We start from the raw sequence: 72,089 nt of genomic DNA, 5'->3' as shown, positions 1-72,089 counted from the left end.
ATCGCGGCAGAACTACTTTTGACATATACATGTACATGAATGTGTATTGACTTGATCATAATAAGTATGTGTTTAAAGTATTAAACACTGACCACCATGGCCAGTGCATTTACAATACAAAACTACCTTCTGTGTTAGTATGTTTATGAAGTGATGTGTATAGATGTGTTTGTAATATATTGTTTTACATCTGTTATATTGTCTGATTGTTTCAGGGTTACTTTCATGCCATCTGCAATAAACATATTGGCGATTGACGAACACAGTAGTTGGTTGGTTGGTTTGTTGTTTAACGCCGCACTCAGCAATATTACAGCTATATGACGGCGGTCTATAAATACTTGAGTCTGGACCAGACAATCCAGTGATTGATATCATGAGCATCGATCCACGCAATTGGGATCGATGACATGCATCAACCAAGACAGCGAGCCTGACCACCCGATCCCGTTATTCGCCTCTTATGACAAGCATAGTCGCCTTTTACGGCAAGCATGGATTGCTGAAGACCTATTTTACCCCAGATCTTCACGGGTCGACGAACACAGTAGCATCTGTTATGTGTTATTACTGAAGTCTCAGCTCGACTGATTTGCTGAATTCCAAAAAGTTCTTGAATCTGGAGAGATCATGTATGCACTATATCCAAACGTGTATAAAGTGGTACGTTAGTCAGATGTTTGGCCGTTCAGGAGATAGTGATGATGGTGCTGCTTACATCTTTGCATGCCACCTTTCCAGTTGCATACTATGTTTACAGATAATAATTATTCATTATTGTATGTTCGATCTAAAAAGAGTCGAAACTACAAAACAAATATTTAAAAAATATTTGACAGAGTTGTAAAAAGATCATTGATCGGCTGGTGATTTTATTGTTAGAACAACCTGTAAAGGGAATTTCTCCAAGTCCCGCCACACATCTCACTTGTGTTTCCCCTGCAAGGTTGATTGCAGTCACTTTCCGGTTTCTTTGGATATCTGACTATGTTGATGGAATCTCCACAGAAGCAATGTGTGTAATACTGAAACAGAGAAAATAATCACTTTACATTACACACTACAAGAGAACTCTACTTGGCCAAGGGCTAAAACTAGAATAGTTCCCAGAATACATCAAAGTCTCAACGGAAGCTGTAGCTGAAGAACTGAAACAGAAAAAAAACTATGACTGTGCATCTCATAACCAAAGAACATTTTAAAATATGAAAATCTCCCCTTCACAAGGCTCATGAAATATCAAATTCAATGTCAGCAGTTAGCAAGATGCATTTTTACGTTTAAATTTTATGGCATTTGGATATGCTTAATTACAAAGCTTACCTGCAACGCTGCATACTTGTGATGACCCTTCCTGCAATTATTAAAACACCACCCATGGGTCATGTCGCTCCGATCAACCCAAATAGCAGCGATCATCCTCTTGGCGTCATCCAAGTAACATCCCATGTATTCTAAAACATCATCAGTAAAATACACTTACTCGTTTATACAAGGTGATTTTAGTGATTTATGCAACTGTATTTGTATTATTTGTTGAGTTGTTAGTTGATGTTTTATACATTTAATGAAAGAACAAGAGATATGTTTAGTTCTTATATATGTTTATGTATGGGGGGCCATAGGCTCATGTACATTTCAGTTATATATACATGTAGTAACACAATTGGGGCAATTTACATTGAAAAGAATACTTAGTGTATAATATTAGGTCTTTGTACGTAATAATAAAGCTTCCTTCACATTCTTAGCTACATTTCTGAGTATACAGCCATTTTGACTATTTGAGAGATTGCTAAAGTTATTAAACATTGATTGTTATAAAGTGTTACAGGAATATACTGTTGTCTTAATGATGCGTAAAACGGGCAGACAAAACAAAATCGACTTTGTTCTCAATACAACCATTGTAACATAGCCGACAAAAGCATTGTGAATAAACAATATCCTCTCTTCTGCCCAGATTACTCCATATAGGTAATCTCAACAGGCACAGTATACGTCTATGGTCTCTGAAAGCTGTAACATAATATTCCATATCCAATAACATCTTAAGGTGTGAATAAAACCTTAAATTACAGGACTCTGAACAGCTGCAAGAAACAATTAACATCACCAATATTCAGCCCGTGCCACACCAAATCAATGATTGTCGACTAAATATTTAACATGAGTTGCCCAAGTAATTCTACCACATTCATCCAGCTTCTTCATTTATAAATTACACTGTCGGGGATATCCTTCATCATTCATTCTAATAGCCAGTATTTAACACACTTCATATAATATTCCACAGGCAAACCATATCTTCCACACTCAGGCAATATTGCTGTGCTTTATACATATTTACCAACTCCTAAAACAAATTTACAAAAATGAAAAGTTTTGACATTTTGACCAGCTTTGCAACCCCAGATCTCCGCACCATAAAGAAGAATGGGCTTTGTCATAATATCAAATAATATGAATAAAATGTTAACTGGTATACTTACAAAGTGAAACTGCATTTTTTTAATGGCAAACAGAGCCTTATTGGCTTAAATCCTGAGGGTATCAGTGTATTTAGTTCAAGACAATCTATTTGAAAACAGAACACCCAGATAACTAAGAGTGCTACCTCTTCTGAAAATCAATAGTTCGGTTTTAGACATGTTAATTTCAAGTCCCCCACATTTTACCAAAAATTGGACAAAATGTCAATTTTTCTCTGCAGACCTATAACTGTGTCATCGAATATACACAAATCATCTGCATATTGTAAAAGTAATATGTCCATGAACTCCCTTCCAATAAAAATCCCTCGCAAATCACTACTTTCTATCATAAACTGTAATTCAAGGATAAACGGACTCAACACACACCCCTGTCGAACGCCGCTCGGTGATTCGAAATAATCTGAAAGAGAGTCATTTGATGTCCTGACAGCACACTGAATCTTAGAGTATAGATCCTTCAAAACCACCAATAAACGACCGTGTAATCCATTTTTTCATTATTGAATACCAATAGAGTTTTCGGTTAATAAAATCGAATGCTTTTCGGAAATCAACAAACAAACAATAAAATCTTCCCCGACGTTTAGAGAGATATTTTTGTCCTAAACACTTTAATGTTACTCTATTATCAATTGTACTTACTGTATCTGCTTCGAAATCCGACCTGAGCTTCAGGAATTGTGTCATAAGCTTCCGCAAAAGTCTTGAGTCTTTCATTTAAAGCTGTAGTCATCAAGTTTCAAAATACATCCATCAGCGTTATTCCTCTATAATTATTGACATCATTTATATTATCTTTCTTATGCAGAGGAACTACTATACACTTTGCCTAGTCGTAAGGGAATACGCCGCTATGCATAATCCTATTAAAAACTATCCGGTCCTACTAATTTACCCAGTTTCAAGTTATGTATAGCTGATGATACTTCTTCTTCAGTTATATCAGCATTTAGGAGATTATTTATAACATCATCATTACAGTAATTGCACTCATTAATATCATGGCTGTTCATAAAAATTCTGTCTCATCCAGATTGTCCCCAACCACAGGTATATCAGTTAAATTAAACACATGCTGGAAATATTCGGTCCAGAGATTTGTTTATGCAAGATTGGTCAGATTGTATATCTAATTCACCAAGACTAGATATATATTGCATCCACAAATCCTTACTACACCTGAAAAATATCTATCATTGATTAGAACTGTAAATTTAATAAGAGCTTTAACAAAAGTTAGATGCTGTTTAAATGATTTTAAAATACATAAATATGTCTAGTGACTATGAATTTGCTGACAGTCTATGCAATTTCTGTAAAGAAGACTTAGATGATGAATACCGTGCACTGTTTATATGCCCAGCTTCTACTAACTTAAGGTTAAGGTATTTGCCCTCGTATTGTTATGAATATCCTACACTGTACAAGTGTGTATCGTTACTCATAACAAATGATGGCAGCATTTAATTTCAGCGAGCTCTTTATCTTGAAAAAATGTTTAAACTTAGAAGTTCCTAAGCCAATATAAATTCAAGCGCTCTGTCACAATGTACCAAATATTATTCGCCATCTGTACTACTGGCCTAATGGCCAGACTATACCAAATAAATTCTGTTATTGTTTTGTCAGTATCGTCTTTCCTCCTCTACTTTAACATTTTCATTACATTTAATTTTTGTCATAATGTAATCAATATATATACTATATTTGCAAAAAAAATTTTTTTATTAAATGTGTTTCCTTATTTCTTTTGCTATCAATATGTGTCGTGTTGACTATACGAACATAAAGTCTTTAAGCCGTATACAGTAAACTACATGTACGGTTGTACAGAACTCGAAGGGACCATTAAGTTTAGTTCGTAATAAGCATACATGTATATATAGCATTTATACAACAAATGGTCGGGACTAAAAAATATATTCGGTCAGTTCGTTATAAGCGTGTTCGTTATAAACGTAGTTTACTGTATATACTGTTTCTAATACATTGCTCTCATGTTGTTGCAAGAACATATTTGGGTAAATCAGTCCATGTATGCTACTCCTCAATGATAATCATATACCATATCTGGAACGAGTGGAACGACACGTATTGTCATGTTTCTTTGAGAAATGTTTCTCTGGTTATAACCAAGAACAGTAGAAACATGCACATGATATTGAAACATGTATTCATTTGTAATAAATATATAAACATCTTCTGTAGCTTATATGCTGTACAAACCTTTGTTCAAATGTATGTCAATGAACATCATTCAAGTCATCCACCACTTCACAACTTATCAAGAAGAATGCGTTTATGTTGAATATGTAATTAGGGGATAAACACGGCCCCTTAGGAAAGGGTTAGTTTCCTATTTCCGACATCTATATTAACGCTTCAGTAAACAAGGGATGGTTGTTGTAACAAAATGATAAATTTGTTACATTATTTTTTAAATAACTAATTACCTATTTAATCATGAATAATCTAATAACCTCCTATTAATATGTATTTGATATACATATATAAATATATATTTCATATTCATATATGTGATATTGTGTTGCGGACAATTTAGTCTACGTCTATTTGCAATATTTACAAATTTGATTGTGACAGACCCAGATAGCTCATACTTCAATAAAGACAACAATAATATAAAGACATTTCACACTTTCGATTTTAAATATCTATGTTCAACTGAAATATTAGAATAAATAAAGTGAACATGCAACTAAAGAGATGGCTGAATTTGCTCAGGTCATTTATATTGTCCATTGTGTTCATGGCCCATGTCAAAAGTAAACACTTAAGTTTGGTTTGTTTACCAAATGATAGCTTTTATTAACTAACTATAAATCTGTCTTCGTTGGACATTGCTCTTGGGTATAAATTTGATGTATACCAGCTAGTACTGATATATATACAGTAAACTACGGTTGTACCGAACACATTGCTCTCATGTTGTTGCAAGAACATATTTGGGTAAATCAGTCCATGTATATATATATATATCTATCTATATCTATATCTCTCTCTCTCTCTCTCTCTCTATATATATATATATATATATATATATCATCATCACACATATGTATATGTATCATCAAATGTGTTTACATCTATATATTAGTATTATATCTACTTGTATTCCACTTTATAATGTCACAGTATATCGAATTTTAAGAAAACTGGTCAGTTCAAGTGAAGCACTTTTACTGTAATTTCTTAACAATATATCTATCACACGCGTTCGGTCCGACATGGCCCAACCTGTCAAAATCCCCTTAAACCTCACAGATGTATCTTCAAATGTGTTTACACCTATAGCCTAGTATCATATCTACCTATATACCACTTTATAGTGTCTCAGATAGCGGTATTTAAAGAACATAAGGTGTTCAAAGTGAAGCCCTTTTCCCTCTACATTCTCAACATAGTCTCTATCAGAAGTGATTTGGATCCGACTTGGCCTGGGCTGTCAAAATCAACGCAGATGTATCATCAAATGTGTTTACATCTATAGATTATAGTCACTTCTGATAATACTTCCGGGTGACTCAAAGACTCGGCTCCACTTCGATATGCGATATGTGCAAATGCGGTGTCAGAGAAACGTTTTGCAAGAGGAACCCTGCGTTTCTGCGTTTGAAAAAGAAAGAGCCACGTGGTTGAATGTTATATGTATACATTGTAACGAAGCAACTGATAGTATTACTAAAACAAGAAACTAATACTGGTATGGTTAGCCAAAACCTCGCGTGCAAGGAATGATATAAGGACTTACTTGGGAATCCAGTACCAGGACTGTAAACCTTTATGTAACCAAGAAAGCTGCTGCCGCCAAGGTTCGCAGTGACGTGCACTGCACTGACAATCAGGCAAACTACAGCAGTTGAAACCAAGACGTTCATTGTCACTGTGATTCGAGACCCAGAGTGTACTTGCAACTGACGCTGATTCAGTATCGATGGCAACTTATATAGATACCTCCAAATAACGGCCTTCTGATTGGTCCACGTGAGGTTTTACCACTGAAAGTAGTCGCCTATTCTATATGGTGAAGTGACATTCCCATCGATTTGTAAACAGGTGGAATTTCAAATGATATCAATAAAAAACAACGTAATATTTTATGTGCTGTGCCGATTATTGATTTGAAAAGTAGGAGATAAATAATATACTCAACAACAAAAGTTCCTGTGACACCAATATTTTTGTGTATTTTTCAAACAAGTAAAGTTTGGTTTTCAATATTGTAGTACATGTATGGAATCAAGTCACAAAAACGCAACTGCTACAGAAAAGCATGCATTCCATGCAAAAGTTGACTTTTATGCAAACCCCATGCATTTCACTACCCAAGAATGGGTATAAAAACATGTGCGTTAACTGGATTCCATATGCATTGTTTAACATCGTGCTGACAACAACCACTCAGAAAAACAACAAAATTACGCAATTATTCAACATTACGAAATGCCACGCCTGTCCGAAAATGAGCGTCTGCGAGCCATTGGTATGCTTGAAGCAGGTTCGAGTCAACGTGATGTTGCAAGACAATTTAACGTCCACAGAAACACCATTTGGTGTTTATGGCAACGTTGGCAACAGACGAATGCAGTTAGAGACCATCCTCGGAGTGGCGGGCCACACGTAACCAATAATCGACAAGACAACTGGATTCGAACAACACATCTACGAAATCGATTCCAGCCAGCAACAGTGCCTGCAAGAAGCATCCCTGGCCTTCGACGAATATCTTCACAAACCGTACGTCGTCGCCTCAGATGTGCAGGGATTGTCGCCAGAAGACCCGCCAGACGTCCCATTTTGACAGGGAACCCCCGTCAAGCACGTCTACAGTGGTGCAGACAGCGTCTACGCTGGACGGCCATGCAGTGGGGACAAGTTCGAATTCTATTCAGTGACGAGTCTCGTTTTCACCTCAGCCACAGCGATGGACGGATTCGAGTGTACCGACGTCGAGATGAACGTTACGTCAATCATTGTGTCATGGAAGAAGATCGGTTCGGGGCGGCAGCGTTATGGTATCGGGTGGGATTACAGCAAGACAGGGGACCCGTTGGATAGTGGTAGAGGGAAATTTCAATGGACAGCGCTACCGCGACGAGATCATCAGTCCTGTTGTTCTACCGTTTTTGCGTCGTCATGGGCCAGGCATTACCTTTCAACATGACAACGCCCGGCCTCATATTGTTCAAATTGTTCAGGATTCTCTTCAACAAAACAACGTGAATGTCATCCCCTGGCCGGCTCGCTCCCCTGATCTCTCACTCATCGAGCACATGTGGGATGAGATGGATCGGCGCCTTCGACGTCAACCACGTGTTCCACAGACACTCCAGGAACTTCGAAACATGCTCCAGCATATATGGACAGATATCCCACAGGACTTTGTGCGACGCCCGGTCCACTCCATGAGACGAAGATGTGTTGCTTGCATCGCAATAAGAGGTGGACACACACGCTATTGATTTGTAAATTGACATTTTGGCATGTTCATGTTTTTTTTTATGAATCCGATTCCAGGTTCTACGAAATCGAGCTGAAATGGCAAATCAAATTGCTCAACCGGCTGCCGCCAGTGAGTGAGTGAGTTTGGTTTAGCAATATTCCAGCAATATCCCGGCAATATCCCGGCGGGGAACACCAGAAATGGGCTTCACACATTTTGCCCATGTGGGGAATCGAACCCGGGTCTTCAGCGTGACGGGCGAACGCTTTAACCACTTGGCTACCCCACCGCCCAGTTACGGGCCAGACGATTAGAAGTCGTTTACATGCAGCTAATCTCTACGTTTTGTGCTACTCCTTACACATCGTCATATTGCCAACAGATGTTAATGGTGCACACAGCATCGAAACTGGCGTAATCGTCGCTGGTCACGTGTCATGTTTTCAGACGAGTCCCGATTCAGTTTTCACTTCCTTGATAGGCTTGTCTGGCGATGTCGGAATAAAAGTCAAGCCAATGTGAACCCGAGATCTTATGACAGACTTGGTTGGGGATCGATTATGGTGTGGGGTGGCATTACAGGCCGCCGTGATACAGCTGGTTTGTTGCTGACGTTGCAGTTAAACGACATTAACCCGTGGTCAAAGAGAAAAAAAACCCACTAGGAACCTGTCACTATACAATGGAGAAAGAAACTATCATACCTATAAGAATCCCCCATGGCGTCATTTCGTGAAGCCATAAGTCATGGCAATGAGATGTGATTATTTAAAATGTTTTTAAGATTGAACCCTTACGGAGTTGAGAGGTGAATAGATGAAAAAATACAGCTTAAATACTGCCCTCCTTCGAATACCCTCCTGATAAAAAATGCAATGATGTAAGTCCTCCAACCAACGACCTGCCATCGTCAATGGGTAAGGTCTGTTTCTGGTATTCCAAAGACGCCACGACATCCATGGTCACAACACAGACGAAGGCCCTATGGTACCACTGATTTGGAAGATTTGTTGCTTACATCCGTAGGGACTTAGCGAGTGAGTAATGTTGTCATTGACAAAAGACAAGAATACCTGGTATCATCACTATTTAGTACTGCTTATGCCTATCATAGAGACGGAATCGTACAATGGACTTTTTAGCAGAGATTTTATCTATAAAAGAAAGGGTTTTGTCATTTAATACCTACGAAAAGAAAAAAATTCGTTGCCGTGTTGTTGTGTCAGGACAGGACAACTAATATTCAGGCGGGATCGTCATCGAGGACCGACAGTAAGAGCTCAACAAAACTATAAGTGTAGGCTAACAACATCTAGAATTAAAACTGCCTATTGACTGTAAAAAGCCTGCGATCTGCTACAGTATGAACCATTCTGTGCATATTACCTAGGATAGATGCGTCATTGTAATATAGCATACTGCTGGTTATATTTCTGAACAATTGCTTATGTGAAGAGAACATCTGTTTGCTTACCGAGTGAGTGCATTTGACACTGCATGCTCTCCGACGGGGTGAGAAACTAACTGGAAGAGGTGACTGTTTCCCCTCGAAGGTGCCACTGGTGGGGAAGGATACGAGGTGCCACCTGGTGTCATCACTAAGTGGTAGTGATAGATAAACACATGGTTCTGATAAAGTTGGATTCGTACAACGGACTCTGCTTTTAGCAGAGATTTCTTGTGAAGATAGAAATGGTTTGGTCGTTTTTATTTGCATGCAAGCAGGATATCGTGCATCAAATATTTTAAATAAATGATAGCTAATAGATACATTCAACACTTCAAACGCCATCTGTGATTGAACAGTAAACCTTCCATTAGGCTCTACTTTCAATTTGCATACATCCAATTAAATTGGTTAAATCTCATACAGGGAAAATCAATAGTCAAGTAGTCAATGTTTTTCTATCAGACAGCATTTTAAATTTATCATGTAGACGAGTTCTTTGAATTTGCAACTGGAACTGCAATTACAATTGAACATATTAATATGTCTTATGAAGCCCTGCTTACAATTGCCAAGGAGGAAAATATTATAATATCACTTATAATGTGCCAAACTGTAATTCAACCCAAAAAATAGAACAATGAAACACAAAGGAAATTATGCCGGCTGAATATAAACGTAGATCTACGTACGGCATGTAGAAATGTCAGTCTCATCTGCAATGCAAAGAGAAACTCAATGTCATTACCTGTTCTGGTTTTTGGTTTTCGACTTACTGGTCACACGAGTGTCGCTGACTATAACATTACGCGATTTATATGCACATGACTTTCATTCTCGGAGCACATTTATATTTATATTGCAGGATTGTTTCCATGTTATTACATTTGAAATTAGAATGTAGTTTCAGTTTGAGTTATCAAATCATCATTGTTGTTTTATCGAACTCTAATATACAATTAACAAACAATATATCAATAAAGACAGGAATGTTAATATGTCAGGGACGGTATCCAGGGTATTTGAAGTTAAACCTTCACTACTTCGCACAAACCGGATCACAAAAAGACATATGGAAACCCTAATATATCCTTTCTACACTTAAAAAACAAGATGTATTCACGGTCGCATAGTTAAATTTACTTACGGGTGGTGCAGGTCTGTCGTTTAATTAACATAAAACATTTGATTTTTAAGTTTATATTTTTGTCATTCTTTTTCATTGAAATCATAAAACATTAATTAAGAAACATAACACAAATATTCAGAGTTATTACAAATGAAATATTGCATGTGACGGAATAATATACATAACATTAATCAATAATCATATGTATGACGTGTATGGATAGATTCACATCGTGCACAGTAGGCAAGTCTGTTGACTGTGTCTGCTCCATCAACAACAGCTGAATATTCGTTGATAAAATCATACTTATTTTGAACAAACCGTTTTCGTTTGCTTGTGTTTGCGATGGGTGCTACCTTTTCGCGAACACCTGGTATCATTACTATTTGATAGTGATTCATAAACACATGCTTATGATATAGTCGGAATTGTACAATCGACTCTGCTTTATGCAGAGATTTCTATTGGATTTGGAACGGGTTTTGTCGCTTTATTTACTAGGGCTGGTCAAAAGGTTCTTAGCCCTACTAACTTTCAACTATGGGCCACAAGAAAGTGAACTAGTAAATGAAATACATTGTTTGAGTAGTTCATTGCAAGTGCATTTGATCTGTTGAGACCAGTTGAACGTGATAGGGGTCCAAATGGACACAGACATGGAAAAGAACGAGTACCTAGCAGTCATATTTTTTTTACTTTAGAGAAAAGTACTCCCAAGCAAATTTATGACCGCATGTCACAAATGTATGGGAAGAAGTGCCATTGCGATTCCACTGTTAAACGTTAGGCAGCTATGTTTAATGCTGTGATAACAAGCCTTGATGATGACCCAAGGTCTGGACGTCCCTTAACTTCTATCAATGATGCTTGTTTGTTTGTTTGTTGTTTTTTACGCCGCAATATTGCAGCTATTCAATCAAGGAAAAAGCAAAACCTATACTGGTAGATATGAGGAAGATACAGGTCTAAGCCAAGAATCCATTGAAGCAATTAATCATAAACATTTACAGATGAACAAGATATCTGCTCTTTGGGTGCCAAAGTTTTTAAATTTTGACCTTAAGGACAAAAGGAATGACATTGCCAGAGAAATTATATAGCAAATTGAGGAGGAATTCGTCAAATTCAAAAAGAAAGTAGTAACTGGTGATGAAACATGTCCCCACTATGACCCCGAGTCAAAACGTCAATCCATGGAATGGCACCATTTCACTTCTCCGACTCTAAAGAAATTCAAGTCTTTAAGATCAGTGAAGGAAGTTATGGCCACTGTATTCTGGGATGCAAAGGGTGTGATCCTTGTTGATTACTTAGAAAGTCAAAAGACGATTACCGGTGCCTACTATGCTGATATTCTTCATCGACTGAGAGATTCTATCAAAGAAAAGAGGCGAGGAATGCTGACTGCTGGAGTTCTACCCCTTTCCTTCATGACAATGCCTCTTTCACACCTCTCGACTTGCAAAGGCCGCTGTGCGACAATGTGGGTTTGAAGAGCTTCCTCACCATTAGTACTCGCCATACCTCGCACCAAGTAATTTCCACCTGTTTCCTAAACTGAAAGAACACCTTCGTGGAAAGCGCTATGAACAAAACGATGACCCCAAAGTTGCCGTGAATGGGTTTTCAGGGTGGCTTCAGAAAACCTCTTACTGACTGGAATTGAGAGCTTCACTATCGGTATGAGATGCAAAGCAGGGAGATAATCTTGAAAAATAAAATTTAAAACACTTTCACAATTGTTGGTTTTGCTTGTAAGGCTTGGAACCTTTCGACCAGCCCTCGTGCATGTGACATCTGGTGAAGACACATAGTTGTATCGTCATCGCCATTTGCTGAGGTGATTACTGCATGTTTTGTCTATCCAGACATCTGATTCAACCTGGTTTCCGTGGCGTGAAGGTATAAAGAGTAAATCAATAGATCATACTGAGAGGAGTGGTCGTATTTTAAGCGGACGTCCTGCATGGTTATAAACATACGTGTATAATTGCATCCTACGCTTCAAGCTGTGCTCAACTGTAAATATTATTGCCAATGGCCAGTTTAAATGACTATCGAAGTTGATCTGTCCCCTTGGGGATTCCAGGCAAGAACACCCACCTACCAATTAACTTACTCAAGTCCCAAACTCACTCACTCAACAACATTCTTCTCGTGGCGCAAGTGTCTGGATGACCGTGCTCTGCGGCTGCCAGAACTTCGGTCCTGCCCTACATTGAAGTACGTGTTACATGTAGCATCTCCTTAGATATGTAACATTGTTCGAAATATGCCTCTTTTCACCCAGTTAAGTGGTACCCGCGAGGATGAGCTGGTAATGTGATTTCCCCTCTGATCTGGTGCAATTCGGAAATGGAGTTTGGCTGCTTATATCCCGCGTTTGGCTCATTGCCATTTAGTTCAGTGAAGACAAATAAAATGTTGTTCAGTATTTTGTAACATCCCAAATCATCAAAAAGCACAGTTCACAAGACTGATCTGTACAGCAGGTTTCATCCAGAAATATTCAACGGTTTTTGAGTTCTGCTCCAGAAACGATCACTACCCTCATTTTCAGTATAAGTCCAACTTCTTGTCATGAAAACATAAACAAAGTATTTAAAATTTTAAAATCCCAAATCATCACAAGGCACAGGTTCACCACTAGAAGTATCTGTATAGCAAGTTTCCATGTACAACTGGTTAGGAGTTCTTCTCCAGAAACAAAACGGACGGACGGATGGACATACTGATCGCTTTTTACCCCAATTTTGAAAAAAAAGTATGGTGTGAAGCTTCGACACCAGGTATCTTGCTCTTTTTACGTCCAGTCATGTTAATCAATATTGTCATCAATATTTCAAAGCGATTATAACGCCATAGTTTTTTTCTAGATTCCTGTAAATATGGACAAAACCTGACAAAAATGTGCCTACTACCTCGTACGTAGGTAGGTACGTAGAAGGTAATTTCTTGTTCATCAATTTGAATGCACGAGCATATTATATTACAGGTTCCGATCGATTGGCTGAATGCCAATGAGAAATGTCTGTATCATACAGTGTTAAATGGTTTTGGTATGTAAAATTAATTTGGTTTACACCAACATTCTTAGTACAAACATGTATATCTCTTGTGTCAAGGCACGAAACAACAACCAGTGCCATCTGGGAATGGTAACAAGATTACTGGGTAATCTGATCCTATGACACGGAACAAGCAGAATAAAATACCCAGATTCAAATACTTCTATTTATATGTGAAACAAATATTTTGCTACTTATCAGGCATCTTGACCACATACATGTTATCCTCAAGACATAACATCCGAGTGCAATGCACGCTGTCTTCAAGTTTGTCACAACTCTCCTATTTGTCATTTGTCCAAATGAGCTACTCAAAGAGACACAACATACGACAAATAAAAAAAGAGTACAATATTCTTACTTGCTTCCAATGATATTTAAACGACCACAGAGTTTCAAAGTATGTTTGACGTAAAGTGAAGCGCTGCCTACAATAGTTTCTATTCTACACCTATGACTATTTTAGACAATAACAAAGCTTGGTATTTCTCTCCTAATCCCGTTGGATACCGCACTACAGATAAACATTCATATGTGGAGAAGTCAGATAAAGAATAGAAAACCTGTTCTTGCATCAATGATGCACAACTTTATATTATTTTTAAATTATCGTAGGAGAAATAAAGACATGTAGTCATATTCAAACTTAATATTTAGTAATCACTTTCTTCCTGTCTTCAGTGTCATATTGACCAGTCAGCGGCTTACATCAAGATCAGATCTTACACGTATCTCATATACCCCATGTCGGTTTCAGACAAGAAGGGGTCAGGCGCAGCACTACACGCTTTTCTGAAGAGCCAATTAAAACCAGATCAGGTGGTCAGGCTTTGTGACTTTGCTGATTGCATGTTCGTGGATCGATGCTGGTGCTTTCGGTCACTGGTTTGCAAGTACAAGACTCGACTGTTTTCAGGCCCGTGGTGACGTGGTTATCAGTGACTTTGCTGATTGCATGTTCGAGGATCGATACTGGTGCTTTCGGTCACTGCTTTGCAAGTACAAGACTCGACTGTTTTCGGGCCCGTGGTGACGTGGTCATCAGTGACTTTGCTTTTTTGCATGTTCGTGGATCGATGCTGGTGCTTTTGTCACCGATTTCCCAGTACAAGACTCGACTGTTTTCAGGCCCGTGGTGACGTGGTTATCAGTGACTTTGCTGATTGCATGTTTGTGGATCGATGCTGGTGCTTTCGGTCACTGGTTTGCCAGTACAAGACTCGACTGTTTTCAGGCCCGTAATGGACTTAGATTCATAGACTCCGTACAGTTCCCTGCACAATTTAGCTAATGCGAACAATCCCGATGACGTTGTGATAACAAATCAATATACCGATCGGTGCCGTCATTTGTTGCTGAGAAAAGGTGTATATCCTTACGAATATATGGATGATTGGTCTAGATTCGTCGAAACTAAATTACCACCTCTTGAATCATTCTATAGTAACTTAACAGAATCTAAAATAACCGATGCCAATTATGAACACGCTCTGACGCTGTGGGATAAATTAGGTTGTAAGAATTTAGGCGATTATCACGATCTGTACTTAATACCGATGTACTGTTACTCGCCGATATATTCGAGATATTTAGAAAGACATGTTGAAAACAACACGGCTTGGACCCGGCATGGTACTATTCCAGTCCCGGACTATTGTGGGATGCATTGTTGAAGAAGACCGGCGTAGAACTAAAACTACTCACAGATTACGATATGCACTTGTTTATTGAGAAAGGATTAAGAGGTGGTATATCGATGGTAGTGAAAAGGTATTCTAAGGCTAATAATAAATTAGTGGAAGGATATGATCAGAGTAAACCCAACACACATATATTATATCTCGACGCTAACAATTTGTACGGATGGGCTATGAGTCAACCTTTACCCACGAGTGGTTTTGAGTGGGTCGATGATATCGAAGTGGATGATATCCCCTCAGATTCCAATAAAGGGTACATACTAGAAGTTGACTTGGAATATCCAAATTCATTACATAAAGATCATAAACTAAAGAAAATACACAGGGTTCTAAAGTTTGATCAAAGCCCTTGGATGGAGCCCTATATAAGGCTGAACACAGATTTAAGAAAGATGGATACCAGCGATTTTGAAAAGAATCTATATAAGCGCATGAATAACTCAGTATTTGGTAAAACTATGGAGAATCTAAGGAAGCGTGTTGATGTTAGATTAGTCAGATCTAATGAGGAAGAAAGACTCAGAAAACTTATAGCCAGTCCGGCTTTTAATAGAAGCAATATATTTGATAACGACTTAGCCGCGTTGCATATGCAGAAGAGTAATATAAAATTCAACAGACCGGTGTACGTCAGTATGAGTATTCTTGACTTGTCAAAACACTTAATGTATGACTTTTATTACAACGAACGTAAGAAGCAATATGGCATGTTATATACCGACACAGATTCTTTGTTGATGGAAATACAAACTGACGATGTGTATAAAGATATGGCAGAAAAAATAGATATGTACGACACGAGCGATTACCCAAATGAATAATCCACTGCACAACAATGTAAATAAAAAGGTGTTAGGTAAGATGAAGGATGAATGTGCTGGGACCCCAATTGCGGAGTATGTCGGATTAAGACCTAAGATATATTCTATAAAGAAGTCCGATAATGGAGAGATAAGAAAAGCTAAGGGTGTTAAGAGGTATGTGGTAAAAAAGCATATCAAACACGAACAGTATAAAGAAGCATTATTCAACGGTAGAACATTCAAACACGAGATGAACTCTTTAAGAAGTTACAATCATAGGATATATGGATTAAGAATGAACAAGACATCATTATCCCCCTTAGATACAAAGAGATGGATTGATAAGGATGGTGTAACTATCTATGCTTATAGTTATTTAGGGCGGTAATACTGTATCGTTGGGAACTATGAGCAACTCTTCTCGCACAAATGCCCTGCCCAGTCCATCTTTAAGATAATAAAGAATAGGCTCTCCTTCTTTCATAACCAACCGACTAATGTTATATGTCTTGAGGGACCAAATCGGATCAGTTGCGCGACGTAGGTCTCCTTCGAGTTCACCGGGCTGGTATAAATATCTTACGCTTACTCTATCCAGAAGTTTTTGTTCTTTGCCTCTTCTCAGTGATGAAGATTCTGAAGTCACGGATTTCATTTTAATCGCATCGGATGGTTTCTTCCCGATTTATCTCGTTACGTCATTATTCAGCGCTGATACAACAGCTGATAATCGTGTCACCTATTCAGTTGATCTCAATCGTTCCGATTTCATTTCGATCCCATACTGATAGCCAAACAAACGTTCCGATAATGTCCGGTTAAATCTTTCAACGATAGCTTGACTACGGTGGGCCTCTTTTTCACCACGCTGATTTAGACATCGTGCTTTGTTAACAGTCAAGTTACCGATCCCATAAACTCGCGACCAGGATCTACTTGAAATAGCTTAGGCCATTTTAGTGGTCCGCGTTTATATATGCAACTCAGTGCATTAGCTACTTCTGTTGAATCTTTCGAGGTTAATGGCTCAGCCTCTTTGTATCGACTAGCCACATCCATTATACGTTTTGCGTCTTACATTATCATGGGGAAGAAACAAGAGGTCAGCCTGATGAACTTCATTCGGTGTAAAAATATCAAACTTCTTCCTCGGTATATAACGCGGTGCTGGTAAATATATTTGCCACATCGCTTGTTTCTTAAACCAATCCTTGGCCACATCTTTAGATACCTTAGCCGCGGTGGCTAATTTTTGTATTGCTCCTATACCTTTCCAATATCCTCGTGGGCTATAGTAAATTGTATTCATTATTAATTAATATTGATGATTCTTTTAATACGAATCATGACGATCCTTGAATTACATCATCATTTTGACATAAAAAATTCCATCTGTAGTCGTGGTATAGGTATATGAATCTGGCTCTAGTGGAAGTGAGCCAGAACCCCCATCATCTATACTACTTTCCAGCAATGTGACATCGGTCTGTAAGCAATCGACGCTGGACTAGACAATCCAGTTATTGATATGAGCATCACGTTGCTGGGATGCAATGGCATGCATGAACCAAGTCAGCAGCCTATGACAAGCATGGTTGCTGAAGACCTATTCTTACAGAGATCTTCACAGTCGATATAACTGAAGTATAGTTTCAAAGCAGGGTTATGCCCAATCCCTTACATTGAGCACCCGTACATGTAATTTAATCGGAAGTGCTTGTAACTTACAAATTGTTCCTAAATTATACTGTATTGTTTTTCTCAAACCAGAAGTGCTTATAACTTAGTTATTGAGACGGCTGGAGGTGTGTTGGAAAGCTGCATTAAGACATCAAGTGATGAACAAATAGATTGGTGATGTCATTTGTCACATCAGTTGGTAACGTCAATTTTCTAGCTGGAAAATTTAGGCGCATTCAGGAAGGTGTGATTGATCTGTTTGTTTTTACATGTTATGCAAGCAGGTACCGAGTTCCGGTCGTGGTTGTCCTTTTCCCGTGTGCCAAACTTGCCACCACTGACATTCGTTCTTGGTAGACCTACAGAAATAACACTCCACCTCCTTATTTTCAGAGGATAATAGTTCAGTCTTTTATCTTAATCACACCAGTCACTCAGGGTTATGAGAGGTTCCCCGCAGTCTCCGCTTATCGTGAGTGACTGAATTGAATCAGGTGGCCTGTTCCATCCCGCTCATTTTACACATGCTTCATCCACTTTAACATTTCCATTTTACGTTGATTGATAAATATGAGACACGTGTTAAAATTCTTCAAGACGAGTATTATTTTTTAATCCCAGATGATCAAAGTATGTATTTCCATTAAAAATTGCCTTCATGTACAAAAAAGATCATATACTAAACTATTACAAGATTACCGAAATTTACGAGAGTTTAATATGTTCTCGGCCTCGTATAGAAGGAATGGCGTGGAATAATGAAATATTGTTTTGTCGACATTACATGAATGATGTTTTGTTTGTTGTTTAACGCCGCACTCTGCAATATCCAAGCTATATGACGGCGGTCTGTAAATAATCGAATCTGGACCAGACCAATCTCATTAAAATCAGATAATAATTCTCGCTACCGCTAAACAAAGATCTGAGGACATCCCATTACGGGTCATGTCAGACCGACCTTGCGCGAACTTTGACCGACCAATGGAATTACAAATCAGAAGGCACCTTTCGCGTGCTTTACGGCACTAATTTCAAATTGGCGACTACGCTTCGAAACATATTTTGACAAATTCTCGATTACAAATGTGAACCTAAACAAAAGAACATTCTGGAATAGCTAATAGATGGTCTAGATTGTAAGGATTCAGTCATTAAACCCGTAACTATCGTTCGGAATACCCCATGTTAAAATTTTCGAGGTTGTATGATTAGAAATCACATTCCGACTGTCACTTTCATGATCTGGTAAGCGACGCTCTGATTGGTCGGATGAAAGGTCGTTCTGACGTGACCCCTAATGGGATGTCTTCAGATCTTTGTTTAGCGATAGTGATGACTAAGGTCTGATTTGAATGAGATTGGAATCAGACAATCCAGTGATTGATATCACGAGCATCTAGCATCCGATGATATGCCTCAACCAAGTTAACGAGCCTGGCCACCCGACCCCCTTAGTCACCTCTTACGACAAGCATAGTCGCCTTGTAATGTTCTGACTTTCAGCTATTCGGAAAGTGCCTAAATAAAAAGTTCTGGTATAATATTACGTTTTCATATACTAAGGTAGTTTAAGGTCATATTTCATTTAGAAACTGATTTTTTACATGTCTTTTCTGGCGACATTTCCGGATAGATATAAGGGTGACCTTGGATCATGACGTAAGTAACCATGAATCTCTCCACTCCAATTCTGTACAAATATACTGAAGCACAAAAGTTCCTGTGACATTGAATAAGATTTAATGCAAACTTTTGTTTTTTACCAAATCTGAAACAATTTCGGTTTGCAACGGATAAAAGACTCGTGTAAGTTTTCAAATGGTTTAATTTGCCATACAGACTTCAGAAAATGCTTGATTTCATAAAAACCATGAACATGCCAAAATGTCAATTTACAAATCAAAGCGTGTGTGTCCACTAGGCCTGGGACGAGTTCCAAATTTACTACCCGGGTACCCGATCCCCTATGACCTGACCCTACCCGGGTACCCACTGCAAGTCTCAAGAGTAGGGAACAAAATGTTTGATTGGTAATTGTTTAAGCGCAGCCCTGGCTAAAACAATTTAGATACATGTATCAAACAATCAGATCATGCGTTCACTGAAGTTGACTGAAGCTTTATCTTTACTCAAGCATTTACAAGTCGAAAGGAATGTGTGCATCGTCAGAAAGAAATGCGAACATCAGCTACTTGTAGTGTAACCACTGAGCTAAAGTCATTAAACAATATATCACGTGACTAACCACGGGTCCGGGTAGTCCTGTGGGTACCCGGGTCCTACTCAGGACCCACCCGACCCGAGTAACCGAGTTACCCGTCCCAGCCCTAGTGTCCACCTCTGGTTGCGATGCAAGCAACACATCTTCGTCTCATGGAATGTTCCAGGCAAAGTCCTGTGGGATATCTGTCCATATCTGCTGGAGCATGTTTCGAAGTTCCTGGAGTATGTGTGGAACACGTGGTTGACGTCGAAGGCGCCGATCCATCTCATCCCACATGCGCTCGATTGGTGAGAGATCAGGGGAGCGAGCCGGCCAGGGGATGACATTCACGTTGTTTTGTTGAAGAGAATCCTGAACAAGTCGAGCAATATTTAGCCGGGCGTTGTCATGTTGAAAGGTAATGCCTGGGCCATGACGAAGCAAAAACGGTAGACAGAGCCGATGATCTCGTCGCGGTAACGCTGTCTATTGAGATTTCCCTCTACCACTATCAAACGGGTCCTCTGTCTTGCTGTAATCCCACCCCATACCATAACGCTGCCGCCCCAGAACCGATCTTGACACAATGATTGACGTAACGTTCACCTCGACGTCGGTACTCTCGAATCCGTCCATCGCTGTGGCTGAGGTGAAAACGAGACTCGTCAGTGAATAGAACTTGTCCCCACTGCATGGCCGTCCAGCGTAGACGCTGTCTGCACCACTGTGGACGTGCTTGACGGTGGTTTCCTGTCAAAATGGGACGTCTGGCGACAATCCCTGCACATCTGGAGCGACGACGTACGGTTTTTGAAGATATTCGTCGAAGTTCAGGGATGCTGTTTGCAGTCACTGTTGCTGGCTGGAATCGATTTCGTAGGTAGGTTGTTCGAATCCAGTTGTCTTGTCGATTATTGGTTACGCTTGGCCTGCCACTCCGAGGATGGTCTCTGACTGCGTTCGTCTGTTGCCAAGGTTGCCATAAACACCAAATGGTGTTTCTGTGGACGTTAAATTGTCTTGCAACATCACGTTGACTCGATCCTGCTTCAAGCATACCAATGGCTCGCAGACGCTCATTTTCGGACAGGCGTGGCATTTCGTAATGTTGAATAATTGCGTAATTTTGTTGTTTTTCTGAGTGGTTGTTGTCAGCACGATGCTAAACAATGCATATGGAATCCCGTTAACGCATATGTTTTTATACCCATTCTTTGGTAGTGAAATGCATGGGGCTTGCATAAAAGTCAACTTTTGCATGGTATGCATGCTTTTCTGTAGCAGTTGCGTTTTTGTGACTTGGTTCCATACATATACTACAATATTGAAAACCCAACTTTACTTGTTTGTAAAATACACAAATATTGGTGTCACAGGAACTTTTGTTGTTGAGTATATTTCTGCAGTTTCTTCGCCTGCTCTTCGACTATGTGATTATGTGAACCTTCAATTTATCTAAATGATTAATCTTGATGTAATATATATATAATTTTGATGATTAATAATAATGTAATATGATTCAATATATATATATATATATATATATATATATATATATATATATATATATATTTGTGTGTGTGTGTGTGTTAACGTGTGTTAACGTGTGTAAACGTGTGTTAACGTATGTATATTATTCCGTATTGTGTCGTATTTAAAAACGTATCGTGTGAAGCTTCGACACCAGGTTTCATGGTCTTATCACGTCCAGTAGATCATAATCATGTTAATCTATATTTAATCCATCAGGTGGTCGTCTGAATGCTCCTAGACAGTAGTCCCTATATCATTCAGTGTTGAATGGTTGGATTATGTGAACATGAATTTTATTTTACGCCGATGTTACTATGCAAGCTATATCTCGGTGTGCTGTGAATAATTGAGGTTTTGCTAGGCAGACCACTGTTTCAAGGCGCGAACAACATCATACGCCATCTTGGATGACAACACGATCACTCGCTTAGTGAACAGCAAATTTACTTTCCTGCCTGGTAGACTGCACGGACATGCGGAAAATAAGTAACTGACACTTATTTACTTAGAATATTTCACTATTTGAACACTGTAAAAACTGTGTAGAAAATGTAAACACATTCAAGACACGTTTGGAAATGTGTTTCAGTACTAAACGGTATGCACATCTAAACACATGAAACGAGCTATCGCCTCATAACCTAAACACCATCTGAACACAACATCCCCCATAATCCAAACATGTTTAGAATTTAAACACCTTTAAACGTGTTTAAACGTCGGATTAACGGGACTTGACTGAATTTAGATGCCGATATTTCTATTTATGTGTTCAACTAATATTTTTCTACTTATACAATATTGCAACTGGTATAAACAGACCAATATCAGAGCGGACCTTAGATTCAAAACACTTACCAGTAGATCCTGGCACGTGTAAGGGACGCAACTCTTCACAGATATATGGTAAGACTTTGACAACTTGACCAGTCGCTCGAACACAGAGGCACATTTCACTCGACTACGCAAATGATATCCTCAAGACATTCAGTCCAAGTGGATCACTATCTTCCGTTACCGTCTGGGCCACCCAGCTCAGTTCCTCAAAGAGGGGACACGGGTGGCCCAGTCGTTTAAGGCGCCGCGATTCGCAGTGCAGAGTTGCGTCCCTTGGGCACGTCAGACACTTGTGGGCTTAAATCCCGGTTCGCCCCGATTATGTTTCTAGGTTTGTCAGCACCATACCCGTGCTCGTGGGTTTCACCGAAGTGGTAAACGTCTGAGACCTGCATCACTTCGGGCTTTCCTCACACATTAAGCTGTCTCTCAGTTAACTGACCGCAAAAGTCCAGCTTCCACCCTTGCCGGACAAGGCAGCAATAATTATTGAGTTATATCTTGGCTGGACTAACGAGTCTATGCATAGTCCAATCAAAATCGCTTTTCGAAATCGACATCCGGTTCGTAAACAACATGGATCTCAAGGTACAGAATTCGGTCGACTGCAGAATTTGCAAAGGATGTGTAGCGTCAACTGGGCGTCGACATGGCGTCGACAGATATTTTCTCACGTGATTTGATGCACTTCGCGAAGTAATACCCATTTTGATACAATATATACCTTGATTATCGATCAGACTCGGCGCCGCCATTTTGTTTGAAATAAATGATATGAGATGTGGAATCTGATTGGTTAATAGGAGGGACATAGAAGGGACATAACTAATAATAGCCACTGGTGGCGCTATGATCCACCCTGGAAATTCCAGCCTAGTTCGGCAAGGGTGGAAACTGGACTTTTAGAGTCAGTTAACTCCCTTACCTCGGGTAGCTGGAAGCTGGAGGGATATGACGTTCTATATCGAAACTTGTATAAATTGGAACTTTAGTCAGTTGTTTTTCCCCATTCAAGAAATAGTGATGATGGTGCCACCTTTCCAGATGCATACTAGGTTTATAGATATAAATTATTTACTATTGTTTGTTCGATTTAAAGAGACAAGACTCCAAATCAAATATTATGTATATTTGACATAGAATTGTAAAAAGCTCAATGTTTGATCGGCTGATGATTTTATTAGGTTTTTAGAACAACCTGTAAAGGGAATTTCTCAATCTCCCGCCACAGATCTCACTTGTGTTTCCCTTGCAAGGTCGATTGCAGTCACTTTCCGGTTTCTTTGGATATCTGATTATGTTGATGGAATCTCCACAGAAGCAATATATGTAACCCTGAAATAGAGGAAATTATCACTTTACTTTACATCAGAAGAGAACACCTTGAAATATGTAAATCTACTAGATCAAGGTCTAAAACTATTTAGTATCGGACACACCCAACCACTCCCCCCCCTCCAAAAAAAAATAAAAATAATAAATAAATAAATAAATAAAATAAAAAAAATAAAAATAAATAAATAAATAAATAAAAAAATTAAAAAATACATAAATAATATAAAATAAACAAAACACACACATACACACACACACACACACACACACACACACACACACACACACACACACACACACACACACACACACACACACACACACACACACACACACACACACACACATCCCACATAATGGTATAAATAAAGGCTTACCTGCAACCCAGCATACTTGTGACCACCTCTGGAGCACAGCTTGAAACACAACCCAGGGGTCATTGTGTACCCATGATGCCAATCAGCACCGAGCATCCTGTTTACGTCATCAAGGTAACATCCCATGTATTCTAAAACATCATGAGCAAAGTACACGTACCCGATTCTACGAGGGTATTTTAGTGATTTATGTCCTTTTATTTGTATTATTTGTTATGTTGTCATATACAGTTCATGTTTTGTTAGTACTCTCTTCCTATTTCCTCCAGCAAAATATCATTCCAATTACATGTATTTTCTTTAATAATGTAATAGGTTTATCTGCAAACTTTGCAAAATTTGTTTATTAAATGTGATTCCTTCTTTCTTTTGCTACCAAGGTGTGTCGAGTAGATGACACAAAATATAGACTTATTAACCGTGTATAAACTATTTCCAATACACTGCAATTATATTGTTGCAACAATATAATCGGGTAAAACTACTTGTCAATGATAATCATGTACCGTCTAATTCTAGAATAAACGCTCAACGATACATACATATCCTCATGTGTCTTATGGCCACAAACAGTTGAAACATGCAAATGATATTGAAATATGTATACATTTGTAACTAATACAAATTATTTTGTATAGCTTTTATGTTCAAATAAACCTTTGTTCAAATGAAAGTCAATGAACATCATTCAAGTAATCCAACACTTCACAATTTATCAAGAAGAATGCGTTTATGTGGAATCTGTAATTAGGGGATAAACATACTGTGTTTTCAATGCACATAATTATGTACAACTTGATACACCGATACCAACACGGCCCCTTTGGATCGGGTTAGTCCCGTTATTCCCGAAACCCGTTCTGTCAACACGGGGTTATAGTCTTATCCTTAAAAGGGCCTTATCCTTACACCGATTCCAACACGGCCCCTTTGGATTAGCAGCAGGACATGCACTTGTTATACATCATTGAACAGCTGACCCCTAAAGTCACGCGGGTACCCTTTCCGTTTGCTTCTATCTAAGGTTGAGCAATGAAAAGAGCAGGTGGCTTGAGATATAATCCTTGTAAGTGCCATTATGAAACAAGTTTCAACGTGACGCCTCAGTTAGAGGAATCATTACTTTACTGAGATGAGGTTTGCGGGTCTCATTCCAGAAGCTTATACGCCCGTATCCATAATCAAAGTCAAGATTTCATTTTCTCATTAGAAAGCTCCTTAAACGCCGTTATTGGACAGTAAACAATATTGAAATGGTTAGTTAGCGAATAGTGTCTGAAGATGATACACACGGTGTTTACCCTACGTCTGAGAGGCGTTTTGCAGGCGCGCTCCGTTTGTGACAAGCGTATGAATCCCTGCATATGAATTGGAACAGAACGAGCAGCAGTTTGCTTATGTCAGTTCTTCTATGGCAAAAATATATCCGAACACTTTGGTGTCAGCAGTTCTAATGAGTTAATCGGCATGAGTTAAGTCCAATGTTTTAGGTGTGTTGACGATCTGAATTCATGAAACACAGCCTGACGAGTACACTTTACTCGCATATATATGTCAGGCATTGAACTTCGTAGACCAACATCAAACTGGCAAGCCTAAAGGAAATCGAGGAATGCTTTCAAGGTTTTCGTCTACATCTCAGGTCATTATGATATGGCACAATACACAGGTCACAAGTCAGGTGGAGTATAGCAACGTTCTGCATTACTTAGATTGTCAGAAGGGCTGTATTCCTTGTAGCAAACCCGGGTACTCTCCCAATGTCAGTCAACAGATTGGAAGGTACCAAACCTAAGGCACCGAGAACAATGGGGAGTCGGACAACTTGGTACTTAGGATGCAAGCGTGACATTTTGAAAGCGAGGTCTGCATATTTGCCATGTTTTTCCTGAATTTTGCCAATCGCATTGTTGTCAAAAGGGACGGAAATTTCAGTGATATGAATGATTTCATTGGATTTATCAAAAAGGACAAGATTAGGTTTGTTGGCCTAGATATGTCTAAGGCTGTTTTACGGGCCTATTCCAAAGAAATTTGTATTGCTCATTTTCCATGACGCCCTCTTCATATTCTGGGTCGTACCAAGGATGGACCTTTGCGTCCAAACCACAAACATGGCAAAGACGGTAATAAAATGATCGAGCCACTCCATAATGTCGCTTAAGATACTGTGTTTGTGCCAAAGCTGGGCATCCACTGACAATGTGTTGGACTGACTCATTAAATTCATTACATGATCTACATTTTATATTTACATTTTGATGGAAAATCACACATTGACGGTTTCGAGTTGGAAGTGACTGGTCCTGAGCAGCAAACAGAAAACCTTCCGTTTCACTTTTTCATCCAAGCAACGGACTCTGCAGGGCTGCTTATCTTCTCAACACATTGCACATAAACTCGATGCAGTGGTCGTTCAGATAGCCTCTTCTTGAAAAGCTGAGTCTTGGCCGATTGGATATGGCACTTCGCTTGGTTGACACTCATTTTTTTCTGTTATCATTACTATTACTTTTTATTAGTAGTATGTAGTAGTAGTAGTAGTAGTAGTAGTAGTAGTAGTAGTAGTAGTAGTAGTAGTATGATGATGATGTACAGAGCCGGCTAGCCTACCTACTGATGCTGCAGTCAATTAAACATGGATATCTCACTCAGACTCCGGGCCATCATCCTTAGGCAAGAGGGTTAACTGACTATAAAAGTCCAGTTTCCAACCTTGCCAAACTAGGCTGGTATTATGGAGTTAAATTGTGGCTGGACTAACGAGTCTATGCATAGTCCAATCAAAATCGCACAACGAAATCGAAATCCGGTTCGTAAACTGCCGTGCAGATTTTGGTCGATTGCAAGATTTGCAAAGCATGTGCACCGCCAACTCGTTGTCAACAGATATTTTCGAAATCTTTTCACGTTTGTAATCAAGGTGCTCACGTGATTTGATGCACTTCGCGGTGTTAGACCCGTTTTTATCACAATATAGATCTTGATTATCGATCAGATCGTCTTGACTGGGCGCCTCCATTTTGTTTGAAGCAAATGCAAGTGATACGAGAGGTGGAATCTGATTGGTCCATAGAAGAGGCTTAGAAGGAACATAACTGGTAATAGCCACTGGTGGTGGTATGATTGAGTCCAGTAATTCCAGCCTAGTTCGGCAAGGGTGGAAACTGGACTTTTAAAGTCAATTAACTCTCTTGCCTCGGTAAGATGACTCCGGGCCGAACAGTCCTAGTTTTATACCCTAAATGCCGTGCGCCAGGCAGGAAAACAACAAGTACCTTGTCTTTTGATACGGTCTCCGGGCAAAAGCCCTTTCTATTAGACCACGGAGATGGCCTATTGGTTATGGAATCAGTGTCCGTCCGTGATTATATGACATGAACGCTGTGGCACTGGACATTACCATCCCTCTATCGTCAATGTGCGAAACGCGAGAGCGATGTGAAGCGTGAACATAGCGACAGCCAAGTCAGTTCTGATAATACTTCCGGGTGGCTCAAAGACTCAGCTTCACTTCGATATGCGATATGTGCAAATGCGGTGACTGAGCAAGAGGAACTCCGCGTTTCTGAGTTTGAATTTGAAAAAGAGATAGCCACGTGGTTGAATGTTGTATGTATACATTGTAATGAAGCAACTAATAGTATAACTAAACCAAGAAACTAATACTGGTATCGTTAGCCAAAAGCTCGCGTGCAAGGAATGATATAAGGACTTACTTGGGAATCCAGTACCAGGACTGTACACCTTTATGTAACCAAGTAAGCTGCTACCGCCAAGGTCCGCAGTGACGTGCACAATCAGGCAAACTACAGCAGTTGAAACCAAGACGTTCATTGTCACTGTGAGGCGAGACCCAGAGTGTACTTGCAACTGACGCTGATTCAGTATCGATGGCAACTTATATAGATACTTCCAAATAACGGCCTTCTGACTGGTCCACGTGATGTTTTACCACTGAGAGTAGTCGCCTATTCTATATGGTGAAGTGTCATTCCCATCGATTTTGTAAACATGTGGCATGTCAAATGATATCAATAATACAACGTAATATTGTATGTGCTTGCTGAATGGCCGATTATTGATTTGAAAAGTAGGAGATAAATAATATAAATGTTAATGCTAAGTATTAGAACAAAGATAAGTGTTGATGACAGACATCCAAGTTCAAGTTCATTTATTCTCAAAAAACACGTTTGGTGGTACAAGAGCATATACAGTATACAAAGACAAATGAAAAATATACAATGATGAAATACAGAATAAATAAATACAAGATATTATACAAGATGGCTGGAGTTAAGATTCTACTGTTCTTGTAAGAGATAATACCTTCGAGAGGTATTTTGACAGATTAATAATTTCTTTAGCGCCTTTTTTTGTTGTTTGGTATACTTGGATACTTGAGAGATGGTAAGTACATTTTTCTTGCTTCACAATGAGTTTAATAGTAAAATATGTAATGAAATTCATCAGCAATAGAAAAAGATTTACAAAGATTGCAAGTTCTCTCACATCGTGGTAGGTTCTCCAAGCGGCCAGTTTCTATCGGTAGATTATGATTAGATGTAATAAATCTTAGTAATGGAATATAGAATCGCTTTGGAAAAGATAGATATGCGTCAAATAATGGATACATTTTGAGATATTGATAATAAAGTCCTTTTGAGCTCGAGGCAACATCATTACTCCACTTTTGAAAAAAAAATTTGATCTTTGAGTATTTGTCCCACCTGTGTAAGAATAATTATATCTGTAAAAACGTAACACCAAAACACATCCGATAGTAGTTTGCACGTGTCTCACGCAGTAGCGCCACAGACTTGCATAGGGTATTATTTCAGATTTTGACAATTTCAAGGCAGGTCCATTCATCTCTGTCGACATTATACTGTCAATGGTATTGAATCTGCTCATCGTGCTATTGACGACATTCTGGAAACTCGTAGAACTCAGTGTGTAGTGGCCAGTATGTTCCTTGTTTCACAGTCTGTGATTTGCAGACTATGGAACAGGTACCAACAACCCCTAAATCTTGACGACCGACCCGATTCAGGGCGTCCCAGAACAACGACAAGAGTACAGGATCGATTTATCCGATTATCGATTTTATCGATTTTTCCACGCTCTACGAAATCGAGCTGAAACGGCGAATCAAATTGCTCAACAGGCTGCTGGAGTACGAGTTACGGGTCAGTGAGTGAGTGAGTTTGGTTTTACCACGCCTTTAGCAATATTCCAGCAATATCCCGGCGGGGAACACCAGAAATGGGCTTTACACATTTTGCCCATGTGGGGAATCGAACCCGGGTCTTCAGAGTGACGAGCGAACGCTTTCACCACTTGGCTACCCAACCGCCCAGTTACGGGTCAGACGATTAGAAGTCGTCTACATGCAGCTAGATTTCATATATAAAAGAAAGGGTTTTGTCATTTAATACCTACGAAAAGAAAAAAATTCGCTGCCGTGTTGTTTTGTTGTTGTTGAACTCAAAGCAGGATCGTCATCGAGGACCGACAGTAAGAGTTTAACAAAACTATAAGTGTAAGCTAACAACATCTAGAATTTGAACTGCCTATTGACTGTAAAAAGGCTGCGATCTGCCCACAATATGAAACAATCTGTGCATATTACCTAGGATACATGCGTCATTGTAATATATCATACTGGGCATTGTATTTCTGAATAATAGCTTACGTGAAGAGAACATCTGTTTGCTTACCGAGTGAGTGCATTTGACACTGCATGTTCTCCGACGGGGTGAGAAACTAGCTGGAAGAGGCGACTGTTGCCCTCGAAGGTGCCACCGTTGGGGAACGATACGAGGTGCCACCTGGTGTCATCACTAAGTGGTAGTGATAGATAAACACATGGTTCTGATATAGTTGGATTCGTACTACGGACTCTGCTTTTAGCAGAGATTTCTTATGAAGATAGAAATGGTTTGGTCGTTTTTTTTTGCATGCAAGCAGGATATCGTGCATCAAATGTTTAAGTTCACAGCTAATAGATACATTCAACACTTCAAACGCCATCTGTGATTGAACAGTAAACCTTCCATTAGGCTCTACTTTTAATTTGCATACATCCGATTGAATTGGTTAAATCTCATACACATCCATTATAGGGGAAATCAATAGTCAAGTAGTCAAGCTTTTTCTATCAGATAGCATTTTACATATATCATGTAAACGAGTTTTTTGAATTTGCAACTGGAACTGCCATTATTATTGAACATATAAATATGTATTATGAAGCGCTGCTTACAATTGCCAAGGAGGAAAATATTATAATATCACTTAGGAAATTATGCCGCTGAATATAAACGTAGATCTACGTACGACATGTAGAAATGTCAGTCTCATCTGCAATGCAAAGAGAAACTCAATGTCATTACCTGTTCTGGTTTTTGGTTTTCGACTTACTGGTCGCTGACTATAACATTACGCGATTTATATGCACATGATTATCATTCTCGGAGCACATTTATATTTATATTGCAGGATTGTTTCCATGTTATTACATTTGAAATTAGAATGTAGTTTCAGTTTGAGTTATCAAATCATCATTGTTGTTTTATCGAACTCTCATATACATTAACAAACAATGTATCAATAAAGACAGGACTGTTAATGTGTCAGGGACGGTATCCAGGGTATTTGAAGTTAAACCTTCACTACTTCGCACAAACCGGATCACAAATAGACATATGGAAACCCTAATATATCCTTTCTACACTTAAAAAACACCATGTATTCACGGTCGCATAGTTAAATTTACTTACGGGTGGTGCAGGTCTGTCGTCATAAAACATTAATTAAGAAACATAACACAAATAATCAGAGTTATTACAAATGAAATATTGCATGTGACGGAATAATATACATAACATTAATCAATAATCATATGTATGACGTGTATGGATAGATTCACATCGTGCACAGTAGGCAAGTCTGTTGACTGTGTCTGCTCCATCAACAACAGCTGAATATTCGTTGATAAAATCATACTTATTTTGAATAAACCGTTTGCGTTTGCTTGTGTTTGCGATGGGTGCTACCTTTTCGCGAACACCTTGTATCATTACTATTTGATAGTGATTCATAAACACATGCTTATGATATAGTCGGAATTGTACAATCGACTCTGCTTTATGCAGAGATTTCTATTGGATTTGGAACGGGTTTTGTCGCTTTATTTACTAGGGCTGGTCAAAAGGTTCTTAGCCCTACTAACTTTCAACTATGGGCCATAAGAAAGTGAACTAGTAAATGAAATACATTGTTTGAGTAGTTCATTGCAAGTGTATTTGACCTGTTGAGACCAGTTGAACGTGATAGGGGTCCAAATGGACACAGACATGGAAAAGAACGAGTACCTAGCAGTCATAGGTTTTTTTACTTTAGAGAAAAGTACTCCCAAACAAATTTATGACCGCATGTCACAAATGTATGGGAAGAAGTGTCCTTGCGATTCCACTGTTGAACGTTAGGCAGCTACGTTTAAGGCTGTGAGAACAAGCCTTGATGGTGACCCAAGGTCTGGACGTCCCTTAACTTCTATCAATGATGCTTGTTTGTTTGTTTGTTGTTGAACGCCGCAGTATTCCAGCTATTCAATCAAGGAAAAAGCAAAACCTATACTGGTAGATATGAGGAAGATACAGGTCTAAGCCAAGAATCCATTGAAGCAATTAATCATAAACATTTACAGATGAACAAGATATCTGCTCTTTGGGTGCCAACGTTTCTAAATTCTAACCTTAAGGACAAAAGGAATGACATTGCCTGAGAAAATATATAGCAAATTGAGGAGGAATTCGTCAAATACAAAAGAAAGTAGTAACTGGTGATGAAAAATGTCCCCACTATGACCCCGAGTCAAAACGTCAATCCATGGAATGGCACCATTTCACTTCTCCGACACTAAAGAAATTCAAGTCTTTAAGATCAGTGAAGGATGTTATGGCCACTGTATTCTGGGATGCAAAGGGTGTGATCCTTGTTGATTACTTAGAAAGTCAAAAGACGATTACCGGTGCCTACTATGTTGATATTCTTCATCGCCTGAGAGATTCTATCAAAGAAAAGAGGCGAGGAATGCTGACTGCTGGAGTTCTACCCCTTTCCTTCATGACAATGCCTCTTTTCACACCTCTCGACTTGCAAAGGCTGCTGTGCGACAATGTGGGTTTGAAGAGCATCCTCACCATTAGTACTCGCCATACCTCGCACCAAGTGATTTCAACCTGTTTCCTAAACTGAAAGAACACCTACGTGGAAAGCGCTATGAACACAACGATGACCCCAAAGTTGCCGTGAATGGGTTTTCAGGGTGGCTTCAGAAAACCTCTTCCTGACTGGAATTGAGAGCTTCACTATCGGTATGAGATGCAAAGCAGGGAGATAATCTTGAAAAATAAAATTTAAAACACTTTCACAATTGTTGGTTTTGCTTGTAAGGCTTGGAACCTTTCGACCAGCCCTCGTGCATGTGACATCTGTTGAAGACACATAGTTGTATCGTCATCGCCATTTGCTGAGGTGATTACTGCATTTTTTGTCTGCGTGGCGTGAAGGTAATTAAGAGTAAATCAATAGATCATACTGAGAGGAGTGGTCGTATTTTAAGCGGACGTCCTGCATGGTTATAAACATACGTGTATAATTGCATCCTACGCTTCAAGCTGTGCTCAACTGTAAATATTATTGCCAATGGCCAGTTTAAATGACTATCGAAGTTGATCTGTCCCCTTGGGGATTCCAGGCAAGAATAGTTCCAACCCAGCCACCCACCCACCTACCAATTAACTTACTCAAGTCCCAAACTCACTCACTGATCAACAACATTCTTCTCGTGGAGCAAGTGTCTGGATGACCGTGCTCTGCGGCTGCCCCACATTGAAGTACGTGTTACATGTAGCATCTCCTTAGATATGTAACATTGTTCGAAATATGCCTCTTTTCACCCAGTTAAGTGGTACCCGCGAGGATGAGCTGGTAATGTGATTTTAAGTTCCAGTGCCTCATATAGCAGCAAGGGCTATTTACCATTATTTGAGGGTGCATGGAAGAAAATCGAGAAGAAACTGATTCATTGACCGCGATAATAATGTAGAGAGGAAATGGCGCATATATGTTAGCTTTAACTGAAACTAGTATAGTGCCGTAGCCAGTCCCCTGGATTTTTTATAGGAAACAATTTTCCTTGTACAATGAATAATCTGATTAGTCACCATAAACTGATCTACCTAATTAAAACTGATCAAACCATACCACTGGTTCGTTGTCAAACATTGAAAATACAACTATAGGTTGATAGTTGACCAAATGGATAGCCACCGGCTCTCGACTCTGATATCATGTTTTAAAAACATTTTTCTTTAATCCAACCGTCCTTAATTCTTGAGTGCTCGTATTTGTTTATTATTTGCTTGTTTGTATTTTACGCTACATTGCTATACCAGCAACAAGTTAACCTCTAAATATTCAAGTCTTGATCATACAAACCAATGGTTGATATCATGACCAACGTCTTACGACATCGGGCACACGTCAGTGTCATCATAGGGAAGGCATTAGTTGACGTCAGAGAGGTGCCATTTATTGTCGGAATTGACATCTATTGTTTGGCGTCATACATTACTATATTGTAAATTGTGTGACAACAGTCACCCCCATCCACTTGTAATAGACAAAGGCACATGGATGTCATCAACAGTCACAACGAGGCTGGGGTTAAAATGTTACTGCTGCCATCACTACAGCAATGTGACGTCACAGTGTCGTCATTTGTGACGTAGTCATATAGTGTATTCACTGAGGTACTCGTGACACCTCTGCCACAGTATACTCCTCCTCTCTAATAAGGACAGGCGGTTGGGTTAAAGCGTGCACTCGTCACGCCGAAGAACCGGGTTCGATTCCCCACATTGGTACAATTTGCGAAGTCTACCTCTAGTGTCCTCCGCCGTGAGATTGATTGAATATTGCTAAAGGCGGCGTAAAACCACACTCACTCACTCTAATAAGGAACCAGTATTCAATAAACCCTTCAATACATATAGCGTGTTGGAGATGGTACTTTGGGAAGAGTTGTAGAGCCTGTTGGGTACATACAGCTTAGGTCTGTCACGAACAGTGGCGTATTAGAGAGTTTAAAACTACAACCACAGATCACAGGCAATGGGGAAAATGGTTCTGTTTTACGGATGTATTGTTGTGAATATTTTATGTCTGTTTTAGTTACTTCTGCCAGTCGGATAAATAAATGGGAAAGGTAATACATCTTTACTGGCCAGGAGTTGGGGCACAAGTCATGGTTATACCAATAGTTATCGTAGTTGAATCGACCAATATATCTGCAGATTCGTCGCCTGCTTTTCGACTATATGTGAGCCTTCAATTCATCGAAATCATTAAGTTTATTTTACTACATATGTTTATATGTTGACGTGAGTGGATTATGTCTTATCGTGTCGTATTTAACAAGAGACGTATTTAACATCAGGACATGACATAACCCCCCGATCTGGTGCAGTTCAGAAATGGAGTATGGCTACTTATGTCCCACGTTTGGCTCATTGCCACTGGACACCTTTAGTTCAATGAAGAAAAAATTAATGTTGTTCAGTATTTTTTAATATACCAAAGCATCAAAAAGTACTGAATAGCAGGTTTCATCAAGAAATATTCAACGGTTTTGGAGTTCTACCCTCATTTTCTGGATAAGTTCACCTTCTTGTCATGAAAACATAAAAAAAGTATTTTCAATTTTAAAACCCCAAACCATCACAAGGCACGGGTTCACCACAAGGGTTCTGTATAGCAAGTTTCAATATTTAAACGAACGGATTGCTGGACATACTGATCGCTACATGTAAATGACGTACTCCACAAAGCTGGGTGAAACACAATATTTTATGATGGCTTCTTAACAGAAGACATTGCACAAGGAGATAATTTCGCTTCTGTTATTAAAATGAAGCGTAAATAAAATAATTTACCAACGTGATGCACAAAGACATGCATGACCCAGCCGAGTCAATCCGGGGAAAGCTTTGAAGGTTACTGAAAGATATACGAATACCACATAACACCAGATTGCAGTCGAGCGACACCGCCATAGGTCGATACAACTAGCGAAACACATGTTTGATCCTGTTACCGTCTAATGACAATCCAGTTGGTGTGTAACAGTACATTTTATATTAATTTGAAAATCAGATCGATAATGAAGAAGGATTTTAAACCAAGATTCCTTTGGGTATCATAGCACTGCATCAAGACCACACGGAGATGCCGTGGTAATGCAGGGTTTTAAGTGAGTGAGTATGGTTTTACGCCTCTTTTAGCAATATTCCAGCAATATCACGGAAATGGGCTTCACACATTGTATCCATGTTGGGAATGGATCAGGGTCTTCGGCGTGACGAGCGAACGCTTTAACCCCAAGGCTACACGACCGCCCCGGCGGGGTTTCAGACAAGCCGGGATTTAACGTAGCGTCCAATATTATTACACTTGTGTAGCTACGTGCATGCACGTGTGTGATGCCAGTCACTGGATTGTTTGGTCCAGACTCTATTACTTACAGACCGCGGTCATACAGCTGGAGTATTGTTGAGTGCGGCGTTAAACAACAAACTAACTACATACGACTTTTAATGTCTTTCGCTATGGCAAGGCTATGGGGCGGGTTTAAGCATGTATGGCTTCTCCAAGCGTTGAATAAACTGCATGAACACGTATAGGTTGGCCAGGTGTCGTTGAAATGACCTGTGTGCGGCATGGCGCGGACTCTAACTGACCATATCAACGATTACACACCATGGTCAGAGTGGACTAACCTAACTAAAGCATTGTCAAAACTCCAAGAAGCCCAGCACCTAAAATGTTTATAAAGGACAATGCTTTGAAAACCGTATTTTGAAGGGTATTAAGAAACGTTATGCTCAGTTGTGAGAACACTGTGTGAGTCGGCCCTGCGTGATGTTCGTGAAATGTGTGCTACTCGAAGCTGTCGTACGTGCAATTGTGAAATGCATGTTTCCACGTATACAATTCATATGGGACCAAAGCGAGGACATTTATCAATCAATATAGTCATTCTGTCAGGGTTATAATCTTACATCGTTACTGCCCTGGGTCTGTCAGGGCTATAAATTTACATCGAAAATATAGACCTGGTTCTCTTGGGACTATAAACTTCCATCGATATATAGACCGGGTTCAGTCGGGACTAGAAACTTACATCGGATATAGAGACCTGGTTCTGTCAGGACTATAGACTTTCATCAGATATATAGACCTGGTTCTGTCGGGAACGTAGATTCCATCGGCCGGATATATTGACCTGGTTCTGTCGGGACTATAGACTTCCATCGGCTGGATATATATACCTGGTTCTGTCGGGAACATAGACTTCCATCGGCCGGATATATAGACCTGGTTCTGTCGGGACTATAAACTTCCATCGGACATATCGGTTCGGACACCTGGTTCTGTCGGGAACATAAGCGTACTTCTCATTTATCATTATGATTGATTTTGCGACTTGTCTACAACTTACGATTCAAAATGGATGCAGCAAAGCTTTAATAAACCTTTCAGAAACAGTTGAGAATCATCCATTATTTTGCTAGGAGTGAAAGGAAAGAGGAAAAAAAATTTTTTCCGTCAGCACATGCATTTTACACGTAAATAATACAGATATGGCCTTTCTTAAGCCTGGCGCATTATATATTTTACACCAAGGTGCCTAAAAGTAGAGGAACAACAATGCTTTTGGAATGTATGTGTGTGTGTTCGAACAGTTCGGGACATTTTTCTAACAAAACAAAACCAACATTTCAGGTAATTTACTCTTAATGTCAATACTATAACATGACAGCTCTCATCGTTCGTGAAAGTGATCAGCATCTCTATCGTAGTATAACAATACTACTAATACAACAGTGAAAAATACCCAGTCGTATTGACATACTCGAAAGCTCCAGCTGTTTAAAACATTCAGAAAAAGTATCTCCCGGGATGTCAACATTTTCACGATTAAGTTATTAAGTTATCATGTCTCAAAATTGAAAAATAATCGTCTTAATCATACATTTTGAAATTATTCTGATTCTGAACCCCTCCCCCCTCCCCAATTTGCACGCACCTGTTCAACCCTAAGTACATTACTCCACGGGACAAAATACAAACAACCTTGATCTAGACTGGAATTATGTGGACCGTAAAGGTGGGTCAGGATAATGGTTAATACTTGCATAGATTTCCTTGTCTGAACGACAGGCTTTGACTATTATTTATTTATTTATATATTATGTATTCGTTCAAATACCCTAAGGACAAAGGCGTCGTTTCCCATCCGTGACATCTCAAGAACCACCCCTTTTATGAAAACATATGCTTCAGGGAGGGACTGTTAAACACTGTAAACAAGGTAATAAAAAAGATTCGTTGGACGCATGAACAAACTCAACATTTGCGAGCATTTATTAGACAAACTGCTGGCCATAAGGCTGCCTACATATAATTAAATGTTTCTCGAACATAGTCATGTTTAATCTGACGAGGTTAGGGTGATATTTAAATTTGGTATATTGCGATAAATTTTAAATACCTATAGGAATATCAGACTCAGCAAGGAGAACGAAATGACGCCATAAATGATGACAAATACCTACAGAAATATATACACGAGAGACTCTGAAATGACACTACAAGTGATTGCAAATATCTACAGGAATTATTCAAGAGCAGCAGACTCAGCTAGGAGCTGAAACTATAATGATTGCAAATATATACAGGGATATACACACGAGCATCAGGCTCAGCTAGGAGACGGCTAGACCCAGCTAGTCGTAGTTGTATCTCTGCCATGGTGCAGTCGTGGGTCGCACCTCTGCAATTGCTACAGTCGTAGTTGTATCTCTGCCACGGTACAGTCGTAGTCGTATCTCTGCCATGGATGCAGTCGTAGTTGTAACTCTGCCATATGTGCAGTCGTGAGCGTATCTCTGCCATGGGTACAGTCGTAGTCGTATCTCTGCCATGGATGCAGTCATAGTTGTACCTCTGTCATGGTGCAGTCGTAGTCGTATCTCTGCCATGGGTGCAGTCGCAGTCGTATCTCTGCCATGGGTGCAGTCGCTGGCGTATCTCTGCCATGGGTGCAGTCGTAGTCGTATCTCTGCTGTGGGTGCAGTCGTAGTCGTATCTCTGCTATGGGTGCAGTCGTAGTCGTATCTCTGCTGTGGGTGCAGTTTTAGTCGTATCTCTGCTGTGGGTGCAGTCGTAGTCGTATCTCTGCTGTGGGTGCAGTCGTAGTCGTATCTCTACTGTGGGTGCAGTCGTAGTCGTATCTCTGCTGTGGGTGCAGTCGTAGTTGTATCTCTGCTGTGGGTGCAGTCGTGGTTGTATCTCTGCCATGGGTGCAGTCGCAGTAGTATCTCTGCCATATGTGCAGTCGTAGTCGTATCTCTGCTGTGGGTGCAGTCGTGGTTGTATCTCTGCCATGGGTGCAGTCGCAGTCGTATCTCTGCCATGGGTGCAGTCGCTGGCGTATCTCTGCTATGGGTGCAGTCGTAGTCGTATCTCTGCTGTGGGTGCAGTCGTAGTCGTATCTCTGCTATGGGTGCAGTCGTAGTCGTATCTCTGCTGTGGGTGCAGTCGTAGTCGTATCTCTGCTGTGGGTGCAGTCGTAGTCGTATCTCTGCTGTGGGTGCAGTCGTAGTCGTATCTCTACTGTGGGTGCAGTCGTAGTCGTATCTCTGCTGTGGGTGCAGTCGTAGTTGTATCTCTGCTGTGGGTGCAGTCGTGGTTGTATCTCTGCCATGGGTGCAGTCGCAGTAGTATCTCTGCCATATGTGCAGTCGTAGTCGTATCTCCGCCTCCGTATCTCCATCTACAGGAATTATTCAAGAGCAGCAGACTCAGCTAGGAGCTGAAACTATAATGATTGCAAATATATACAGGGATATACACACGAGCATCAGGCTCAGCTAGGAGACGGCTAGACCCAGCTAGTCGTAGTTGTATCTCTGCCATGGTGCAGTCGTGGGTCGCACCTCTGCAATTGCTACAGTCGTAGTTGTATCTCTGCCACGGTACAGTCGTAGTCGTATCTCTGCCATGGATGCAGTCGTAGTTGTAACTCTGCCATATGTGCAGTCGTGAGCGTATCTCTGCCATGGGTACAGTCGTAGTCGTATCTCTGCCATGGATGCAGTCATAGTTGTACCTCTGTCATGGTGCAGTCGTAGTTGTATCTCTTCCATGGTACAGCCGTAGTCGTATCTCTGCCATGGGTGCAGTCGCAGTCGTATCTCTGCCATGGGTGCAGTCGCTGGCGTATCTCTGCTATGGGTGCAGTCGTAGTCGTATCTCTGCTGTGGGTGCAGTCGTAGTCGTATCTCTGCTATGGGTGCAGTCGTAGTCGTATCTCTGCTGTGGGTGCAGTCGTAGTCGTATCTCTGCTGTGGGTGCAGTCGTAGTCGTATCTCTGCTGTGGGTGCAGTCGTAGTCGTATCTCTGCCATGGGTGCAGCCGTGGTCGTATCTCTGCCATGGGTGCAGTCGTAGTCGTATCTCTACTGTGGGTGCAGTCGTAGTCGTATCTCTGCTGTGGGTGCAGTCGTAGTTGTATCTCTGCTGTGGGTGCAGTCGTGGTTGTATCTCTGCCATGGGTGCAGTCGCAGTAGTATCTCTGCCATATGTGCAGTCGTAGTTGTATCTCTTTCATGGGTGCAGTCGTAGTCGTATCTCCGCCATGGGCGCAGTCGTAGTTGTAGATCTGCCATGGATGTAGTCGTAGTCTTATCTCTGCCGTGGATGTAGTCGTAGTGGTGTCTCTGTCATGGGTGTTGTCGTAGTCGTATCACGGCCGTGGATGTAGTCGTAGTCGTATCTCTGCCGTGGATGTAGTCGTAGTCGTATCTCTGCCATGGGTGTAGTCGTAATTGTATATCTGCCATGGATGTAGTCGTACTAGTATCTCTGCCGTGGATGTAGTCGTAGTTGTGTCTCTGTCATGGGTGTAGTCGTAGTCGTATCACGGCCGTGGATGTAGTCGTAGTAGTATCTCTGCCTTGGAAGTAGTCGTAGTCGTATCTCTTCCATGGTTACAGTCGTAGTCGTATCTCTTCCATGGTTACAGTCGTAGTCGTATCTCTGCCATGTGTACAGTATTAGTCGTATCTCTGCCTATACGTACAGTCGTAGTCGTATCTCTGCCTTGGGTATACGTACAGTCGTAGTTGTATCCCAAGTTTACTAAGATTCACGTTCTGGGGGTACCTAAAATAAGAGCGACAAAACCCTTTCCATATTCATGAGAAAGACCTGCCTATAATCAGAGTCGATTCTATGTCATGCAACAAATAAAGATTGAAATATTCCGGTACACAATGCTTGATTAACCCCTGTAGGACCTCAATTTCATGATGACCGGACACAGGCCTGCAGTCAGGGCGCGAGGTGCTGGAAATATCGTGTCAGAATCGTTGCGCATCATTATCAGAGGGCACAACAACATTTGCTTCAAAGGATTGTGCATCTGGATGCACATATGCCCTCTCGGCGATAACCATGTAAAAGTATGCTTTGAGTCTTGAATTAGCGCCAGTACAGTTCATTTTGGTATATAATATCGCTAACTTAAAATATTTTCAATTTAAGATCAAACATATGATAAAACCAACTGAGAGTATAATTTCGTTTGCTCCTCGGTTTAGTTTTGACAGAAATCTTCTTTCACTGACAGGATAATCTACATCAACGTAAAAAAATGTGTCAATAAAACATCACTTATAAAACACTTTTGAACATCAGTTTTAAGTATGAGCATCCGTTGTAGCAGTTACACGTTTTCAACGAGTTTCCACTGGAGTAATAAAACTAGAGGACACCGTTCATAAAGCGACGGGAAACATACACGAATTTGTCATTTGTTGTCAATACCAGGTCAGTATCGTTTCTCACCAGTGGTTAAATGGAACAGGACATATGTGCTTTATTGCGGAAACGCTAGGAGGAAATGGTTCCTGACTGGTTCGATTTTGATTTTGTCCTTGAAGTTAGCGCTATATATAGAGACGCTCTTCCCCTTTCGATTTATCCGGAGGAATCCTGTATTCTTCTCTGACATTTTCAAAGACGTTCATCATGAAAGTTGTGAGTAGTATTTGTTTCTTTGAAATTTCGTTTTCATTTTGAAAACTTTTACGTAGGTTAACTTAATGAATGAATAATAATTTTATGACGATAAACGAGAGTTCTCGAGATGTCTTTATCCCTCGGAAAATAATTAATTTTAAAAAATGTTATCGAATTGTTGATATCAATATATATTCTCACGCATGATCAATGCATGTTTTTTCATTTGCGGAAGCAAAAGAAATTCCGAGCTGATGCTCGTGTATGATTCCTGCAGGTATTTGCCATCATTTATAGTGTCACTTCCGTCTCCTAGCTCAGTCTGATACTCGTGTCCATATTCCTGTATGTATTTGCCTTCATTATAGTGTCATTTCCGTCTCCCATCAGAGTCTGATGCTCGTGTAAATATTCCTACAGGTATTTGCCATAATTTGTAGTGTTATTTCCGTCTCCTAGTTGAGTGTGATACTTGTGTATATGTTCCTACCGGTATTTGCCATAATTTGTAGTGTTATTTACGTCTCCTAGCTCAGTCTGATACTCGTGTCCATATTCCTGTATGTATTTGCCTTCATTATAGTGTCTTTTTCCGTCTCCTATCAGAGTCTGATGCTCGTGTAAATATTCCTACAGGTATTTGCCATAATTTGTAGTGTTATTTCCGTCTCCTAGTTGAGTGTGATACTTGTGTATATGTTCCTACCGGTATTTCCCATAATTTGTAGTGTTATTTACGTCTCCTAGTTGAGTGTGATACTTGTGTAGATATTCCTACAGGTATTTGCCATTATCTGTAGTGTTATTTCCGTCTCCTAGTTGAGTGTGATACTTGTGTATATGTTCCTTCCGGTATTTCCCATAATTTATAGTGTTATTTCCGTCTCCTAGTTGAGTGTGATACTTGTGTATATGTTCCTACCGGTATTTCCCATAATTTGTAGTGTTATTTCCGTCTCCTAGTTGAGTGTGATACTTGTGTAGATATTCCTACCGGTATTTCCCATAATTTGTAGTGTTATTTCCGTCTCCTAGTTGAGTGTGATACTTGTGTATATGTTCCTACAGGTATTTGCCATTATCTGTAGTGTTATTTCCGTCTCCTAGTTGAGTGTGATACTTGTGTATATGTTCCTACCGGTATTTACCATAATTTGTAGTGTTATTTCCGTCTCCTAGTTGAGTGTGATACTTGTGTATATGTTCCTTCCGGTATTTCCCATAATTTGTAGTGTTATTTCCTCTGATATTCGTGTTGGTGTTTGCAATCATTTGTAGTGTCATTTCGGTCTTCCAGTTGAGTCTGATGCTCGTGTATATATTCCTGTAGGTATTTGCTATCATTTATGATGTCTTTTCCGTCTCCTCTCTGAATCCGATGCTCGTGTTTATTTCTTCAAGTATTGGCCATCATTTATAGTGTCACTTTAGCCACCATCAACTAAAACTCTTTTGCTTTATTGTATATATTCCTGTAGTCATTTGTATTGTCTTGTCTTGTCTATGCCTCCAGCTGAGTCTAGTGGTCGTGGCGTTGCTGGGCGTGGTCCTGGTGCAGTCGGATTGTCCCCCGAGCTGGAAGGAGAGTGATAGCCAACTTGAAGGTGACAGTGATGCCCTCAGTAAGGCGTACGCCAGCATCGACCAAGAGTGAGTTGTTGCCTGTTTACTGAAATCTAGCAAATCTACCTTTTGAACAGTTGTTATGTGTTTATGATCAGGTTCTGTGATATTCTCGGTGCTTGGGCGGGATGTGGTTAAAGGTCGATTCCCATTATTGTAAAACCTGTGAAACACGTTCTTTGTGTCCCCTGATGTGATTTGCAAAGTGGACACAAGTTATGGATAACAACTTCTTAAATTACCTTTTAAGGCGACGTTTCGGTAAAGATCCTTATACCGTTGTCAAGCAAGACTGAAACCATTAGAATTGGGTCGATGTCCCCAAGTTTCATCATAAGCTCATTAGCATTGATATATGCTGAGTCAACTACAAAAAGACATGTTTGGGCCGAAACTTTAAAACTGCGCTCCACTGTGTTACAAGACGAAGATATTTCTTAAACGTTTATCTTTACTTATATGCAGCAGAATCTCTGCATTTGTTCACAGGAGACGTTATTCAAAATTAAAATACCGTTTACCGTAAAATACCGTAAAATTAATAGAATGACCCATATGATGAAATACATTAAATACATGCTATTACAGTAAACTACGGTTATAACGAACTCAAATTACTAATTATAGTTCGTAATAACCGTAGTTCGTTATAAGCATATATACATCATAACTACAGCAAATAGTCGAGACCAAAAAAGTAAGTTCGTTATATCCGTCAGTTCGTTATAAGCGTGTTCGTTATAACCGTAGTTTACTGTACTATCAACAGTGTTATTGCTGAACCCACTTGTTCTGAACCACATGTTGTCCGATGCACTTCCCCATTTTGACTCGTACCATATGCTCCCGTGTTGTTTTTCAGGTGAACAATTGACTTACCTTTGCATGTATTTGTAACGGGTGCCACCGGTAAGGCAGGATACCTGGTTTCATCACTATTTGATAGTTACTCTTAAGCGCCTGCTCATGAAATAGTCGGAATCGTACAATCGACTCTGCTTTTAGCAGATATTTCTTATGAACACGGAAAGGGGTGTGTCGCGTTTATTCAGCAACAGCAGTTGTGACTATTTGCGTTTAGTGACCATTTTGATTTACCATGTGGGTATTTGATATTTCAGTCTAGACGAGTCTTCTCTTAGAGTTGTCCGCAAGGTTGAAAGCAGCAGTAAATGCCCCGACGAGTCAGATACTGATGTGGAGCTTCCAGCCGCCCTCACAGCCAGGTAGGTTTTGTTTGTTTATTTGTTTGTTGCTTAACGCCGCATTCAGCAATATTTCAGCTATATGACGGCGATCTGTAAATAATCGAGACTGGACCAGACAATCCAGTGATAGACATCATGATCAAGATAATAAATGTGAATACTTGCAAACGTTGCACTGCTTATGTGTTCCATGGTAATTTGGACATTGACCTACTGTGTTTTCAACTTGAAGGTCTCCGGTCTTCGAATTGGAGGTTCCTCTCCACTGTAGGGAGCACGGGTGGCCCAGTCGTCTAAGGCGCCGCGATTCGCTGTGCAGAGTTGCGTCCCTTGGGCACGCCAGAAACCTATGATTGTGGGTTCGAATCCCGGTTCGCCCTAATTATCTTTCTAGGTTTGTCAGCACCATACCCGTACTCGTGGGTTAGAACGAAGTGGTAAACGTCTAAGACTTGCATCACTCCTGGCTTTCCTCCCACGTTAAGCTGACACGCCGTGATATTACTAGAATAATGTTAAAAGCGGCGTTAAACTCAACTCACTCACTATTGTAGTGGGACATTTCTTAAAACCCTTCATTCGTTAATCCGGAAATGTATTTATCTGCACGGACTGAACACATTCTTAGCACATTTATTGTCAACATGATGTGCAATGCCACCCCACACTATGACCTTGGCATGGCATGAAGATGAGGGATTGTCACAATATGTTGTCTCATAAACATACGTATCCGTATTTCAATCTGTGGAATGTCACGACATGTTGTCTCATGAACATATGTATCCGTAAAGTGATATTTTCATTGCAGTGAACATAACACTTGATATTTCACTGCAGTGAACATAACACCTGATATTTCACTGCAGTGAACATAACACGTTGACGGAACTATGTTGGCCTACACGAGACAGCTCGTACACAAACTGTTGATTTACGTCAGTTCAACGTTGACAAGTCATATAATGACAGATGATCATTTATGTAGTTAATACCGATTCGTACCGTTTGTTATTTTGTTGAAAATGATTTGTATTAAACTGTGAATTTCTCTTCTGATTTGTCAGTCGATACTTTACGTTTCGCAAGGCGCCATTTTGTTACTTGAATTGCGTGTATTCTTTCGCTTCGAACAACCGTCTCATTGATTTGAAATTTATTTTTTGATGAAGTTGATTTTGTATATAATCATATCCAAATTTATACTAAAGAATTTTAGTGACATCAAATATTTTTGGTTACTTTTGTTTATATTTTTTAAGGTTTAGCAAAGACGGAACTACATTTTTAGTCGTACTTACAGGGGGTGGAAAACCGTCCGTGTGTGTTATGTAGGGAGAATTTACGCTTGAAGGTTTTACATTTGTAATGAAATATTTCCAGGAGTAAGAGAGCTGCAGTACCCGCTGTCCCTAAAAGCTGTGAGCCGTGCCCCTCTAAACAGGTGTTCCTCAGACGCTTCTATAAAGTCTGTTGGGTGCTGTTCTGGAACATCCAGCAGGTGCGCTACGTCACGTGTCCCGGGTAAGTCTGGACAGCTGAAGCGTGGGTGCGGTAGCCAAGTGGTTAACGTTTAGCCTCAGATAGACCTTTATTCGATTGTCGCAAACGGGACAACGGGAGAAGCACATTCTTGATGTAACTGGAATGTTTAAACACCTAACGTCTTCAAACCTGTACACTGTATTCAATATTTCAACGAGTGCCATTTAAATTATGAGTTTCTGAGGAGAGGAGTTATACTTTATAAGCACTGAAACTGTACGGTAAAGTGAAACAGTTGTTACAGTAGTCATAGAGCTGTCATCGCTGCAAAAAACATGTGATGAATTCCCAACGTAAATGTTCTTGGAGAATCTGTGAAATGCTACGTTGGCGCCTGCACAGTTATTACTCATAGCTATCGTAGTCCACAGCCCAGTGAACATGGTCAGTCGGTCCCAACGTAATAGTAAGCTTCTTCAGTTAATGAGGGCTTCTGGTGATTCCGATTTCGGTTAAACAATGGGATGCATGAAAACATCAAAGGTAAAACAAGTGCCTTCCTTTCAGAAACCCGTACAGCCAGCAGTGCACGTGCCAGACTTACCGCTGCAACCGCACCCACTACGTCAGGGTGTGGTTCCTATCGTGGTGTGCCGGTGGCGACACCCTCCCCAGCGGTTACACAGGAGGCCTCAACTACAACTACCTGTGGTTGCCCCAGGAGTGCACCTGTCGACGTTGTTGAGATGTTTGACGTCCCTCAACATGATATTCTCGTGATGACATGAATACTATATTGACTCTGGCACAACCCTTTATATATTTGTGAATTAACTGTGCCTAAACCTAAAATGGGGAACGTAGGTACATGTATTTATTCTGAAATTATGCCGAATGTTTTAATATTTTGGTTAGATTGTAAATTTTATTTGTGGTATTTAGTATCGCGAGAGTATTGTGTTGATGCACTGTGATCATTCTACAGAACCCAGTTTTTTATCAATAAACGTTTGATAAATATCCGTTTCTTGTCTGTTAAAACCGTGAGACCGATTTATGTTGATAACCGATTAAATGGTCTGGTCAGTCAATCTTTGTTCATGACACTGGGGACGCCATATCTCTATTGTATAAAAACGAATTATATGTTGGTGATGGCGTCACTCTCTAAATCACCCGTGGCTTATAGTGACCGACATTATTCAGAACGGTGTTTTATTTAATAAACCGCGACAAACCCGTTGTTGGAATTACTATCAAATAGTGATGACACCATGTGTTCGCGAAAAGGTTAGCTAATCCTGCCCAACCGGTCTCACCCGCCATAAGCACATGCAAAGGCAAGTCAATTGTTGACGACACGTCAAAAACACGGGAACATTTAGTGCAAATCAAAATAGGGAATCTCGACGGCGTTGACCGTTGCTCATAATATCAATCATTGGATTGTCTGGTCCAGTCTCGATCATTATCTCGATCGTCATAGGGCAGGAATACTACTGACAGCAGCGTAAACAACAAACAAACAAAGTACAGAGTGTTTTCATTTGTCAAGAATACAGGTAGACAAAATATCAAGACAGCATCGAAATCCTAGGATTGAATACACATGGGTAGATTTATTATAATTACACTGAGGTAAAAAGAATTGAATATGGGGATCAAGAAAAAAGTATTTATTGAGAAATGGGTTTCTGATATCAACATACAGTTGACAAAACAAGTAAAAAGTGATACTTAAGAGGTACTCTAGACTACCAGTTGTCAGACTTTCATTTTTGTGGAAGATTCGGTGGCTGAGCGGGTTAGATCTCTGGATTAGGTGCCGCACTCTAGCAATGTGGTTTCGAATCCCGGATGCCACTCAACCCACCAATAATACAAGAATCTGTACTTTACTAAGCAAGTGTTATCCCAAATATAACATTTGTTACATTTGACCATTTTATAAATGGCATTGTGTGTTCAGATACTTCAGAGGTTAGAATAAGGCAGTTTTCATACCACACCCCATATCAACCCGAGGGCCGAAGGCATAAAATATACCCATTTCCAAGTGAAATGCAAAACATTTTCACCTTGTTTGGAATTCATTGTCACGGGAAAGCTAGCTGAGCAGACGAGCAAGGGACGTAACTCTACTTTATTATCACACTGGCGATGTCGACATTACATTTAAAATGCATTGACATGCCATATCAGCCGTGCATAGGGTGTAATACGAATCTGGTATTACACCCTCTGTGATATGACCGTCTCCATGCGCGTTATCGCACATGCAACATACCTCATATCATTGATCGGTATATGATGATCTTTTGTATCACCGAAACTGCAAAAAGTTCCGTCTTAAAGTTTACACTTGTCTCCAATGAGGCGATCGTGTGAGCTGCATCTAGACCAAGCGAGGTGTTATTCAATCCTAACACTAACAAATATTGATCGGAAATAGTAAATAAACTTGATACACTTGATAACAAAGCAAAGAGCTGTGAGCGAGGTGGGTTTAACGCCGCATTGAACAGTACGTCAGTTATATCACGGCGTGTCTGCTTGGCGTGGGAGGGAACCCCGAACTGATGCACATCTTTGACGTTTATCATTCTGATGAAGCCCTCGAGCACAGGAATGACAAACCTGGAAACATGATCAGGGCGAACCGGGATTCAAACCCACGATAATAGATTTATGGCACGCAACTTTGAAAACCGAATTGCGGCACCTTGTACCACGAGGCCAAAAATACGTACCCGCATCTCTGAAACCACTGTCTGACATGTGATGTTCAGTTACGTTTCCACTGTCAATCACCCAGAAACATCACAGTGTGTCATTATAACATTGAAAGTGTCTATACAGTATTCCAGTCATATCACGGCGTGTCTGCTTAAAGTTGGAGGAATCCCAACGTGTTGCAGGTTTTAAACGTGTTAAAGGTGCGGCAATGCGCTTTGCAAGGTTGCGTGCCATGACTTCAAGATCGTGGGTTTGAATCCCGGTTCGCCCTGATTGTACTGGTAAAACTGACACAGCACATTATGCCACATATAAGGCCAGTATGTCAACTGAGGAGGAAACCTGCCAAAAACATGCATATCTATACCATACAGTACTATCAACATTTGACTTCACACTAAAACCTGAAGACATGTCCAATCCTCTTTTGTTCTTGATTCCAAAACTCCACAAAAACCGTGCAAAGTGAGACATATTGCTGGGTCCCGCCAGTGTACCACCAAATTCATTGTCTCAAACATTAACCATAATTCTCAATACTACCAAGGACTTTCATCATGTTCACAGAAAGTATGTGAGACAGTTGGAATAAATACCATGTTAATTCTCAAAAACTGTTAAAAGTTGCTTGACTTTGTTACAATCTTAGAAAAAGAACCAAATTAAATTCTATCAAAACATTTTATTTTTCAACATTGTACTCCACTATCCCACATTACAAAATTAGGGAAAACTTCATTCCTTGATCCATGGGCTTTTGTTACAAAACGTGGTGACCATATATATAGTTGCATATCTATCTTTAGTGGTTCAGGACAATAATTCAATAATAAAAGCAAATGCCATCCAAAGTTTAATGAGAAAACAATATGTGAAATGCTGCACCTAACGGGCGATCTTTTTGTTCCAAAGGGCAATAACTCTCCTTTTGAAATGACATTAGCGACGGCCCAACCTGTCGCTTCCGGTCTAGTTTTCGGATCTATACCATTGTCTTACATTTTCAGTCAGTATACATATTACTGAAATGATTCCTTTATTTAATCTCAGTTTAATTTGGATCTATTTTGATCTTACGAAGATCTAAGTAACTTATGTAAGTAATGTATGCTGCTTGTACTAGTCCGGACTGATGCCGATTTATAGTGCTAGCTCACTGAGATACCATGCCGCAGTTTAACATGAATACCCCACTCAGACACAGTATACTGACTCCGAGCCGACCAGTCCTTGTTTTAGCCCCTTAATGCCGAGCGCCAGACAGGGTAACAACAAGTACCATCTTTTAACGTCTTTTGGTATGGAGCGGTCGGGGAACGAACCCCGGACCTTCCGCTCTCCGGGCGGACGCTCTACCACTAGACCACGGAGGCGGTCCCTTGCCGCTGTACTGAAATGCATGCATGTGATGTCGTCTGCTTGGCGATACTACAACATAGATATGGTAACGTGTACAATGAAAATCTACCTCCTTTTTAAAAGAGTGATATTCCAACATCAAGGGCAACACTTTCAGTACCGATTGCAAAACGTTAACAAAGCGACCTTGAATGAACGATCAGCTGATCTTACCGCCTCGCTCCGAACGGCTATCTAGTGGTCAACTATACAATATAATCAGTCGTGGTTATCCCTGGTGTATCATTGAATCACGGAACATATATTTCCGGACATGACAATAGATAAATCATTGTTTAGGCGAAAAGATGTACTATCTACACACCAGCGTGACCGTTGCCGTTAGAGCTGAAGGTTATACTGGTTAACTGTCTATAGGCGTCATAGTAACATGTTGTGCTCGTATCGCGCACACCACATGCGCCGTCAGTTAAAGGTTGGACCGTCCGGGTCAGCTCACTTCGCGGGTTAGTGAAGGGAAGATAAAATGAAAAAGATGGCCCATTGATAACATCTGTGTACCACTTGGGGGTAACACATTTAGGCCAGAAGTCGGCATCCCCAACGGCAGCAATTGTTCTGATGCATAAGAATCGGAATTTCACAGGTATATCGATGATTTGATATCGGTTAATACCCGTCAACTAGCCAATTCCCTTCCAATGATTTACCCACCTGACCGAGAAATAGAAGTAAAGGAGACCAGTGAGGCCGCCTCATCTGTTTCATATTTAGATGAATAAAAGATTCAGAGTGACAAAACACTTTCCACGGGACTGTATGACAAGAGGGATAACCTTAACCTTCTAAAAGTCAACTTTCCCTTTATTTCGAGCAATATTCCTGCAGCTCCAGCCTTTGGTGTTTTCTTTTCACAACGTTTGAGGTACAATCCAGCATGCTCTTTCAACCAAGATTTTAAAAGGCATCATACGAATCTTGCTCAACAGTTGTTTGATCAAGGTTACAACACTCAAGGCCTCAGTAAACTTTCAAAACGTTTTATGATAGACATATGAAGGACACTTCCAATTTTGACGCATCTGTGACTAAAATGATGTCCGATCGAATTCCCTATCTTGACTTATACCCTAAGTTCCCGTGTTCTTTTTAGGTGAACAATTGACTTTACATGTGCTTGTGGTGAGTGCCACCTTTTGGGCAAGATACCCTCACCTTTTCACAGACACCTGGTATCATCACTATTTGAACAAGATGTTTTAACACATGCTCATTTTATAGTCGGAATCGTACAATCAGATATTTCTGTTTGTTTCAAAAACAGTTTGTAAACATCCCTGTTCCTAACATCTTGACGTTGGAACAGTGAGAATAAATATTTCATTTCAATACAAGCATAGGAAACAAACATAACAAATAACTAATCATTGGAATGAGTTTTGTGTCATTTTTCTGTAACAAATAGATAGTTTATGTCATTTTTATAAGCAGGTAATTATGAAATATCATTTGTTCCATGAACCGCCTGGTTCGATGAATCAGCCAAACATGGCTTCTGCCCGAGAACACATTTCAGTCACACGTACAGTCAGACCCCTTTATCTCGAAATTCATTATCTGGAATATTCCAATATCCATTTCGTCTTACAATATAAATACCTATTATTTTGATTTGACCAATTTTCTCGAATTGGAGATAAAAAATGCTTAATTACTATCTCGAACCTTGGTCTCCAACTTGGACCTTATTATAGAATTATGTACCTTTATCTCGAAGCTTGAATTTGCCACGGCTTTCAGAAGCTCAAATGAGCAATTGTCCTAGATACAGGCAGTGGAATCCGGATGAAGTCAAAAACAGAGATCCCTTGCAGCATTGTCTGATTTAGTTTCATCTAAGCGCGGGCATTAAGTGCAAACAAGCATCTGTCCCTGGCGTTTCTCGTTGAAATATAATTATTTCAATTTAAATACTGAGACCACGGTTCCAGCTGTTGTACCTACACGTACATTTGTTACAATTGTTATTGATTATTACATGCGAAGTACATTTCAATTAGCCACTGTATACACCTGTCGTATTCATTATTGATTGTGTTTTGCAGTGGATCTATATTGCTCAGGCTGTTTCTCAGGTGAAAAAATGCCATTTTTCATTTACTCAGAATTTAATACAGAAATATACAAGTACATGAAACTGATTTGTGAACAAACAAGTAATTATTTCTATAAGCACATCTTCCTTTAATACAACTCATACTTTAACATACGCGAATGTTTTACAACCGAATAGTTGATGTTGAAAGCCCTTTTAAGTCAGACACCAGTTATCGTTGAATTTTCGAATTTAGCCAAGGTAAATGTATCTATTATAGTCGGAATCGTATAATCGACTCTGCTTTTGGCAGAGATTCCTTATGAACATGGAAATGGTTTTGTCGCGTCCATTTATTTAATCACAAATCTGTTACTCTTCTTTATGAATGTGACAAGCTACCTAACAATCTAAGTGGATCTCCACATGGACGAGACGGATCAGTGGAGATGTTCAATGCGTGAAATCTAATGAAGTGAAAAAGTAGATTCTTACTTTTGGTAAATACACGTAACAATACATCATACACAAAAATATACTGAGCAAAGTTTCCCCAATTTCAAGGAAAGAGAATAATCCTTGGTGAATCATTGACAGACATTGTTACTTACTACAAACAAAACTCGAATGTATGTAAATGTTTAATATGTGTTTGCCATTGCGTTCAAGTCAATGCGGTCATTATGTAAGGCAAACACACCAACTATAAGTGAGGTGCTCCACCAGAACAGAACTTCAGTTTTATGAAAATTTGAGTTAAGAAATCTACGTCCTGTTTTATCAAATAGAGGGCACAAAAACAAATAGTAATAATCGTCACCGATGTCTTTTGAAACCACATAACGTGTATATTATTATATTGTGTTGGATACATTGCCATCAACCTACTTAAATCGACATATATCATCTAAATGTAAAACAATTACGCCAATGGCATTCTTTCAAATTTGATAAATAACCTTCAAAATTAAGACTATGTTTATACTGTTATATGGGACACATTCAGAGGACCTTTTCTGTGTATGTCGGTTAATTGTGGTGTTTTCGATATCAGTGAAACTTGTGTCCTAATATCCTAAACATTGATATTTCTCCCTATAAGAGTGAGTGAGTGAGTATGGTTTTAAGCCGCTTTTAGCAATATTCCAGCAATATCACGGCGGGGGACACCAGAAATGGGCTTCACACATTGTACCCATGTCGGGAATCGAACCCGGGTCTTCGGCGTGACGAGCGAACGCTTTAACCACAAGGCTACCCGACCGCCCCTCTCCCTATAAGACGGATTCAATAAAACATGAGGTACAGTGTTATAATCATTTAGGACTCATTCAAAGACATGACTTAATAACATGACAAAAATGCTGCACCCGTGAGTAAGTGTGGTAAGAAAGGTCCTCGAAGTAACCAGCAGAACAAAAGATGAATATGCAGGCCTCAATTTTGGGGGAAATATCACAGGTCTACCATAAAATGGTTTGAAAGCTTTACTGAGGCCTTCAATGTTGTGACCTCAACCAAGAAACTTTAGAGCAAATGACTTGGTGGAAAGGCCATGCTCGATTGCACAGCAAAAGTATATGTAGACGAGACACCAAAGGCTAGACCTGTAGGAATATTGCTCGACATGAAGGGAAAGTTGACTATTGGAAAGTTGAGGTAATCCCTCTTGTCACACAGTCTTGTGGACAGTGGTTTGTCACTCTTAATATTTATGTATAGATTAAAAAGTGATGCAGTCTCGCTGGCCTTCTTTATTCCGAGTTCAGGTGGGTAAATCAGTGGAAATAAATTGGCTGTTTGATGGTTATTGAACGATATCAAATCATCGATTTACCTGAAGCTTCAGTTAATTGGCCAAATTACCCTTGTTTCACTTAATCATCATTTTTGAATAAACGACGATAGTTATTGTCAACAATACAAAAGTTTCCTGTGATTATATGGCCTCCATGTTGGTGGCAGTATGATGTGTTTTGGCAGCCACAAATGGAAATTACATCATCAGCTGTCATTATCAGGTTCTGCAACACGTTCCATAATTGAACAACCTAAATGAAATGGTTTGTTTGTATAGGAAAATGAAATTGTGGGTGATTATTAAATTTTGAAAATAATGTGGGACATTCTGTGAAACTGATTCTCGTCTGAGAATGTTGCTTAAATCTAAGGCATAAAATTTGCAAATTTCAAATTGAAGAATATGCAGTTTTTTTCTGATTTAGTGGAGTCTGTTTCTAGTTTGGCAAAACGTCTCAAAAGGATATCAAGGACTCTCCAGTCGAAACTGAGGGCTCTTGTTCTACGTTGATCCACCAATCAGCAAAAGTTGCTTGAGTTGTTCAATTTTGTAGTGATACAGAGTATCATCGTGTACTTTCTTTGTGCACTAATGGCGCCTGGCGATGAGGCAACAAATCTTGTAAATGAATGGTATTGTTTGGCCTTCGCCCTTTCTTGTGACCATTGCTACGTCGACGTCTTTGGGATACCGGAAGCAGACTCAACGACCTTGGCAGTTAATTCGTTAGATAGACTGCAGACGTCTTTTACTTTGTCATTAGATCCAGAAAGTATTGATATACATAACAATTAATGTCTCTGGAAATTATGTAAGGTCGACTGCATTTAAGGCTATTATATGGATTGTATCTTTTCACTTTCATGCAAGACATGCAACACATACTTAACTGAATTACACTTGCAATCAATAGAAACCATTGATCCAAATACACATTCCCCTGCATGGTGTAGACGGCGTGAATACACAATGCCTTTTAGAAACTGGTCAAATGTAACAACTTGTTAACTGGGATTACACTTTCTTAGTAAAGTACAAATTCTTGTACTTTTTTTGTTGAGTTACATTTGACCACTTTCTCAAAGGCATTGTGTATGCATAGTGTTATATGGCAGTGAAGTAACATATCATATATTTTTAAACAATAATTAGCTGTCAGGAAATTATTACTATCTTATAAGCAATGGTGTGGAAGTTACTATATTTTTATGCTTTTGGAGTCAAGTGTAATCTGGAATATTCTGGAACAGCTATAGACTAATTCAGCGTGGTGTGGACTTTCTAGAAGGTATTTCGATTATGTAAGTGTACTAGTGCATGACTCTCTCATCTCACATGTCATCAAGACCAGCGGTTTTGTGAAGATAATATTTTCTCCCCGGATATCCAGCCTTGGCTTATTTTGGAACCTTGACCATTGTTGTTGTAAGGTGAATATTATTTAACCGAAATTATTGCCATTACCACTGCTATTATTTTATATACTGCCATTGCAATGTTGTTCACTTGTTGTTTCAATGTTTTCCACCATGGGAGTTAAGGTTTCACTTATCAGAGGGGTAGACAAAGTTCGTGATCTAGATAACAAGTTGTCGGATTTCCATTTTTGTGGAAGTCTCGGTGGTTGAGTGGATTAGATCGCTGACTTAGTGTGCTGGCGATTAGATGCCTACAGGAGGTTCATTTGAAAAAAATGCAAAATGATTCTTTCTCAAGATTTTATTTCGGTTGTACAGCCAGTTGATTAAACCCAGCGTGTTTTATGTATGCTGAAACACTTTGAAAAACGTATAATCGATTTTTTGTAACTTTCGGGAAAATAGCCAATAAGTTTTTATTGTGTTTCAGTATACTTCATGAAATCTAGCCGAGGAATGTGAGCTCTCGACATTCGCAGTCTTGCGGGAGCCACAACCAGCGCCAGTTTAGGCCAAACTTGTAACCCCAGGGGAGTTCGGTGCCAAGACACCACGCCCACACCCACACCCGGATGTAGCGTGTTGGCACGCATCTTGTATTGGAACACCAACACGGTTCGTTGCACTTGGTCCTGAAGGGTAAATAAGACAAATGTTAGGATATTTTGTAGTGTTTTTAGGCGGGGGTCATAACGCGGCAACAGTGCGTTTTTGTTATTATTAAAGTGGATTTAACCTTTTATTTGTCTACACCAGATCATAAATTTTAAAAGGAAAACATCAAGGAATTCAATATAAACATAAACGGTGCCGATGCTAAGCTGGACGCGGCAAATTCAACAGCATATAGTTCACGAACTATCAAGATAACTGAAATTAGCCCCTATTAGTGGTTCCATGTAAATAGAGCACGTTATCATTAAATGTTCTAAACAAATCTTTCTTTCAAGAAACAGCCGCTGTATGGCTGAAATAATGCCGATGCGACGTTACATTTTAACTCCTTAACTCACTTAAAAAAACACTTCCTTCGAGTCAAACTAAAAGCTAAACAATGTTCAGCTACAAATAGGCAAGTCCTGATTTTGATAACAACGTAAAGTATTGTGTGACTACTCAAGGTCACTGTGACTTTATAAGCCCATAAATCTACATTTGCGACCCAGTTGACTATTGTGTGAGTGAGTGAGTGAGTTAGTGAGTGAGTATACCGGTCATATCACGGCGTGTCAGCCTTGTATACGAAAGAAAGCTCCAAGTGATCAGACGTTTACCACTTTAACCCTAAACCGACAAGCACAGTAATGGTGCCGACAAACCTAGAAACATAATCGGGGGGAATCAGGATTCCGACCCACAATTATAGGTTTCTGTTGTGCCCAAGGGACGCAACTCTGCGCATCGAACTGCGCTGCCTTAAACGACTGGGCTAACCGTGTGCCCAGCTGACAATTGAACCCTGCGATTGTGCATAATCCGTGCAATCGATAACAACAACAGGGCTTTGCTCGTGGGCCAATGAACACGTTGACGTGTGCATTAACAACATACACGCAGGGCATTCGTGAACTCCGTGTCACAACTCCATCGTTATTCACTGTTCAATTCATAAGGATTCTTCCGTTGAACGCGGAACGCCTACTGTCCCCAAATGCTGTCTTTACATAGATTTTTAATAAGTTTGTTTGGCAGTAAGTCTGGTTTATTAATCAGACAATATAGTGATTGACATCATGAGCATCGATCCATTCAATTAGGATACTATGACATGCATCAAGCCAGCGATTCTGACCACCCGATCCAGTTAGCCACCTTTTACGACAAGCATTGTCGAGAATATTTGTTTAAAAAGCCGCCAAATTTACGTCCTTTTATTGGTATTCGTTATGAGCGATTTCTGTTATAGGTCCTGGTAACATTGAATAAGTTTGCTTTACAGCCGCTTTTAACAGTAACTATATTACAGATTGAATGAGTTTGCTTTACAGCCGCTTTTAACAGTAACTATATATTAGATTGAATGAGTTTGCTTACAGCCGCTTTTACCATAATCACAGGTTTGAGGCACGTCTGGGGGGCGAATTGCGGCATCTTATTCAACAGTGTCACCCATGAAACATCCATGAATGAAATTAACCACCTACGTCCACAATGACAGTGCTGTATGATGGCGAATGGCGAGTTTTCGGTAATTTTTTGAGACACGCGGCAGGTAAACATACTTACGGACACGTGACGTATCTGATCCACTGTCTGTAGGGGAAGATGACGTAACAACGCCGGTAGAAACGATGCAGGTAGCGGACTTTGGGTGGACATGGCTCACAGCTTCTCCCATAGATAGGCCTGACCTGGATCGGCAGGGTAGCCCTGCAAACCACAAAAGGCTTCCTACTGATTTAAAATGGTCTCTTTTTATGTTGATCGACACAGAAAGGATGTCTCTCAAATGTCGATTTTTAAGTATAAAAAATCATTTTTTTAAATGTCAGAAAAATCTAGTCTTGACGAAGTATTATACTATATGACATTTTATCGACGGGTGCTGATTTATTTGATGTAAAGAACACGAGACAATCTTTTTGCCGTATGGTGAAGAAATACGTTGAACGGGTTCGAACTCAAACCTCTCCTACGTAACGGACACAGCAGAGGTGTTCATGGTTTAATATGTATTTGAGGTTTCCTTGGCATCTGCTACTTCTAATTCAAACGAAAATTGGTTGAGTTACCTTGTTGTTAGCTTTTAGCAAACTGTAGAAAGTAGTCCCAAATTTTAGCTCCAGCTAATCAACCAATCATAACAGAATACTAGGCAGCTAATCTTAATTTAGAAATAATATTGAGGTATTAAAATATATTAAACCCTGTATATAATACAGGTCGCACAGTGAGACCATGCAATATATAGGTCTTTCTCTGGGACGATCACAACTACATTATCACAAAAACGCCCATCTTAATTTTTGCCGGCAATCTCCTTAAAATCAGACGTTTAAATCCGATGCGATACTTCTCGGCATCAAAATCTGAGGACACCTCCATTAAAGTTCTCGTGAGTTGAACTTTCTAATCAGCCCACAGCGTCGAGGTTGCGTATTAAATTCTCGGTACGAGTGAGCAAGCATTTAAACAATCATACCTGATTTCTGTACCTAGAAAATGAATATTATTCGAATGCAAAAACACAAAGCGGTGCTATTGTATGGTTGTGGATATGTCCTCTCGTTTCTAAGCGCCATGGCATCAACATTCAAACGGTGTACATCGATGGTATAGTTGTGTTCTGTGTGGGTTTTCTTTTGCTAAGAACGAGATTTTCGATCTGGTGGCAAAGAAACAAAGCCGAGTCGTTTTAAGCTGATATCTGGGGAGCTCAACAAGTCATGCAATCTTCACTTCGACTGGGCGATCAAAGTTGGCTCAGAGTTAACCAGACGCGACATTAGCGGAGTCACCAAATCTTTGCGCCGAGTATCGTATCGGAATGAAATATTTGCTCATTATTATAATAAATTTGAAGTTTGTACCGTGTGTTCCTGGCTCGATCGGAGAAGTCCGTGAGATTATCTGCTATAGGGCAGTTCTGCTCATCTTCAAATCCGGTTGAGATGGCTTGGTCGACCTGATTGAGAGTGCTTTCAGCTTGCACACTGTAAAGAAAGAATAGTTCATCATCTCTTGAGAAAACTATTACATTTATATCGCGACCACCACAAAGGTAAGAAGTGGCTATGTATGGGTTTAAATGTCGGGTGCCGGATAGTGAACACATGAAGGAACACAGTTATTTTTTCTGGTAGCACACGTATGTAAGGGCGGGGATGGGGATAACGGATAACGATGTCTATAAGGATGGGGATAGGATGTGGATGTGGAAGTTGATTTGGATGTGGATCAGATGGGGCTGTGGCTGTTGCTGTGGTTGTAAATGTAATTGTGGAAGTAGATGTGGATGTGGATAACGATTACTATAAGGATGTGGATGTGGATGGGGAAGTTGATGTGGATGTGGGTGTAGATTTTGCGGTAGATGCATGTGGAAGGGACGTGGATGTGGATAACGATTACTATAAGGATGTAGATCGGATGTAGATGTGGAAGTTGATGTGGATGTAGATTTGGCTGTGGATATAGATGTAGATGTGGAAGGGGATGTGGATTGGGAAGGGGATGTATTTGTGACTGTGGGTATTGATGCGGATGTGGATGGGGACGTAGATGTGGAAGGGGATAACGATGACTGTAAGGATATTGATGTGGATGAATTAAATGTTTTTCCTGACACTGGAAATTAAACACAGAGTCTAAAAAACACCCCAATGCAGTACATTAAAGCCTTGTTTGTCATAACCCCGCATAACCCAGTGCAATTAACAGGACTTCGCTGTTGAGCACATACAAACAAATATTACCTGATTGCTGAATAACCTCTTTGAACTTCGTCCGAGTCAGATTCGAAGTCCTGACAGTTGGAGTCGGGAGGGGGACAATCTTGTCCCCAGACACACAAGCTCATCAAGAGGAGGCAGGCGCATGCTGCCGGAATTACGGTCTGGAATGAAAATTTGCAAACAGTATGACAGTCATGTGACAGCGTTACTCTAACTCTCTGACAAGACCATTTACGAAGTGTGTTGACAGCTGGTGTAGGGAGGGGGACACTATTGCCCCCAGACACGCAAGCTCTTCAAAAGGAGACAGGAATTACGTTCCAGAAGGAACATTCCCAAACAATTATACAGTCATGTGAAACTTCTTCACAGTTATTACTCCCTGACAATGTCCGATCATTTTTTTTAATTCCTCCACTTACGTCGACATATAATATATGTAAGACGACGACGTGTGAAGTACGAATAACATAACAGTAGAGAAATACTGTACCATGGTCAGGCTTGATTCCTTCACTTTTCTTTTCTTGTAAGCTGAAACAAGCACAGACTATATCCATAAATGAAAAGTAGGAAAACATCACAGATTAATCTCAGGATAGCTGTCACATAGTATTTAACTGTCTATAAATATGTTTATCATACCTACATGCCAGAATGATGAGATCTGATTGGTCAACCTGATCTTGATAACATACTGTGTATCACGCCTTTGAGGGAAATAAAAAGTCTCAGTGGGTGAATAAATCAGCTCATGCCCCGCCACGAGCAAGTCAGGATCTTAGAGGCAGAATAAATCCCTTATACCCCGCTTCAAAGCAAAAAGCCTCACGCTTTTTTCCCAGTCAGTTGAAGTCACGTGACATAGCGCAAGTTAACCTCAGCTCAATCGAACAGCTGTTTTGTTTTGTTTATCAATTTTGAATTTATTTTCATTCATTGACAATGTCATACTGAAACATGTCAGTAAGACAAATTCGTTGTAGAAGGATGACACGGGGTACATGGGGTTTCATCCGTCCCTCGTTAGGTTTTATACGACTCGCATCCACCTCGTGGTATAAAAACCTAACGCGGAACGCATACAACCCTATATGCACACACACACACACACACACACACACACACACACACACACACACACACACACACACACACACACACACACACACACACACACACACACCGCCCCCCACCCCCCACCCCCGTGATCCTGCTATAACTTATAATGTAAGTGGTCAATAAACAAAATGCATCTGTAATCAGTAATGAGTGAGTGGGTGAGTATGGTTTACGCCGCTTTTAGCAATATTCCAGCAATATCACGGCGGGGAACACCAGAAATGGGCTTCACACATTGTACCCATGTCGGTAATCGAACCCGGGTCTTCGGCGTGACAAACGAACGCTTAAACCACCAGGCTACCCGACCGCCCCGTATACAGGAATGTCAAGCAAGTAGAAACAAATGTAATTTTAGATTGAAAGTTTTGTTTTTGAGGAGTAAATGTTGAAAATAGGTCTGTAAAACTGTTGCGATGTACAATTTGAACATAAAACGGCGAAGTAGAAAGGTACGCGTATTAAAACTTAAATAAGTTCTTGTTTCTGAAAAGTAATCAAAACATATGTCTTTCTCAAAATTAATAGCATAATGGTCTCATATTTCAAACGCTATATTGCCAACAATCTTATCTAAAATATGCATAATAAGTACAATAATACATTGAAAAGGTTCTAAAATCATTCATACATTGAGATTTTAAACAAAGTAAAAACTTTAAGGTATTTGTCGGTGTCCGCCTTCATAATTATCTTGTGAGTATACCCACCTTCCACTCCTCTGTTCAGTCGAGATTTAGATGGCTGATGATGAGAAAGTTAATATATAGTTTCCAGGAGGAGGAACCTTTGTCGAACTGTCATAGTTTGATTGGCTGATCGATTTAATTAAACTGATACGCACTTGTGACAGGTTTGTGTGAAATCAGTCATGAAAAATCGGCCAAAGTCGATAAGTCCCCGCAGTATCCTTTCACGAAATCAAACCTAATATAAAGTAAATTAAAATTTTATAACGTTCTAAATGCAATGCAAAATATCAAGATAGATGTTAACATGAATCATATTATAGAGTGAAACCTGTTTAACTACACCATCTCGAAAAATGGCGTTAAAGATATGTGGTGTTTTCGATATTTGATATTTCCTGATATTTATTGATATTTCTCTCGAAAAGAATAACATATACAAATACATGAAGTACTGAGTCTTAAACATTTGGGACTAATTCTTAGACATGACTAAATAACACAACAAATGTTGTATCCGTGAATAACAGAGGTGAGCAGCAAAAGTTGCTTCAATCGTTTAATTCGTTTCATTGACACAGAGAATTATCGTGTACTTTCTTTGTGCACTAATGACTCCTGACGGCGAGGCAACAAATCTTGTAAATGAATGGTATTGTTTGGCCTTCGCCCCTTCTTGCTACCATTGCTACGTCGACGTCTTTGGGAAGATACCATGTTCTCCATGGATATCAAGCCTTGGTCTACTTTGGAACCTTGACCGCTGCTATGTGAATATTATTATCACTGCCTTTATTCCTATTACGAATATTATATTCTAACCTGCCATTGTAACTGGGTTAACTTGTTGTTTCAAGTTGTTTCACCATGGGATCCGTGCCAGGTTACACTTATCAGAGGGGTAGACAAAGAACGTGTTCTAGATTACCAGTTGTCGGACTGGCTGAGTGGGTTACACTACTGCCTAGAAGTTCATTCCCCTTACACGCATGGGCAACGCGTTACGCAACCCGTGTGCAACCCGTTGGTCACTCGTGTGAAACCCGTCCGCCACGCGTGTGATACCCGTGTGCAACGCGTGTCACACTCATTAGAGGGGGAACAAACTTTTGACCAAAGGAGGATCCATGTCTAGCTGAACCTGGAGGTGGTAACAAGGAGATAACTTTTTGATTTCCTGACGAAAAATGTTTATACACATTTTATTATATGTACTTGCTGATGTCTCATTTTTAGATGTGATTTTGTTGGAAAATATGAGTACTGTTGTGGCTTCTGCATGGTGTTTTGCGATGGTGTTAAGAGAATACATGATCCTGTTAAATGGTATTGCTTTTCAAATGTTTTTTGTGATTTGACATTAAACGTCTCTAGTACGACTTTCAGTGATCATGTTTATGAGGTTTGGTGGAGCATTGTTGTTATTGGACCCTTTACTTTATGATGGTTGGGTCTCTTCGTCTCAGCTCCATAGTCGTGACGCTGGAAAAGGGCAGCATTTAATTAATGAGAGTAGATTATATCATAGAGGATACACTTGAGGGAGAGGGTTCTACTAATTACCGTACCACAGGAATTGGCCTGTAGACGTGAGCGCGGGGTTGTGTGTAAGATGGCCGTCGCATAATGTCCGCCAGGAGTGGTAAACATTGAGCTAAAGCATTGTTGTTTTTCACGGGCCTGTTGAATAAATACCCAGCGCTGCTGTCCATATATCTTCTACTTGATCCTGGATACATCATTTTGGCATTTACAATATATATTTTTCAACGTACATTAATGGTTTAATAGTCTTATATTTTAGAGTATTTGTCAATTGTGTTGAGCTTACAAGCAATAATTGTAATTTGTGGTGACATCTAAATATAAAACGTCTAATTTAAAACATTAAGTACGATAGTAAATAATGATATTCAAATCGCATTAAAATACAATGATAACAAGATTCATATGTAACCCTAAAGCCTGTGTTCCACATTCATAGCCAGGAGGACAGCTGCTGACTAAACAAAGGGAAGAAGCTTGCCTTTACATATATTTGGAGACATCATCTGAATATGACTATATATGTAAATCTTACGATACTGTACCTATCTTCACGAATTATTAAAAAATGGGCATAACGTTCACGGATTTGATTTGATACATGCCGACTGACACTCTTGATGGGTCAGTGACTAAGACAACAGATCAATACACACGCTTCCTATTCAGTATGTACGGATGATTACATGGCTGTGTGTATGCATGGTATGTATGGCTGCATGTATGATTAAATGTATGTAAATTATGTATGTTTATTTATGTGTGTGTTGTTGTTGTTGCATTAAGTGTTTAAGAGGTCGCCTTCTGCCTAGGCAATTTCGGCTGACCTGTCCCTCTTTGGGATTCCTGTGTGTGAATAGGGTACACATATCTATTGTGAGTTTGGTGTTCACATAATTTCTGTTTTTGTATTGATATGATTTCCATTTTCTTATATCGATATGATTTCATTTTCATCCTTGGCTGCTCTGTTTATATACGTTCGAGTAGCTGTCCATCTCTCAGAAATAGAGTTAGTTTGGCCTTCGCTATTGCATCTCTTGGCTTTAGGAGATCTATGACAGATAGCGGATCTAACTGCGATTCTTGTTTTAACCTAGCCCGGGCTGGGGCATGGTCTTGACATTCTAGCAACACGTGATCAATGGTTTCAGCCTGATTGTAAGATGAACAAACCTTGTCATAGTGCTTTTTGTGACCGAGTCTAAGGCGTGAGATAACAATTTCAATTTGAGTATGAGTTTGGCTTTTGTTGGACCTTGGGTTGATTTTTGTATAGCCATCTGCCAATCTTACTTGCGTCCCATTGGGCTTGCCATCTTTCTGCTATGGAGGCTTTGATTTTGCTTTTTATCTCTAGTTTACTAAAGGGAATAGGCTGTATATCCGCTTTGTCTAGAGCTAGCTTCGCCAGTGAGTCTGCTTTTTCATTTCCATGAATATCTATGTGAGAGGGGATCCAACACAGCTCCACCTGTTGCCCTTGGTCCGATAGTTTTGTATATTCGTATAGAATATTGTTGACTGTGTTTGGCTTGGAGTTTGAGTTTCTGCCACTGATGGCCTAAAGTGCACTTAGCGAGTCTGATAGGACGACTGCCTTTGCTTCCGGAAGTTCCGGTATGAGTTTGAGTGCATGATGAATTGCCTCCAATTCAGCCGTGAATACTGACTGACCATCAGGCAAGCGAACTGAATGTGCTTGGGGTTTGGAGCTGTGGATATGGATCCCGTAACCAGCACTGTTGTTGATAGGATTCTTGGATCCATCAGTGTATATATGGGCCCAGATGTCCCAGGTAGTTTGAATTTTAGTGATAGCTACTGATCGTAGTAGGGTTGGGTTTTCTTTTTTAGTGACTTCTGATGTTAAAGCAGTGTCAACTTTGGGAGTTATTATGTGTGTGCGTGCGTGTGTGTAAATGTATGTAAGCCTACATTACAAAATAAATGCTTCGGTCGTTTGAAGCCAGAAGACAAAGGTATTCCCGGGAAAGAAGCCTACTCTCGCAGTTGGTCACGAGAGCTGAAACTTCTCTCGCGGAATTTCTTTGAATAAGGCGAATGGAGCAGAGTAAGCTAAGGGATTATCGGCTGTTGTGTGAAAACAATGCTTCAGAAAGATCGACGTCCTGTCCCTATGAACAAACCTACAGATTACGGATTGAACGTCAAAAGTGTCTGTCAGGTTTCTTAATGCTTAATTACGTTTGCTGGAGAATATATTTCTTGTACAAGCGCTATAAAACATGTTAACATAAAAATATATGAATGTTGAAGCTAGGCTTCACTTCAGTTTTCCTTTATTTAGCAGGCCCCTCATACTGAAAAACAGCCTAACTGTTTATATTACTATATCCTGCTATGCTTTACATCTAACAAAGCTATACATTACCAATATATTAGGCCTTTATTTTATCTATATTTCAAACTTTCTCCCTCTGTTACAAAATCCATATGTTCTAGTATTATATTTGATATATCCGTATTTACATATATACATCATTTATAATTTATAGTCAATAATGTAATGTAATGTAATGTAATGTGATGTAATGTAATGTAGCATGACCCACTATTTACTGGAGGATATTGGAAATGAATATACTGTAGACTGCCATGTTGTCTGACTACAGATAGGATTTGTTATCTTAACAATCACTGGGGGTTTCACATTAGAGGTGATTTTTACAATTGCCCAAATGATCCTGCTGAGTATTGGTGCTTAGTGATGTCAAATGGAACATTTTATTATTAGAGGAAATTGGTGGTGAAAACTTAATACCATCTATACAGGATATCTTCAGGATTTTTAGCCCTTTCTTTCTCTGTGGGGGCGGTCGGGTAGCCTAGTGGTTAAAGCGTTAGCTCGTCACGCCGAAGACCCGGGTTCGATTCCCGACATGGGTACAATGTGTGAAGCCCATTTCTGGTGTCCCCCGCCGTGATATTGCTGGAATATTGCTAAAAGCGGCGTAAAACCTCACTCACTCACTCACTCTTTCTCTGTGTGTAATTCTGATGGAAAGGAGTCACTCAACCAGTTCATGCATTCCATGGTAAAAAAAAGATCAGACTTGGTTAGAATCCGTGTTTATCTGCGACAACTTCCCACTGGTGACATTGTAGTGAACTTGGGAAGTGGTGATGATTTTTTATATTCATATTATTATAATCTGTCAAACTGTACATAAATGTGTGTGTGTTAAATCATAAAATTCAAAGGGACTGTTCCCTACACTCATCAATATCATAATAATAATAATTTATTAGTTTATTACAGTGTCATGTGTTACAAAGCAATACAACATTTAGCACATACTTAAAATACAAACCCCAGGCCTCAGAGGGCCGAAATGACACCTTAAGATATTACAAATATTAAAATACAATAAGATATAAAAAGTAATCATGCACATTCTTAATATCTACATATACACATATTCATTAACACAATCACATAATGCATGCATGCATACACATATACATACATACGCACGCACGCACGCACGCACGCACGCACGCACGCACGCACGCACGCACGCACACACACAATCAATCATTCTAATATTCTCCCGCACATACTAAACAGACACCCAAACACATTAAGATATCCCCCACCTCCTCACTCGAGACATACACGCACGCAAACACACACACTCAACCTCACTCACAAATACACCCATACCCAAATTCCTGCATCTACACACATTCCATATCCTTTCTTCTGACCGTACCAACATTCATATCCCCTCCCCACACACACCCATGACCCATAACCTCACACACTTAATTACACTTTTCATATAAAATTCATATTGTATAGTTATTGTACACCCTGCAGCCTTTTGTGATACATTTTCTGAATACATCTCGCCAATTCTAGCTGGACACATTCAGTGTTCATCAACCACTTATATTTATCTAACGTGGACAGTTCACAGAAACTACTGAACTGATTATTGCATGTATCAAATAAACATTTCCTTAAAACATTGTAGAATTTGCACACCATAACATAGTGTACTTCATCTTCGATTAACTGTTCCTGACATAGTTGACAAAGTCTATTTACCAAAGGAGTCACAGGCTTGGTATACCTGCCACTTTCTATAGGAAGGTTTCCACAATGTAATGAGGCTAATATACTTCTTTATTGTCTGGGTAGAGGCATTTTCACATAGTGAGAAGTTTGGATAGTTTCTTTATATTTCATATATGTTCGTAATTTATTTCCATTGCAATTACCTTTGTCATTAATTATATCCGAGAACCACTTTTGTATGTCTCTTGTATCTAACACTTCAAGGCATGTTTTGAGAAATGAGGCACGTTTAGCCTTGACACAAAAATCTATAACGTCCATATTTCCATGAATATCTATTTTTTTCACAAATTCACACACCCTATAATCCCAGGAGGATTTTCTTTTAAATGACCATTTATGGACTATGGCACACACAGATGTTTCACAGGAGGTGATGATTTTATGGAAACTTCGAAGAACTTCAATTTTAATTTTAGTATCTTGGCTTCTCCACCCTATCTCTCCTCTGACGGCAACATTAGAGGCATTCTTTCTCACTCCCAAGAAGAATCTGGAGGCTTTATTCTGAATATAACTTATTTCTTTGTACATATTTATATCTACAAAAATGTATATGCGTCAGTGTGGTTCATCAACACATGTATAATGCTTATTCACGCTTGGTGTGCCAGACTGAAATTGAACATTATGATAGCGTCAGCAGTTATAATAGAGGTCATAAGACGTGGCATATGAAGATCATACATAAATATGTTTAAGTTACATAGGCAGCAGGCTAGATAATTTACAGCAATACAGTTCAAATATTGTGTTCAATAAAAGAAAACGTTGATTTTTAACACACTTATTTTTGTACGATTAAACAAACTGTGGACTTTGAAGACATTTTCGCTTATTGTAATAAAATCAAGGTAAAAAATCATATCTTTCTCTGAAATCCACGGGCATAGTTGCTGTCAAACATAAGAACGTAATCAGGGCGGCCAGCTTTGACTTGTCATGTGCCTTAAAGTGAGTTTAAACATGTCAAAAGCGATTGACCCTACAATATAGGGTCATTTACTCCAACGTTCTAACTGTCAATCGTCTTAACAGGACCATAACGTTTGTTACATATCGACTACCTGTCTCTATGTCTTAAGTTCTTAATCGGTAACTGCGGTCCAACTTTATCAACTTATTCATCTATTGTTGCAAACTTGACTGATTTGTTTACACAATAAAAATTCTAATTGATTATGCACTACTGAGGCAGTCAAGCACCTGTATAAGAAATATAAAAGCAGCCATGTTACATGTAGTCCCAAAGGCTGGCAATTATTTCGTCGCAATATAACTGAAAAAATGTTGATGTGACGTGACATATAAACTTACCCACAGACAATACATTTTTTCCAGAGAGTGTAGCACAATTTTATCAAAGTTTTATTGATAATTTGAAAAACTATAATAATATGAATATTAAAATTCATCATCACTTTTCAAGTTTACAAAAATGTCACCAGTTGGAAGATGTCACAGATAAACAAGGATTCTAACTAAGTTTGATCGTCACAGGTTTATCCCCAATTTGCCAGCACAATGCAGAGGATTAACAGTTACTGTGAGTGAGCATGGTTTTACGCCGCTTTTAGCAGTTACTGTGTTTATACAAGCACAGAAGTCATGCCAAAAACGCTCACAGTAGTTAGTGAGTAAACTCAACTGAGAATTTTTACAAGTATCTATCACAACCTTTGAAAGCTAACATGTGAATAAACTCAGTTCACTGAAACTTAAATAATTAAGGCACTTGCAGTGACCAGTTCACAAGTAATCAGTGAGATAGTATATAAATACTGGGAACGCCAAACAACTTCATTGTAAATAGACAAATGCACCTGTGAATGATCAAGGTTTTAAATACCGAGTGAAACAGAGACGAGGTGCCGGCCTACACTGGAAATGCTGTATGCTGCATGTCCAGCCTCCATCAACACCTCCAGTGATCTTTTCGCGATTCCGACCATTGCGCATAACCATTGTCATGACCTGGTTGAGTGACTTCCTTCCATCAACGTGAAAGGATTACCCACAGAGAAAGAAAGGATTAAAATCCTAAAGATATCCTATCCAAATGGTATAAGTACTCACAACCAATTTCCTCTAATAGTAAACTGTCACCTTTGGTATCCCCAACAATACTCACCATGGTGGTCATTGGGCAAATGTAAAAATCACAAACCCTAACGAGATTCTGTCTACATGGTCACACCCGGTGATTGTGAAGATCTAAAATTCTATAAACTGTTTGTTTGTTTGTTGTTTAACGCCGCACTCAGCAATATTCCAGTTATATGAAGGCGGTTTGTAAATAATCGAGTCTGGACCAGACAATCCGGTGATTGACATCATGTGCACCGATCCACGCAATTGGGATACGATGACATGCATCAAGCAAGTCAGCGAGCCTGACCACCCGATCCCGTTAGTCTCCTCTTACGACAAGCATGGGTTGCAGAAGACCTATTCTTCCCCGGATCTTCACGGGTCGGATCCTATTCAAGCACTATCCACACATAACATCCATTGTGACAATGGAATAGTTTCATCATACATCATTATCATGTTTTGTGCATGCAGGTCATTGGTTCAATGCATAGAATAACAGATAATCAAGTATTAGCTTGGACGTCGTTTTAAAAAGGTGTCCTCGCAACGTTGCATAAACAGTTGTTGATCAAATTCTGATTTGAGTCCATGGGTGGCCCAGTCGTCTAAGGCGCAGCAATTCACTGTGCAGAGTTAGGTCCATTGAAAACATATGATTGTGAGATCGAATCCCGGTTCGCCCCGATTACCTCTCTAGGTTTGTCAGCACCACACCCGTGCTTGTGGGTTTCACCAAGGTGATAAACGTTTGAAACCTGCATCACTATGGGCTTTCCTCCCACGTCTAGCTGGTACGCCGTGATATAACTGGAATACTGTTCAAAACGGCGTTAAACCCAACACACTGACTCACACAAATCCTGACTTCAAATGTGAGGTGTCCTGTGTCAGGATTACATATATGGTTCAATGTTCAGTGTTTCATGATATATGACTGATATCATGAGCATTGATCCACGCAATTGGGATACGATGTCAGCGAGCCTGACCATCCGATCCCGTTAGTTGCCTATTACGACAAGCATAGTCGCCTTTTACGGCAAGCATGGGCTGCTGAAGATCCATTCTACCCCGGATCTTCACTGGTCACGAACCGACCTGATGACATATTGCTTTGTACATTATGAAACATGTATGCTGGCCAGGCCTCCCCACGTACATCAATACACTGATTAGACCATATTGATATCCTATTTGATGCTAATGTACCAGTAAGTTGGTCAAGCCTTGCTTTTAGGAGACTTACATGTTTTCTATTTTAACATAGATTACTAATATTGTTGATTGGATATACATTGTATATCCATTGTTGGATGCATCGTTAATGATTTGGGGATTATGTGATAACTTAAAAATGCAGCAATTGGTGCTCTTATACAACAATTCGTAATTCAACGTTTGCCATGTCCACATCAGATGTCCATTCTCCAAATTTAATTGCTCGATATTTTTATAACAGTTCATTAATCATCAATCACTGTTATAATACCACTGGATAGTTGATGAACGTGTTCTACATGTCACAAACGGAATGTGAGAATGTTAGTAATTGTAAGTAAGTCAATAAAAGTTCAAGCAGTGATGATGTCAGTTTACAAATGGGCCTTGTTCTCGGTAGCTATTGAGACCACTACGTGACTCCCAAACTGATCCGCATCGTCCCGGCATGGATTGAAGAAGGCTTTGGGTCCTAGCTAGCCCAAATGTTCCGTGGAGTTAATGTCTGGCGATTTGGACAGCCATGTGAAAGTGGTAATGTAATGTATTCATAGGCAAGAGTGTAACGTGCAGTCCGGCATTATCTCCTCTGAACATTTCTCTCTTATGGTCAGTAATAAGAACCATGTGTAAAACTTGATCCCTGTGACGAAAAGCTGTTATAATTGTCCCGTTTACACAAGATAGGATATCCACAATTATTCTTTTGTACGTGAAGTGATGTGTGGTATATCATGTTGAATTTTGTTTAACGACACAGTCAGCAAAAACTGACAAGCTAGCGACGGAAATTATATCTTATATTATTGTGTAGCAAGCAGAGGCATAGGCAGATCCAGGGTTTCTGGTGTCATCACCCATCAATTACCTGTAAGCGCACGTTTCCCGAACTGATCAACAAGCATCACATAGTAAAACTACATTGATTGATTATTCTGCAATTTTAACATTTTACGTGCGGAATAATGCTGAGCTCTCTCATTCACCCGAGTGACTCAGATATGATGATATGTAGTCCCAGGAACTGGCTACTTTTTATGTTTCACTTTTTGTTTCCTTATATTTCTTACTTCGTCTTTTTTCAACCGATGTTTTTGTAACGTAAAATAGTGGAATAAAACAGTGGCTGTTGATGCGTCTTCAGAGCGTAAGTCACTTCGCTAAAATCTGTCCATGTTGTGGTGTTTGCTCATTTAGAACGCTGAGTTTTGCTGTACGCGTCATGATCAGTGGAGAGTGGAGAAATTTTCAATAAAACGAAGCTGCAGGAATTACTTTCTTTGTGTTTCAAATAGTTTCCATAGAAGAGAACATGTGTCATTTCTTGCCAAATATTGAATGAATGGAGCACGTTTGATCATTTATATCAGGGAAGTATGAGAGAACATATTATTTGAACAGAAACACACTGATACATCCCTTCTCAGGTGGTGCGTCACACGTTTCACGTGAATATTTCACCTTGAATACCACTTAATCGTGGTGTGAAGATATGTGTGATCATTTTTGTTAGAAAATCAAAATTAAATTGCATTGCGAGGGTTGTTTGCAAACAAATTGACTTTTGCTTTTAAACAAATGCATTGTCAACTGACATCGAGAGCACTGTATTTTTTGTAGCCTAATTCTCGAATTTGCTAGGTTTTATATTTTATCATTTTACTGACATTTGGGTTCTCCTACGTTCTGTACTGCTTCAGACGTTTCCTCCGCATGAACCTACATGTACCACGCTGGGATATAACTTACATGAAGGAAAGGCGATACAACTTTGAAATGTGCGAACATGACCATAAAAGGATCGAGCCTACAGGAACACACTTAATAACATTGGAAAGTTTATGTTCCTCAAATGAGCTCAAATGCATTTCTGAAGAAAGTTCTGACTGATTTGTTTTGTATTGCAGAAATTTCTGGAAGAATCTTTTTTATACCTCCAGAAATTTCTGCCAGACATTTATTATTTA

At 39.7% G+C, this 72,089-nt stretch overlaps 3 protein-coding genes and 1 long non-coding RNA gene across 4 annotated transcripts; 1 reads left to right on the top strand and 3 right to left on the bottom strand.

The window, feature by feature from the left end:
• Nucleotides 1-855: 855 nt before the first annotated feature.
• On the bottom strand, nt 856-1,575 carry LOC124132451. The gene is made up of 2 exons (XR_006860802.2): nt 1,324-1,575; nt 856-1,025 (listed from the first exon to the last, which is right to left on the bottom strand). It is a non-coding gene; the product is annotated as an uncharacterized LOC124132451 (long non-coding RNA).
• Nucleotides 1,576-23,456: 21,881 nt separating this feature from the next.
• LOC124118288 (WSC domain-containing protein 2-like) lies at nt 23,457-27,936 on the bottom strand. The gene is made up of 3 exons (XM_048387662.1): nt 27,794-27,936; nt 24,075-24,205; nt 23,457-23,697 (listed from the first exon to the last, which is right to left on the bottom strand). The coding sequence occupies exons 1-3, from the start codon at nt 27,909-27,911 to the stop codon at nt 23,551-23,553; spliced, it is 396 nt and encodes a 131-aa protein (XP_048243619.1). The 5' UTR covers nt 27,912-27,936; the 3' UTR covers nt 23,457-23,550.
• Nucleotides 27,937-41,105: 13,169 nt separating this feature from the next.
• LOC124118290 lies at nt 41,106-46,291 on the top strand. The gene is made up of 5 exons (XM_046480401.2): nt 41,106-41,248; nt 42,744-42,880; nt 43,975-44,079; nt 45,445-45,585; nt 46,114-46,291. The coding sequence occupies exons 1-5, from the start codon at nt 41,240-41,242 to the stop codon at nt 46,289-46,291; spliced, it is 570 nt and encodes a 189-aa protein (XP_046336357.1). The 5' UTR covers nt 41,106-41,239.
• Nucleotides 46,292-55,241: 8,950 nt separating this feature from the next.
• On the bottom strand, nt 55,242-61,219 carry LOC124118284. Its single transcript, XM_048387661.1, has 6 exons — nt 61,182-61,219; nt 59,843-59,883; nt 59,371-59,510; nt 58,486-58,608; nt 57,182-57,325; nt 55,242-55,587 (listed from the first exon to the last, which is right to left on the bottom strand). The coding sequence occupies exons 2-6, from the start codon at nt 59,843-59,845 to the stop codon at nt 55,401-55,403; spliced, it is 597 nt and encodes a 198-aa protein (XP_048243618.1). The 5' UTR covers nt 59,846-59,883; nt 61,182-61,219; the 3' UTR covers nt 55,242-55,400.
• Between the last annotated feature and the right edge of the window lie 10,870 nt (nt 61,220-72,089).

This window comes from Haliotis rufescens, unplaced genomic scaffold (genome assembly GCF_023055435.1).
Source record: "Haliotis rufescens isolate VD_foot unplaced genomic scaffold, xgHalRufe1.0.p SCAF_7, whole genome shotgun sequence".
Taxonomy (NCBI): domain Eukaryota; kingdom Metazoa; phylum Mollusca; class Gastropoda; order Lepetellida; family Haliotidae; genus Haliotis; species Haliotis rufescens.
This window is presented reverse-complemented; position numbering and strand designations above follow the sequence as displayed.

What these genes read in the sequence shown, in the direction of transcription:
- LOC124118288 (XM_048387662.1), bottom strand. Translation starts at nt 27,911, where the DNA reads ATGAACGTCTTGGTTTCAACTGCTGTAGTTTGCCTGATTGTGCACGTC. An exon ending in TCCTGGTACTGGATTCCCAA is followed by an intron (nt 24,206 to 27,793) that starts GTAAGTCCTTAT and finishes ATGATGTTTTAG; the next exon opens with AATACATGGGATGTTACCTT. An exon ending in ACAAGTATGCTGGGTTGCAG is followed by an intron (nt 23,698 to 24,074) that starts GTAAGCCTTTAT and finishes CCTCTATTTCAG; the next exon opens with GGTTACATATATTGCTTCTG.
- LOC124118290 (XM_046480401.2), top strand. An exon ending in TACGCCAGCATCGACCAAGA is followed by an intron (nt 42,881 to 43,974) that starts GTGAGTTGTTGC and finishes TTGATATTTCAG; the next exon opens with TCTAGACGAGTCTTCTCTTA. An exon ending in CCAGCCGCCCTCACAGCCAG is followed by an intron (nt 44,080 to 45,444) that starts GTAGGTTTTGTT and finishes AAATATTTCCAG; the next exon opens with GAGTAAGAGAGCTGCAGTAC.
- LOC124118284 (XM_048387661.1), bottom strand. An exon ending in GATCGAGCCAGGAACACACG is followed by an intron (nt 57,326 to 58,485) that starts GTACAAACTTCA and finishes TGTGGTTTGCAG; the next exon opens with GGCTACCCTGCCGATCCAGG. An exon ending in ATCAGATACGTCACGTGTCC is followed by an intron (nt 55,588 to 57,181) that starts GTAAGTATGTTT and finishes TTTACCCTTCAG; the next exon opens with GACCAAGTGCAACGAACCGT.